Raw genomic sequence first — 72,089 nt, forward strand, 5'->3', positions numbered from 1 at the left:
TTTCAAGCTGCTGAGGTGGGTGGACTTGCCATTATGCTCGGACAGACAGTTTTGGAAGAGTTTTATGAAGGCGTAGAGGTCATGGGTCATCTGGAGGTGCCCAGGGAGGGAGTATCAGGTCTGTTTGGTGAGGTGGGAGAACTATCATGCAGTTATACTGTGGATGTGATGAATGGTGCCCAGGGTAAGGTTGGCTTGACGGAGTTGGGGCAATGGGGTGTTGGATGGGAGACGTCCATGTTCGTCTTTGGGGCTGGGGTTGTGGAGTGCCTCCTGAGTGTGGCTGAGGAGTTTGAAGGGGATCCTGCAATTGACAGTGAGCCTATTGTAGGTATCTTAGGTGGATGGTCATGTGGCTGTGTCATGGGATGTTGAGGATGAGGTGTGCGGATGCACCCTGGATGTGCACAAGTCCTCCTGGAGTCGGCTGGTGTTGTGGACCTGGGTGAATGTCTGTCTTGCCTAGGATTGTATCTATCTGAAGATCATTTGCAGCATGCGGAGGGAGTTGCAGCATGAGGTAGAGATTGTGTTGAGTTGCATGGTTATTGTGAGCAAGGAGTGTACGATGAACACCTGCTTGCGTGCGTGGGCACTGTGTGCTGGTGTGCTACCCAGGCCGGTGTGACACATGGAGTTGTCCCAGCTGTAAGGGGACAATCCTCAGATGATGACCTCAGTCTTGTCCAAGTCCAGCCTCAGGTGGCTGATGTTCATCCATTCGTCAAGGCACCTCATGCCCTCTTGAAGGTTGGATCTGGGAGTGGCTAGGTCTCTGGTGAGGGTGAGGAGCAGCTGGGTGTAAATGGCGTAGGACATGATGATGAGGTCATTGTAGTGAAGGAAGATTCGTAGGAAAGTAGTGGTTGAAGAAATCTTCTTTATTGTAGATGAAGTTTGACACCCACAGGTAGATGCTGCCGCTCAACTCCAGGACTCCAGGCAACACACTTTCGTTGTCAAGAGTACTGGAACGGAACGGAGCTATTAAAACATGGAACACTATTTAACAAGTACAAGAGAAATGTGCCCTCGTGCTGGATACAGCACGAGGACACAACAGTACTATACCACAACTTCTCCCTCTTCACAATATTTCAAAAATTAAGACATTCAAAAATTAAAATTGGAAACAAGATATAAAATTAACAAATACATTTCAACCCAAAACATAATCATTAAACCTGACGGGTAGCTTTCTGCATCGAACAGATGATTCAGAAGTTTGATGAAGAGTTTCTCCACCATCTTCACAAGAAATGGTGGGAGAAGAAGAAGACCCTGTCTGGAGATCTGTCTGATCGGAAAAAGAACACAAATTGGAGGAATTGTCAGAAATAGGCACATCTAACCAAAAAGACCACTCACATTGATCAAATTGTTCTTTTGGCAAATTTAGCAAAGAGCGCGCTTGAGAATTGGTTAAGTGAACTAAAGCTCTCTTATTCCACCATCCTCTACTACCAAGTAAAGCAGATGATTTACTGACAGATGTTACCTGAACTGGAGTAGAGAACTTGGAAAGCCCTTTAGAACCTCTTTTTGGGTTTTTAATAAGAACTCAGTCACCAATTTTTAAATCAACCGAACTGAAACATTTTCCAAAATCATGTTTGATTCTCATGAGATTTTGCTTCTGTAACATTCTATTTGACAAATCACAATCATGAAACGTATTACTTTCTGACATTTTGTTGTTAATATTAGTCTTGATATTCCTTTGAGATAACCACTTGGGGCACAACTTAGTATGAACATTCCTATTCCTTAGCAAAGAAAAAGGTGACACACCAGTGGTACTATGAGGAGAGATATTATATGACCAAAACTTATCCTCAAGAAATTTTTTAACATCACAGTGAGAAGAGATAGCTGTTTGAACAGCGTCTTTGAGAAGTCTATTAGCACACTCTGCCAAACCATTGGAAGTGGGTGAGTAAAGAGCCACTTTAAAATGAACATCATGTTCAATCAAAAATGAAGTAAATTGCTCAGAGATAAAATGAGAACCATTATCGGTAACTACAACAGATGGAGAGCCTTCAATCATGAACACATTTTTTAAAAATGTTATGGCATTGGCAGAAGTTGGTGAATCACAAAACATGTGATATACCCACTTTGAGTGGTAGTCAATTAATAAAATGACATATTTCGTTTCATGAGGAAGTACTTCAAATGGGCCAGAAAAATCTAAACCGACCTTTTCCCACGGTTTATCTGGAAAGGGAACAGGATGGAGAGGGGTATTCATGAGTTTCCACTTCTTATCTGAAAGTAAACATTCATTGCAAGAATCTATAAAAACCTTTACTTGAGTCTCAATGGAAGGACACCAGTAATGAGATTTGATAAGTTGAGACGTTTTTGTAATACCTAGGTGACATTGATGTGCGAATTTAATGATATCAATCCTGATATCTGAAGGAGGAACAAAAACATCATGTCTCATAATTAAATTGTTTCCCAAGGACAGTTCAGAAGAGATCATGGCAAACGCTTTAAACTCATTAGACAGTTTCCTATTCTCTGGCCAACCTTTAGAAATGTACTGTGCTACTAATTTTAAATTATGATCTTTATCATATGCTTTAGACCAGGATTCTTCTGTAATACGCGGACACATCTTTGTAGCATCAAGAGTGGCAACTACACACTCGATATCACCAACTTTCTCAAAATCAGATGAATCATTAAGAGCCATGCGAGATAAACAGTCAGCTCGAAAATTTTTACCTCCAGATATATGTTTAATGTTAAAGTGAAACTCATGTAACTTTGATAAAAGCCTGACAAGTCTTGAAGAGGTTCTCCCAAGACCATCTCCATTAAGAAGCTGAATGAGAGGCTTATGGTCAGTGAATAAATCAAACTCACGTCCCCATATATAGTTTTTGAATTTTTCGATGGCCCATACACAAGCTAATGACTCTCGCTCAATAGTGCTATAGTGTGTTTCAGAATCTTTAAGTTTCCTGGAAGAAAAAGCAATCGTGTGTTCTCTCCCTGAAACCCACTGTCCTAACACAGCACCTAAACCAGTCAAACTGGCATCAACCATTAAAAAACATCTGGCAGAATCCTGAAAAGGATGCAAAGCAGGTGCTTCAACAATCATGTTCTTGATCCGAACAAAAGATGCATTAACCTCTTCTGACCACTCAAATTTTGAACCTTTGCGTAGTAAGGAACGAAGTGGTTCAACAATTAAAGCGTAGCCTTTTATAAAACGGGCATAATACTCCACCAAACCAAGAAAAGAGCGAAGGGCATCTTTGTCCTTTGGAGGGGAGGCATGAGTAATAGCCTCAATAGGAGAGGACTTGGGTTTTATACCTTCAGAAGTCAAAGTATGACCTAAGTATTCTAAGGATTGAGAACCGAATTTACATTTATCAGCTCTGACAGTCATGCCCGAGTCGTTGAGTTTACTCAAAACAGCAGTCAGATGTGATAAATGAGATTCCCAATCAGGAGAAAAAATCCAAAATGTCATCCTGATAGGCCTGTACGCCAGACATAGACTGAAAAAGATGATCCATTATCTTTTGAAAAACACTGGCCGCAGAAGTCAGGCCAAAAGGAAGTTTTACATATTTGTAAACTCCAAATGGAGTGACAAATGTGGTAAGATCTTGGGAGGCCTTGGTGAGGGGAACTTGATGGTATGCTGAACGCAAATCAATTAAAGAAAAATATTTTGCACCATCCAAATTGGCAAGAAGATCTTGAATTTTGGGTAGGGGATGACAGTCAACCAAAATATTTTTGTTTAATGTGCGTAAGTCGGCACATAACCTGACTTCACCATTTTTTTTTCGTACGATAACGATGGGCGAAACCCATTCGGATGAGTCTGAGGATGTAATAATGCCAAAAAATTTTAGTGCAGTGAGAACAGATTTAAGTTCATCCCTAGCGCTAATAGGGACTGGACGAACTTTATGAACTATAGGCTGAGTACATGCTTTCAATTTGATCTCATGCTGAAAACCTTTCACAGTACCTGGTTGTTTGGAAAATACTTTTGGAAATGTATCCAAAATTTTTTAATATCAGAGTCTTGATCATTGACAACAAGACATTCAGAAACAAAAGATGGGGCAGGAGAATAATCCTCAGGAGGGCCACCTACTCTTATTGGTTTATCAGAACCAGGCATTAAATAAAGACCCATTTTTGGCGAGATCTTGCCACCCAACTATATTGCGACCTTTGAAGGCGACGTAAATTGTTGTAATAATTGATCTTCCCAAGCACTCTAATCTGTAGTGGAAATAACCAAGCATGTCAATGTCAAATTCACCGAATGCCTTAGGACTGACATCAGATTGAATTAAAGAAATGGAGTTGTTCCATTTCTCATGAAATACTACATCAGACAAAATAGTTATCGGAGATCCAGAATCTGCCATTACTAAAATTTCTGTGTCACCAAAAAGTGCAGTGCAGAATGGACCTTTAACTAATTTTGGAGTATGAATATAATTGCAATGGATAGAAACAACCATGTCTTGAAATTCATCTATGCAATCATCTAACTCATTAGATTCGATGTTGTTAACAGAAGGTCTAAAAGGTCTTTTAACAGATCTACATAGACCCTGAAAATGACCAATTTTTTTGCATAAAACACATCTTTTGCCAAGTGCAGGACAAGTAGGGCTGTGACCAAGATGAGACTTTGAACCGCACCTATAACAAAAGGGGTTAGGTTTTCTGGGGTTTTGCTTAAAAGATCTGTTAACATTAACAACATTAATAGAATTAGAATTATCATGCGAGGTAGATTGAAAAGGAATGCGAGGTTGGTCCTGTTGAAGAGCATTGGATGTTGTAATAGACCTCTCAATGCTCTTTGCAATGTCAATGGTTTCTTGAAGTGTTGGTTTTTTACAACTCAATAAGCGTTGCTGAATTTTCTTTGAAAAACAAGAAAAAACAAATTGATCCCGGATATAGATGTCGGGATTTGATTCAAACTCACATGTTGATGCCAAAATTCTTAATTGCGCAATATATTCTTCAATAGATTCGTCCTCACGTTGTTTCCTTTTAAAGAAAAAATGTCTTTCAAGCATCTCATTTGGTTCTTCACCATAATGCCTTGCTAGGCGAGACAAAGCTTCTTTATATTCATCCCAATGATCACCTGCATCACCAGTGGGGACGGGAGATCTTGGAAGATTCTCAAATACATTCTGTGCAGCAACTCCCAAACAGCCATATAGTATGGCAACTTTTCTTTCAGGGGCAAATTTCACAGCATCAATTGCAACAATATGATTGGCAAATGCTCTAACCCATTGACGCCATGGTATAGCCGGTTTGCCAGGAAGTTGAAGAAAAGGTGGGGGTTGTGCAAACTGTTGCGAAGAAGCCATTTGAAATCGAGTCGATTTTTAAGTTTGTGAAAATTTGAGAAATGAGAGTTAAAATGAACAATTACAGCAATAACAAAATATGTTTGTCTAAATGTAAATTTTAAGAAATCACATGTACAAGTCGAGAAAAACTGTCAATAAAGTAAAGTAAGTGCAGGCAATGGTGTGCCTGTCACCGATAAAATCATACCTTAGTCAGTATTTGTTTGAAGAAATGGTTAAAAAATTTCGAAAACCGCAAGTAATGGCGTTTCTTGTGTCGATATAATTATTAAAAGAAGTGTGAAGTATAAACGCCTGAAGAAAATTGTTTCCGTGTCTCCGTGTAGAATCGGGTAACTAGGCAACCTGGAAAACGGCCGCCCGATGTAAGCGTGATGACATCTCAACGTGGTATCAGCGTGAGCGTCAGCGTGAGCTTTGACGAACTAACGCATGCGTAGTGAACATAAACGCTGGTGATGACGTGTATGCAGATTTCAAGTCTGTGAAGCTTGTGCGGCGTACTCACGGCTTGGATGACGATGTGTGAAACCTTGAGAAGACCTTGATCCGCTGACGAATACGAGCCGAATATACTCGTTGAAAACAGGACAGCTAAGTATTTTTCAATGTACTTTGAGTTTTTCTGTGCTGACTAGTAAGAAGGCTGTCCGTCATGTGTTGAGCTGGAAAGTTTTAAGGGTTTGCCGAGGATTTTCCTGGTGGGTGTCTTGAGGAGGTTCTGGACCCGCTCTTCGCCAAATGTAGTGAAGGAAGATTCGTAGGAAAGTAGTGGTTGAAGAAATCTTCTTTATTGTAGATGAAGTTTGACACCCACAGGTAGATGCTGCCGCTCAACTCCAGGACTCCAGGCAACTGACTTTCGTTGTCAAGAGTACTGGAACGGAATGGAGCTATTAGAACATGGAACACTATTTAACAAGTACAAGAGAAATGTGCCCTCGTGCTGGATACAGCACGAGGACACAACAGTACTATACCACAGTCATGTGCACATGTGATGGTGGAGAGGGGGTTATGGAGAGACTGAAGATTGTGACACTGAAAGACGGAACCTGGGGCATGGGCCCGATGACCATAGTGTACTACGTGCTGAAGGGGGGGAGGCGGAATCCCTGGGCCTTGCTGGTGAGGTACTTTGCAATTTCATTCTGGGCCCTCCTCTGGATCCCAGTGTTGGAGATGTGTGATCTGACAGTGTGGTAGCACATGATGTAGAAAGCCGTTGAGAAGTCGAGTGGGTGAGGGTGGTGGTCTCACCATTGTTGAGCAGGGTCCAAGATGTCATTGGTGGTGGCAATGAGGGCTGTTGCAGTGGGGTGATGACTGTGGACGATGGACTAGGGCGGGTTGCCTGGAGGTCTTTGCTTCGAGGGAGATGGTCAGTTGCTCGTTGACTGTTTTATTCATGACATTTGCCGGGTAGGGAAGCAGTGTGATCTTCCTGGCTATCCTGCGGTACTGCCGTCCATTGTTAAAGAAGGGCCTGGTTGTCTGCATGCCTCCAGCTCCCATGGAATGTGGCATACTCAAAGGAGACATTTATGATGTGCCAGAGGTGGACTCCAAGGATGGGGTATGCTGTGATTAAGATGTTGTGTGGGAAGGGTCCTGAAGGAGAGCCGGAGTGGATTGTGCACATGAGCCGGGTGGTGTCTTTGCTGCTGATGGGAGTCCAGGAACTGAGGGGAGTATGTCCTGTAGATAATAGTGCTGTCTGCCTCTGTGTGACGAGGCTGTTGTGTACGTCCATGAGCTTGCATTGGTAGAATGTTGCGAGGAATCCCCTTGGCCTTGCAAGGGTGGGATGTCTTTTGGATGGAGAGCTGGGGTTAGATAGTTCACACACGATGCTTATGAGCTCCTTGATGTTGTGTGTGTTGGTGCCTATGCCCTACCTGAAGGATGTCCTCTTGTCCGTGCTGATGATATGGTGATGTCTGTGTGTGGCGGGTTTCAGGGCTGAAAGGTAACTTATAGTTGTTTGTTTCGCAAGGTTTGCGCAAGAGTCTGGCTCGACTTTTATGAGTCCAGTAGGTCTGCCTTTTAAGTGGTGGCTTAACTGTTGCTGTACTTCACAGGAAAGTCCGCCAATGTGGTAAGAGTGTTGGATCAGTCTCTAATCCAGTCTGTGAGGTTGCAGGGTGTGGCGGTGGCATTGGTTGGAGTGTCCTGGGCGAGGGACCCACACAGCTCGTCTGTGGTGACTTAGGTCAAACATCTCTGGGGCATCTGTAGCGGAGTGTGGGGCAGTGTGTTGCTTGTCGAAGAACTGGATGCAAATGTTGATGTACCAATGAAGGATGGTGGTGTGGTTGTCCTCCTGCCAGAAGTTGCTGTCCCCCTGCCACATGTAGTCTGTATAGGTAAGGGCCTGCGTACTGATGTAGTTGTTGATGGCTTAGCGGAATTGTGGGTGTAGGCCTGGAGATCTGTAGATGAGTGTTAGACTGAGGGTGGTCAGGGTGTTGGTGAGAAACATGAAGTGCAGGTGCTTCACAATGCTGAGTGTGTCCCTGTTGTTGTATGTGACTCTGAGGGTGTACTTCAGAATGAATTGCAATTCATCCTCCTGTATTGTTGGTGCGGTCCCTGTGGGTGATCTTGTATCAGTCTGTGATGGCAATGTTGAAGTTGTGTGCTGAGGATGCGTTCAACCAGGTGACTGTAATGTAGGCATTGTGTGGGGCTGTTGTGTTGAGGAGGTAACAGAGTCCAATGGCGTGCCGGTAGATGAAGCGGGTGTGCAGTAGGAGGCACATGACCTGGTTGTATGGACATGGTCTGTGAGGCGGTGCAGCGTGGTGCAGGCAGTAGGAGTTGCACACACAACATGTGGAGCTGTTGTGTGTGCACTTAGGGGTTGCTTGACAGCAGGTGGTTGATTGTCTGTTGTTCGTTGTTTGGAGGGTGGCTGGAGCATGAGTCTGTTGTGTTACGTGGGTCATGCAAGGACCAGAGGGTCTTGCACTGTGCACGTTGAGGGGCGCTGACGTGCGCTGATGATCCTGACTTTGGCATGAAGGTGGCGCTACAGTGGCACAGACAAGCTGCTGCCTGCATTAAGAATGGGTGGAGGGAGGGAGGAGCTTCTGGGAGGCATGTGGGTTGCAGAATCAGGGCACTCGGTGGTGCAGTGCCGCGTTGCCAGAGGGGAGGCAGCAGCAGGAATGAGTGAACATCTGACGGTTGAAGGGGTGAGACACCAGGCAAAAAGTAGCACACAAAGACAAGGAGGATACAAAGGCACAGTGTAACAGGAGTATGGAAAGGAAGGAGTGTCTGAATACTCATGGGTCAGTCAAAGAAAATGGATGAACAATCACCAAAACTGATGGGCACAGGATCAGGCACCAAAAGGCCAAGCTGCGCCCAGGACACACAGCGTCAGCAGTTGTTGCCTGCCCGTTGTGGGTAGCAACCTGTACAAATACATACACAACCAAGTACTGCATGCACGATAGGGATCATTAGCCATGAATAACTGCATGCATGCTGGCAAAGTACACATACTCCCATATGCACAATCTTCGTCAATTATGCCATAGATGACGCATGCAAAGTGGCAGGAGATCTGCAGTGACAGTGATGAGGCACATTGTAGTGATGTGAACACATTTACTACACAAACGGATCAAGTATGTGTTGAGGCCATGCTGCATGAGCCAATTTCCATTGCCAGTGCCATTGCTCAGAAGAAATGAACAGTCATGTAAAGAGTATACCTGTACTGCTGTTGAACCAATGTGCACAGGACTGACTGTGACTGTCAGGGCCTTGAATCCTCTGAAACGTGTGATGCTCAAAGTGGTCCATTTCCCGATAGCCCCTTGGTATGAGTAGAAATGACAGACTCAAAAGGGTGATCAGGCGAGGGAAGTAAAGGAAGGGAACAGCAGGGAGGGAGATCTGAAACAAAGGTAAACAAGCATAAGGATTCAACAATTCTTGTCAATGAATCACTGAATACCACAGGACCAATACTGTAACAGTTACACCTGTAAACAAAAACAACAGCCACTGTATCCTAGTTGTGATCACAGTAATGAAAGTACTACTAGATCTAACAAACAAGGACATTACTACACATTTACAAGGAAGGATGTTCCATACGTTTACATGTATTTATCCAGCAGTTTTCAAAATACCCCAAAAAGTCTTAACAGTCACGTAACTGGGAAATTTAAGCTAACTTCAGGACGAGCACTACAAGCCCCTGCTGTGAAAACAGAGATGAACAACCCCCATGAATAAATAGCACATGGAAAGGTGATGAAACACCATAACACACCAAAGATTATGTTGTACGAGTAGCAAAATAAATGGCCCATATGATGATCCTGTTTCAAGGATTGTGCAACTAGCACAGGGATAACAGAAGACACATAAAAGGTAGCAGAGTATTGCAGCAATATGAAGGGGGGATAACGCTCTGCAGGCTGCCTCAAGGCAATTAAAGCCATGCGTTAATCCTGAAAATCACAGTGTATGAATAAGGTCCAATAAACCGAATCCAAATGCACTGCAACACCACTCACACAAAGCCAACAATCCGTAGTTACCTCAGGGAATCAGTGAGGCTCAAGAAGGGAAATTACACATCCCCGCAAGAGCCTTCAGAAGCTCGTCCAACGAAGGAGGGAATTTGGGAAACACAAGGAAGCTCTGCAAGAGCCAGTCATCGGCTCGTCCAATTGGGCTTTGAAATGCCAAACAGAACAAGCTGCTGGGCCTGAACTCAACAAAGAGTAATGATGAGCGATGGCACAAAAGCGAGTCCTGGAATCAACGGGACCCGAGTGGTGCCACGGAAGCTTTTACATTTGCTACAGCGCAAAGTTGTGACGTCATCAGCGCAACGTTCTTGGTTTCATGGGAAAATAAATGTGTTTGCCAATTACCGAGAAAGCTTGCAAAGATGTGTTCTCCACCGGCTCAGAGTCAGCGACGTGACAGTTACATGATATACTGGCACAAAGGGCAATGCATCCATACGAACAGACTCACAGGACAGTTGACAGAACATGTGGGACATACGCTGGCCAACACCTTCACAACATGGTTGTTGGAAATCAAAATGTACTGGCACACAAGATTAAGTGGATGAGCCAAACACATTCTGCTGCACACAGCGAGGCTGCAATTCCCCATAGAACCTGTTGTTGTGATGTCCCACACAATGTCAAGCCGTGGTATACGCAATGTGTTAGGGGCAAGGTTTATACACATTGATGCCTTCACCAGAGTCCACACTCCACTACAGAGGACTGTCAAGAAGGGTGACTGGCATGTCATGGGAGTGGTGCAACATGTAAGTTGATCCATGGTGGTGAGACATGTATGCATGGCATTACAACATGCTCAGAAACAGTTCCCACACATTCACAAACCGTACCAACAACAAACTGCCCGTTTGGATCTCTTACCCAAATTGACATTTACACATGTCTGTGCATGGAATGCTGATTTAGCCCATGTGGCAATCATTATGAGGAATAGCCGGAGGACTAAGATGACACGAACAGGCACAGCAACCTGGGAATGACAGACACACAAGAGTACACTGGTACAAATCTTTGCAAAAGACATGGTCAGTTATGAAACAGGAACAATGTAGGAAACATGCAATTTTCAAGGAAAGTAATTGCGCATTACTGTGTGGCATGACATCAGCACTTGCGTGACACATCAGAACACACATCAAAGTCACTTTCCATACAGTCAGCTGGACACACACATTGCAACACATGCCACTCAATGCTCCAAGCTTGCCCACTCATTCCCAGTTACTCACAATTATGAGAAGAAGTTGCGTATTTGCTGACTCCGGATATCATCCTCCTCCTCCTCATCACTTGCATTGTGACCAAGCGCTTGATCCGCAACAGGTGGATGTTCCTGCTCCTCAGGATCCAGGATGAGTGGCACTGCCTTCTCAACTGCCATGTTGTGCAGCATGCAGCACACGATGAAGATCTTACAGACCTTGTCCGGTGCATATGGGAGGGATCCGCTGGTCTTATTGAGGCACGGGAATCGGCTCTTCAGGAGGCCAAGCATCCGCTCAATCACTCGCCTTTTCTGCCGGTGTGCATTATTGTACCGCTGATCTGCAGCTGTTCTTGGGTTGTGGAGAGGTGTCATTAGCCATGGCATGTTGTGATATTCCGAGTCACCTACATAGATACATCATGTAAATAAGTGGGTCAGGAGATGCCGTCAGAGCAAAAGATACTGAAACACACAGGACAAACAGAGTCAACCCACCAACAAGACATGCCCGCTTGTTGCACAGCTGCAGCATCATTTGTGGCACCCTGCTACGCCTCATGATGAATGCATTGTGTGCTGATCCTGGAAAACGTGCACAAACGTGGGAAAGCAGCATGTTAGCAAGACACACCACAAGGGCATTTATTGAATGATAATGTTTACGGTTCCAGTATGCCTGCTCCTGTGCCTGTGGTGGCACCAAAGCCACATGTGTCCCATCAATGGACCCAATGACATGTGGCATCCCTCCCAGGGCATAGAAATCACCCTTGACATCTCTCAAGTCTTCAGGAGTCAGAAAATGTATGAATTCATCAATGTGTTCCAACATGGCTGCCAAACCATCATGCAGGACACGGCTGAACATTGTGACATTCCACCTACATCAGCTAAGGTTAATTGAAACGTACCGGTAGCAAAGAAATGGAGGGTTGCCATCACCTTTATCTTGGGGGTCAGCGCAGTAGGATACCTGTGTTGTGGTTTGAGATGTAGTGCCAGCTTGTTTGTCCTGAATAAACTGTTGAGTCAATCTGTAATGTTGGATGCAGGCACGTTCCCTCATGGTAGCCAAGTCTGGGAACGGTCTTGGTAGAGACGGTGCCCTGCAGGACATATTTGGGAAAAATGTAGATTAACAGTCAGCCAACATCAATGGCAATGTACATAGCACATGCAAAACTGCTACTAGACATCAGGTCACTATGGAATCTGGCGTGTGCAATACATCCAGGACACATATACCACCTTGCTGGCACTCCTACAAAAGAGGCAGATACACCTGTTGATTGACAAATAAACAAGACATGCCCTGAAATGAGCTGCTGGGCCGGTCTGAGTGAACAGTTTGAGATATCACTGGAGTGACACACGTCACCATACCTGCAGTAGAAGGTTGTCATCCCATACAGACAAATGACTGCAAGGCACATGCACAGGTCACATGGAATGTCAAATGTACATATCAAACACATTGTGATTAAGGTGTACACGTGACAACATAACAACACAGCCATTGTCATGGCGCAGACATGTATGCCTGGAGAAATATGATGTCTGATGCCATCAGACCCAACAGCCATGGGAATGCACATGTGGCATGGTGTGCGTAGATGTGAAACCATTGCCATCTCAAAACAGACCCATGTTAGATGCACCAACCGCAGATACAGTTTATGGCACAAAAACAGCAAGCTCAATATAACACATGACACACACCTGACATAGTCACATAGGTTCATGCTGAGCGTGACATGTCAGTTGACAAAGTACCCCAGTCCCTGGCATCAGGAGACAGGTGCCAGTAGTGATGACTGTGACAACCCAGTGTTGCTATGCATGACAAATTCTGCCTAATGATACACATGGGACAAGTGTCAAGGTGATGTGTGCCACATAGTGCCCCATCACACATGACATGTGTCCACAGGTCATCACACATCGATTGTGCAACAAGATAAGATGCCCTGTGCTATATCACTGGCTGCCACACCTAGGGCCTGCACATGAAAGTATGCAATGAAAAGTACTTGATAGACATCCTTGTGCGAACCGTACCCCTAAATCCCTGCCATGTGTGCACCTTGTATCACTATTGTAATGGTGCCATATGCGAGTGTGTGAACCGCACCGTACCCCTGCATTCGCATCACCATGTGAAACGTACCGTACCCCTGCGTGTGAAACGCACCATGTGAAACGCACCGTACCCCTGCATTGGCATCAGCGTGTTAAACGCACCCTACCCCTTCCATCGCTTCACCATGTGAAACGTACCATACCCCTGCATTGGCATCACCATGTGAAATGCACCATACCCCCGTGTATGAAACGCACCACGTGAAAAGCACCGTACCCCTGCCTTGGCATCAGCATGTTAAACGCACCGTACACCTGCATTCGCATCACCATGTGAAACGCACCGTACCCCTGCATGTGAAACGCACTATGTGAAATGCACCTTACCCCTGCATTGGCATCAGCGTGTTAAATGCACCCGACCCCTGAATTCGCATCACCATGTGAAATGCACCGTACCCTTGCATGTGAAACGCACCATGTGAAACGCACCGTACCCCTGCATTGATATCAGCATGTTAAACGCACCGGACCCCTGCATTCGCATCACCATGTGAAACGCACCATAACCCTGCGTGTGAAACACACCATGTGAAATGCACCTTACCCCTGCGTGTGAAAAGCACCGTGTGGAAGGCACCGTACCCCTGCATTCATGGCGTGTATGCGGCTCGTATCACTATTGCAATGGTGCAGTATGCGAGTCCGTGAAACACACCGTACCCCAACATTCATGGCGTGTGTGTGGCTCGTATCACTATTGCAATGGTGCACTAAGCGAGCGCGTGAAACGCACCGTACCCCAACATTCATGGCATGTGTGCGGATCCTATCACTATTGCAATGGTGCCCTACGCGAGAGCGTGAAACGCACCATAGCTATGTGTCCAAAAGGGGTCCTGCAATAGTCAATTGGCCAAAAAAATACAATGTTGCAAATTGATTGTGGAGCTGAAGCTCAAATTTTAAAGGATGTGAATGCGTGTCAGAGCCGTATGTTGAAAGGGATTGGAAGTAACGTACGATGCGAATGAATCTGACCTATCACTCTGTACTCCCCGAACTGAAAGCCCCACAGCAGCACTGATTTAAGGCAGCATGAACCTCTGAGAGGCCACTTGCCTGCACAACATTGGAGTGGACCACACTGCTGCTGTCTCTGCATCCTCAGTCTCCTGCAATGGCTCGTACTATGGAGTGGGCCCCTGCTTTCACTGAGGAGGAAAACCAGGCCCTCCTGGACAGCCTCCTACAACAGTACAGCAAGCAGTATGGGAGACCAGAGTAGCAGGTGAGTGCTCACTACACTACCTTTGACTGTGCACCTGTTGTGTGAGTGTCACAACATGCATTGTGTATTGGTGGGACAGACATGCAATGTGGTATGGAGTGAGTCCCAGGGGGTGTACATGGTGGTGTCTGTCATGCTGAGCATGATGTAGTTCATGTGTGTTCACTCCCCACTTGCATTGTGCTTACTGTGACATTCACTGCATAGTGAATGACACATTCAGCCGTGCCAGACCTTGTTGGCTTTATTTCAAAATGTCCTGTGGTAGAAAAGTGGTCCCCCCAGAGTGACAGGTGACTGTACTCACAGATGTTCATGACTTGAGGGGACCTGTGTTGAGATTGTCCAAATGATGTGTACAACCTCATGGACATTGATGTGTGTGAATGTGCCTTGTCATGTGGGTGAGTGTGTACGTCCTGTTTTCAACAGAAACGGTCGCTCACCTCAGCTCCTCACCTCCGGTATCGTGCTCATTGCGCCTGCCTGCCTGCCTCATTACTGCTTATTTAGATTGTCTGCCGCATTTGTGTATCTGAGCTATCTGCTTTAAACTTTGTGTAGCGCTTGGAAGCGCTCGCCATTGCTGGGCATTACTCTGCATTGGGAATATTTAAATTGTATGTTTAACTGTGCCTGCCTGCTGCCGAGCGCTTAGCGCCTCTCCACTGCTGCATTGTGATTCATTTTCCACATAGCGCTCCTTGGCCAACATTATTTCTTCACCCTCGCAGTATTTGTTGTTGTTACTGCCATTTTGTTTAGCTTGTTGACCCGTCCCAGACCCTCCCTCCACCTCGCTCCCGCCTCTCAGCTGACCCTCCCACCCACAGAGACTAGGAGCTGCCCTCGCCCTCGTGGAAGCTGTGACCGTCCTGTTTTCAACAGAAACGGTCGCTCACCTCAGCTCCTCACCTCCGGTATCGTGCTCATTGCACCTGCCTGCCTGCCTCATTACTGCTTATTTAGATTGTCTGCCGCATTTGTGTATCTGAGCTATCTGCTTTAAACTTTGTGTAGCGCTTGGAAGCGCTCGCCATTGCTGGGCATTACTCTGCATTGGGAATATTTAAATTGTATGTTTAACTGTGCCTGCCTGCTGCCGAGCGCTTAGCGCCTCTCCACTGCTGCATTGTGATTCATTTTCCACATAGCGCTCCTCGGCCAACATTATTTCTTCACCCTCGCAGTATTTGTTGTTGTTACTGCCATTTTGTTTAGCTTGTTGACCCGTCCCAGACCCTCCCTCCACCTCGCTCCCGCCTCCCAGCTGACCCTCCCACGCTCCGCCCCCCTCTACCCTCCATTTATGACAGATGGAACTACGCGCAGCGGTCACGCCCCATGCGCGCCGAAGGTGCGCCAAAGGTAAGCCCGTCTACGCCCGTCCGTGCCTGGACCGCGCCCAGCGCCAGACCCCCTGGTCCTCGCAAAACCCACCCCGTCCGCATAACGTTTGACGCCGCCACCCTCACTGCCCTCAACCCCGGCCGGCCACCAAACTGCCACCAAGCCACACCGGGACACACCCATGGACCCTTCACATGCTACTCCTGCAAGTTTGACTGCACCAAGAGCCACACCAAACCGACAAACACCAAACGGACATCCGACACTAACCACCTAAAATGCATCCTGCTCAACACCCGCTCGGTCCACAGACACGCCATCGACCTTTGGAATCTACTAGACACCATTTCTCCGGATGTCGCCTTCCTAACAGAAACATGGATGAACGCCTCATCTGCTCCAGACATCACCATAGCCATCCCGGACGGCTACAAGATCATCCGAAAAGACCGCCCCATCCAAACAGGAGGAGGCATCGCCATCGTCCATAAGAACTCCATCCGCATCTCAACCAACTCCGACGCCAACTTCACTATCGCCGAACACCTTCACTTCCAGATCCACACCGACCCCAACACAATGCTCAGAGGCACCCTCCTCTACAGGCCTCCAGGACCCCGTAAACAATTCAGTGAAGACATCACTGACTTCATCACCCCACACGCCCTCCCCTCTGAGGACTACATTCTACTGGGAGACTTCAATTTTCACCTGGAAAAGAGCAACGACAGCAACACCACCACCCTTCTGGACAATCTAGCCAACCTCGGACTCAAACAACTAGTAAACGCCCCCACCCACTACGCAGGACACACACTCGACCCTATCTTCACCTCCAGCAAGCACATCTCCTTCAATCACACCACAGCCCTCCACTGGACGGACCACAGCTGCGTTCACTTTAACTACAAAAAGACCACAATCCACATCCACCCTCAACCTACTCTGCGAAGAAATTGGAACAAAATCTCCATCTACCAGATCTCCACATCGCTTCTCCAAAACACCCCTGCCTATTCGTCGAACCCTAACCAAGCAGCCAGTAACCTCACTCAATGGCTAACCCACAGTGCCGACAACCTAGCTCCCCTGAAAAAATGTCAAATCAAGATAGGCAGTAAAAACGCCCCCTGGTTCAACGATGACCTCAAGAGCTCCAAGAAACTCTGTCGCTCCTTGGAAAAAGCCTGGAAAAAAGACTCTAACTCCATCACCAGAGACGGCTTCAAAAAAGCCACCCGCAGACACCACCAATTGATCCGGACAGCCAAGAAATCCGCACTCAAAGACCGACTAGACAACAACGCCCACAACAGCAAGGAACTATTCAACATCGTCAAAGAGTTTACCAACCCCACCGCCAACTCCAACGACATCACTCCCTCTCAAATCCTTTGCGACTCCCTAGCTTCATTCTTCCACGACAAAATCGCCGACATCCATAACAGCTTCAACAACCATCCCGAAGACCAACCCTCCCAACCTACCCCCAAAGGCAAACCCCCCTCGAACACCCTTTCTGACTGGAACCCAATCTCCACTGAGGACACCATTCGCCTGATGAACTCCATCCACTCAGGATCCCCCACAGATCCATGTCCCCACCACATCTTCAACAAAGCAGACTCCATCATCGCACCTCACCTCCGAGACGTCATCAACTGCTCTCTCAACTCCGCCACCTTCCCGGAAAGCTGGAAACACGCCAAACTCAGCGCACTTCTGAAAAACCCCACAGCCGACCCCACCGAACTCAAAAACTGCTGCCCCATCTCGCTCCTACCATTCCCGGCCAAAGTCATCGAGAAAGCCGTCAACAACCAGCTTGCCGCCTTCCTCGAAACAAACAAATCCCTCGACTCCTCACAGTCCGGCTTCCGAGCCAAACACAGCACCGAAACCGCTCTCATCGCAGCAACAGATGACATTCGAACACTACTGGACAACGGAGACACAGTCGCCCTCATCCTCCTTGACCTCTCTGCAGCCTTCGACACAGTCTGTCACAGCACCCTTATACAACGCCTCAACAACGTCGGAATACAAGGAAAAGCACTGGACTGGATCACCTCGTTCCTTGCCGGAAGAACTCAGAGAGTCCGCCTCCCACCGTTTAAGTCAAAAGCCACCAAAGTCATCTGCGGCGTACCACAAGGATCTTCACTCAGCCCCACGCTCTTCAACGTATACATGAGTCCCCTCGCGAGCATCGCACGCCAACACAACCTCAACATCATCTCCTACGCTGATGACACTCAACTAATCCTCTCACTCACCAAAGACCCGAACACCGCCAAAACCAACCTACACGAAGGAATGAAAGAAGTAGCCGAGTGGATGAAGCACAGCCGTCTTAAACTGAACTCAGACAAAACAGAAGTCCTCATCTTAGGTACTTCCCCTTCCGCATGGGACGACTCCTGGTGGCCAAGAGCCCTAGGAAAAGCACCCATTCCAACAGACCACGCACGGAACCTGGGCGTCATCCTGGACTCCTCACTCTCGATGACCAGACAAGTCAACGCCGTTTCATCTTCTTGCTTCAACATTCTCCGCATGCTCAAAAAACATTTCGCTGGATCCCCTCCGAAACCAGAAAAACGGTCACCCACGCACTGGTCACCAGCCGCCTGGACTACGGAAACACCCTTTACGCCGGTACCACCGCAAAACTTCAGAAAAAACTCCAACGCATCCAAAACGCCTCAGCCAGATTCATACTAGACATCCCGCGTAGAGACCACATTTCCAGTCACCTGAAAGACCTCCACTGGCTCCCCGTCAATCAGAGGATAACGTTCCGCCTCCTCACCCACGCACACAAAGCACTCTACGAACTTGGACCCGAGTGCCTCAACACGCGACTATCCTTCTACACCCCCTCCCGCCAATTACGCTCTTCCAACCAGGCACTCGCTGCTGTTCCACGCATCAACAAAACCACCATGGAAGGAAGATCCTTCTCCTATTTAGCGGCCAAAACCTGGAACTCCCTTCCCATTCACCTCCGCCTTACTCAAAACCACCTAGCCTTCAGAAAGCAACTTAAAACCTGGTTATTCGACAAGTAATTCCCCACCCTTCCTCAAGCGCCTTGAGACCCTCTGGGTATGTAGTGCGCTATATAAATTTATTGACTTGACTTGACTGACTTGACTATATAATGTCTTGCACCACTGCTGCATGGCGTATGCAGCAGCTCTAAACATCTGATGTGAAAAGTGAGCAGTGCTGTGTGTCTGACTTGCAAGGCTGAAGACGGCTGAAATGCCAGAAACCGGTCCTCGGAAGCTTGTTTCCAGTCCAGGGAAGGCATGGCTTGGCAGTTCGGGCTGGACTGTTCCCATGAGGCACAGGGTCAGACTGATTTGCATATGGCCATGTCTGAACTGGGGTGGCAGAGTGGGCTAAGAACGGTGATGGATTAAACCCAGATCTGTTGACTGGGTGTGAGTGTTTGATTGGTTCAGATGCTCCGTCCATCACCACCCCCTTTTGTACCACTTTGTTCACCTTAAGTTGGCAGGGTATGCTCAGACGTGGGTCCCTTGCTCACTTTGCCACTGGATTCAAGCAAGCCGGGCTGAAGACGGCTGAAATGCCAGAACCCAGTCCTCGGAAGCTTGTTTCCGGTCCAGGGAAGGCACGGCTTGGCAGTTCGAGCTGGACTGTTCCCATGAGGCACAGGGTCAGACTGATTTGCATATGGCCATGTCTGAACTGGGGTGGCAGAGTGGGCTAAAGAACGGTGATGGATTAAACCCAGATCTGTTGACTGGATGTGAGTGTTTGATTGGTTCAGATGCTCCGTCCATCACCGCCCCCTTTTGTACCCCTTTGTTCGCCATAAGTTGGCAGGGTATGCTCAGACGTGAGTCCCTTGCTCAATTTGCCACTGGATTCAAGCAAGCCGGGCTGAAGACCACTGAAATGCCAGAAACCGGTCCTCGGAAGCTTGTGTCCGGTCCAGGGAAGGCATGGCTTGGCAGTTCGGACTGGCCTGTTCCCATGAGGCACAGGGTCAGACTGATTTGCATATGGCCATGTCTGAACTGGGGTGGCAGAGTGGGCTAAAGAACGGTGATGGATTAAACCCAGATCTGCTGACTGGGTGTGAGTGTTTGATTGGTTCAGATGCTCCGTCCATCACCACCCCCTTTTGTACCACTTTGTTTGCCATAAGTTGGCAGGGTATGCTAAGACGTGAGTCCCTTGCTCACTTTGCCACTGGATTCAAGCAGGCCGGGCTGAAGACGGCTGAAATGCCAGAAACCGGTCCTCGGAAGCTTGTTTCGGGTCCAGGGAAGGCATGGCTTGGCAGTTTAGGCTGGACTGTTCCCATGAGGCACAGGGTCAGACTGATTTGCATATGGCCATGTCTGAACTGGGGTGGCAGAGTGGGCTAAAGAATGGGGATGGATTAAACCCAGATCTGTTGACTGGGTGTGAGTGTTTGATTGGTTCAGATGCTCCATCCATCACCACCCCCATTTGTACCACTTTGTTCGCCATAAGTTGGCAGGGTATGCTCAGACATGAGTCCCTTGCTCACTTTGCCACTGGATTCAAGCAAGCCGGGCTGAAGACGGCTGAAATGCCAGAAACCGGTCCTCGGAAGCTTGTTTCCGGTCCAGGTAAGGCATGGCTTGGCAGTTCGGGCTGGACTGTTCCCATGAGGCACACGGTCAGACTGATTTGCATATGGCCATGTCTGAACTGGGGTGGCAGAGTGGGCTAAAGAACGGTGATGGATTAAACCCAGATCTGTTGACTGGGTGTGAGTGTTTGATTGGTTCAGATGCTCCATCCATCACCACCCCCTTTTGTACCACTTTGACTTGCAAGGCTAGCACGACACATCTGACAAACCAGTGGCAAGTGGCACATGTGCAAAGTGAGGGTTGTATCCACTGTTGTCAGTGACAGGCGAGTGATCTGTGCCAGGGTGTGTCTGTCTGGTCTGCTGAGGGTTCTTCAGTGGAGTGGGATATGTGACTGCTTGGCACGTGCTGTCCCACACACTGCAGTTGCATGTGTTGCCCAGTGTGTGCCATGATCAGTGAGTGTGTTGCACCCGTTATGCCATCTGTTGGCTTTCAAGCCATGTAGTGCATTGGGGCTTGCACACTGGCCAAATTCACATGGACAATGATGCAAGTTCTGTCAGCATCCTATGCCCTGTTCACATTATCAAAGGTGTGCAAGTGTGTGTCTCTGGGACATGGACCAGGTGTAGTGATGTTGTTTCACTGTGTCTTCCTGACAGGTAACTGCCTACCAGAAGGGAAAAATCTGGCGGGACATCGTCAGGACGTGAGATCTGCAGGGGGCCTTTGCCGGCTGCTGTGCAACGTACAGAAGAGGTGGCATGACATCCGGTGCTGGACCCGGCATATCGCCCGGGTCCAGCTAATGTTGTCACCTCCACGCAGGCATGGAGGACGCTGTCACCTGACCCCCCACATGCTCCGTGTCCTGGCGGTGGTGTTCCCAGACCTCGATGGGCAGTTGCAGGAGAGACAGCAGCAAGGAGGGGGTAGGTACATGGCTGTTTGTTGTGTTGTGTGTCACCTGCTTTTTGAAGTGCTGTGAAGCCTGGCTACACTCCCACAGTTGGGGTGTCTGGTCAGACAGGTTATATGTGCAGTGTCTTTTCGGTTCCCCATAGTCACCTAGTGCTCTTTTTCATCCCTTCCCCTCCTTAACATGTGTCCCCATGTCTGCGTGTAATCAAATTTGTACATGTTCATCTAGGGTGCAAGAAAATTAGACTGCACATTGATTTCCGCATCATGTGGGAGGGTGGTGTGTGACATGTGTTGGGACCTTGCCTGTGCCATGACCTGTGCACTGTGTTTGGCCTTCATATTTGTTTGCACTGATGCTGAGTCTCAACATAGGAGTGTGAGGTTTCAACTGTACACCCTTGCAGCATTCATGACCTATGTTGTGTTCTCAGACATGATGTACATCAGTGGTAGATATGCATAGTGCCATGACGGTTACAAATGGTACAGTCAGCTCATTCCAGACCCACGGATCAGTGTGCCCACTACAGTCCCCTGAGACACCCTGGCCTCCTAATCATGTGTGTCATCCAACACTGTGCCCATTCTATGTGGGTTCAGCATGGGTCTGCCTCTGTGGCATTAGTCCCTGGCATAGTTTGTATTTTTCCTGTGTCTGCTACATGTGTCCACTGGACAGGGATACAACATTTGGCTTGTGCATACTCAGACTGGGCAGTGCCTGTGTGCCTATTCACAACAATCTGTTGATGGTTGTTTGTCACAAAAATGTATTGCCAGCCCCACGGGGTGAGCTTGGGTTACGTTTGGAATTGTTGCTGCAGAGTTTTTGTTACCCCGATTCAGAGGTCTCACTTCTTGAGCTGTATCAATCACATTGAATGAAGGATGGGGGTGTTGTGCAGGAGAGGTCTCCATGGGCCTGTTCACCATGCACTGCCCCTGTGATGGTGGCCAGTGATTGCAGTTGCGGCTTGGCAGCCTATGTCATTTTGTTACTGACATGATTCAGGCTCATACATTTTTGCCACATGTATGTAGTTTAGAGGCAACGCTGTTTTGTCTTAGGTTGCACACTTCGGTGTTGACATTTTGCCTAGGGATAACGGTGTGTCCACAATGAAGCAATGATTTTGTTCCTCACAATTCCTGGCCCAATAGCTTAAGCATTGTCCAGAGTTGGGACATGTGTACCACTCCACATGACAGCCAGTAGGTTTTATGTGCAAGGAACTGTGTCATCAGGGAATGGATGCCCATGTGAGGAGTGACATATTTGAAGTTGTGTCACATAAATGATTGTACCTTGGCACTCACACCACTTGTTAAAAGTTGTTCATGTTTAGAATGTGTTAATATGTCAAATTGTGTAAATGACACATTATGTGCCTGCATGATAGATGTCTCACAAGGTAGTGCACACAAAGCAACATTTCCACTTTCTTGAAAGAAGCTGGCACCTATTCAAAGAGGCCAGTGTTAGCGATTATTGGTGTGCCTTGATCTCCATATACACGTCCCCACAGTGGACTTGAGGTCTTGAAACTCCTTTGTTGTCAATTATACAAACTAATGAGTGTCAAGACATGAAGACCTCAGTTGGACCATGTATATGGAGAATTTGCAACACCATTTGTTTCTAACGGTGTTTTCTCTTAAATGGTGCCAGCTTTTTTTAAGAATGTGTAAATGTTTTTTACTGTGCATTTCATTGTGAGACATCTTTCATGCAGACACATACGTTTTCTCTTCACAAGATGGCGAATTACCACATTCAATACATGTTGATTGTGTAAAACATGATGAGTCCCAAGATACCAACATTTTTTTAACATTTAATTTTTGCCCAATGTACTTACAGGGCTCTGAGTGTGGTGTCACCTAGGGGAGTGAGGTGGGTTAGTTTGCCCTGAAGGGAACCACTACTGTTACTTTCTTTGTGAACTTCAGGTGGCATCACTTCATTGTATTGATCTGCTCTCATGTAAACAAACACTAGCTTCTCTGTGTATTTCGCATTCAAGTTGTGGCCTGGTGTGTTCTTTGGATCATTGTGTCCAAGTACCATTGTGTCTATACCAACTGGGCAGTACAAGGCTCAAATATGTGCAGAGTTATCTGGCTGTTACTCATGATGCATGACATGATTTGCAGTGTGACCTACTCATTTTGTGCTCATATGTCAGATGTGTACAGGTGACTGATGCATTTTTGTTTCTTCTCCTTGCCCACAGCATCATCACCAGAAACTGGAGGAGACAGCTGCACGGACCAAGAGGAGGGACCCAGCCACGGTGCCACCAGCGTGGAGGAATCGGAGGGAGCCAGTGGCACGGAGGGTGAGGGGAGTCAGTCTGCGGACCAGTTGGAAGGCGAAACATCATACCAGGCCGACGGATCCGATTCTGGCTCCCTGGAGGAGGGGGAATATGCAGCAAAACCGGGAAACTTTACAGAGTCTGTGCCCACCCCACCAGCACCATCTCCACCCTCCCAGTTGCTCCCGTCCCTTCTGTCCCTGTAGCCCCCATGTCTCCTTCAGCCCCGGCACCGCAGCCCCTGCCCCTGTAACCCCCGCTGCCCTCAGTGCGGAGTCTGTGGACTGACTCCGCCAGTTGCATGTTGGTCAGACATCGATGCTGAGTGTCCTCCATGAACACACACAAAGTTGTTGTCTTTCATGGAGGGCATGTCAGCAACGATGTCTGCCCATTGTCGGATCATGCAGTCCATGGACTCCTCACTGACGGCAGCAGTTTCCTTCCTGCAGTGGTCCGTCCCCCCTCCTTCAGACCCATCCACACTCCCCTCTCCCATACCTGTCCAACGCACACGCAGGAAGACACCATCACGCACCCCAACAGACCCAGGTAGCACACCCCCACATGTGGCGAAGCGTACACCTCCTGGCACGCACACTCAGGGGGTTGCAGGCACACCCACAAGGGACTGGGCTCAGACCACATACACGCAGCCAGAGTCATGGTGCGCAACCCTCACAACCCTCTCCCTCCACTCCAATTGTGTCCTCAGGTGTAGGGGTTGGGCTGGACGAAGTGGCTGCAGTGTGCAGCGCTGAGTACGAGCCCACCTTCGGCTCTGCACACTGCACTGAGGAGGATATGTCCACCCCTGCACCCACAACAACTACCCTTACCACTCCTGTCCCTGCAGTGCCTAGTCCTGCCCCGATGATGTCCCCCTAGGGTCCAGATCACACTGAGTACTCCATGTGCAGGCAAGTTGGGGTAGACGACCTACCCAGCGTCCCCCTACAGGGACTAATTTTTGGACTGGCTATTGGCCTTATTTGAGCAGAGACTCATTTGTCAACATCTTTTTGGTTTGTGCTGAATAAAGCCTTTTATTTTACGTTCACCACTATTGCATTTCAGGTACTTTATGTTGGTGATGAGGGACCTGGAGTTGGTGTCATGGTAATGTTTTGGGATTCTGAAAGATGTTTTTTGTTGATGGTCATGAGGTGGACCATGGTATCTGTGTGACATCACAATGTCTCTGCAATAAATCATTGGTTGTGTGTGTTCAGTTTGGCTAGAGACATTGTCCCAATGAGAGTTCCTTCCTCTGTGGCACCTGACATCTTCACTGCAGACAGTTGCACAATTGTTGTGCTGAAATGTGTGCACATTTCCTTTATTGGTGACGGTTCCCTTGAACAATGGCCATGCCTGCTAACAGATGTCTACTGCTCATTCGTCTGTGCCATACTTGCAACTCACTGTACTTGTGTTTTGAGTATGTACAAATGCCTTCATGGACACATTCAACCTATTCACCACTATGCATGTGTATAATCACAGCATACCCCTATGTTGGGGGATGTTATGCAGGGTATTTGGGCACATGACTCACAATTGTGTGCGTTGTATCTAAGAGGTTTCAACCCTATTCCTTCCATGATAGCCTACATCTTGGGTGTCTGACCACCACCTGGACATTCATATCAGTCCTGGGATGTGTGTGACAGTGTGTGTTCCCTTTCGCTCTCTTTGTTTGGTAGGATGTTACATCACTATACACTATTGTGTCAAGATGGTAGGGTGTGTATTTCCCCAGCAACCTCCATGGGTGGGTATGCATGTGGAATTTGACACCACACCCACATGTGGCTTGTCATGTAGTGTGTGAAAGTAATCCATCCTCCAGGGAGTGGGACACTGCTGTAAGTGATGTGTTGCTATGTCACTATCATTATAGTCATAAGTTAGGGATGTGCACATAGCCCCATGTAGTTTTGGTATGCGGATGGTGATGTACCCCTTCATATGTCTGGCCTCTGCTGGGAGTCCTCTGCACCCACCCCTCATGTGTCTGGGCACTGCTGGGAGTCATACCCACCCATCCCTCATATGACTGGGCACTGCTGGGAGTCCTCTGCACCCACCCCTCATATGTCTGGCCTCTCCTGGGAGTCCTCTGCACCTAACCCTCATATGTCTGGGCACTGCTGGGAGTCCTCTGCACCCACCCCTCATATTTGGGCACTGCTGGGAGTCATACCCACCTACCCCTCATATGTCTGGGCACTGTTGGGAGTCCTCTGCACCCACCCCTCATGTGTCTGGGCACTGCTGGGAGTCCTCTAGACCCACCCCCATATTGTTGGCCTCTGCTGGGAGTCATACCCACCCACCCCTCAAGTGTCTGGGCACTGCTGGGAGTCCTCTGCACCCACCCCTCATGTATCGGGGCACTGCTGGGAGTCATATCCACCCACCCCTCATATGTGTGGGCACTGCTGGGAGTCATACCCACCCACCCCTCATGTGTCTGGGCACTGCTGGGAGTCCTCTGCACCCACCCCTCATGTGTCTGGGCACTGCTGGAAGTCATACCCACCCACCCTTCAGGTGTCTGGGCACTGTTGGGAGTCCTCTGCACCTACCCCTCATGTGTCTGGGCACTGCTGGAAGTCATATCCACCCACCCCTCATATGTCTGGGCACTGCTGGGAGTCCTCTGCACCCACCCCTCATATGTCTGTGCACTGCTGGGAGTCCTCTGCATCCACCCCTCATGTGTCTGGGCACTGCTGGGAGTCCTCTGCACTCACTCCGATACTGTTGTCCTCTTCTGGGAGTCATACCCACCCACCCCTCATGTGTCTGGGCACTGCTGGGAGTCCTGTGCACCCACACCCATACTGTTGGCCTCTGCTGGGAGTCATTTCCACCCACCCCTCATGTGTCTGGGCACTGTTGGGAGTCCTCTGCACCCACCCCTCATGTGTCTGGGCACTGCTGGGAGTTCTCTGCACCCACTCCGATACTGTTGTTCTCTGCTGGGAGTCATACCCACCCACCCGTCATGTGTCTGGGCACTGCTGGGAGTCCTCTGCACCCACCCCCATACTGTTGGCCTCTGCTGGGAGTCATTTCCACCCACCCCTCATGTGTCTGGGCACTGGTGCGAGTCCTCTGCACCCACCCCTCATGCGTCTGGGCACTGCTGGGAGTCATATCCACCCACCCCTCATATGTCTTGGCACTGCTGGGAGTCCTCTGCACCCACCCCTCAAATGTCTGGGCACTGCTGGGAGTCCTCTGCACCCACCCCTCATGTGTCTGGGCACTGCTGGGTGTCATACCCACCCACCCTCATATGTCTGGGCACTGTTGGGAGTCCTCTGCACCCACCCCTCATGTGTCTGGGCACTGCTGGGAGTCCTCTGCACCTACCCCCATATTGTTGGCCTCTGCTGGGAGTCATACCCACCCACCCCTCATGTGTCTGGGCACTGCTGGGAGTCCTCTGCTCCCACCCCTAATGTGCCTGGGCACTGCTGGGAGTCATATCCACCCACCACTCATATGTCTGGCCTCTGCTGGGAGTCCTATGCACCCACCCCTCATAATGTTGGCCACATGGGGTTTATGGTGTGTGTGTGCCTTGTATAAGTATTGTGAGGGTGCCGTACGCAAGCGCGTGAAACACACCATACCCCAACATTCATGACATGTGTGCGCATCGTATCAGTATTGCAATGGTGCCATAAGCGAGCGCGTGAAACGCATCGTACCCCAACATTCATGGTGTGTGTGTGTGTGTGCGGCTCGTATTACTATTGCAATGGTGCCCTACGCGAGCGTGTGAAACGCGCTGTACCCCAACATTCATGGCGTGTGGGTGCGGCTCGTATTAATATTGCAATGGTGCCATACGCGAGTGTATAAGACGCACCATACAAATACACTTCCATTGTTGCGGTACGTTGTTCTCACCGTATGCGCCGTCGTCAGTTTCTGTGCACCAGGTCGTAGGCGTACAGGACTGGGATGACACAGACGATGGGGTTCATAGCGTGTATGTCACGTACCGGGGTTGCGGTTCGGGTCGGAATCAGCTTTTACGGATGTTTTAAACTCTTGTAGAAAAAGGGTCGTACGGAGTGTAGCAGAGACGAATCGTACTTGCTGGGCCGGAAACTGCTGCTTGTTTACGTACGGACGTCGCGTAAAGCGTGTTCCGGATACAATTTGCACATATTTGTGGGCCGTATGGTGTTTGGTACACTTCGTACGGAGATCTGCTTCGGGTTCGGATTGTACTTCATTGTACGTACAGGCACTTTTGTACTAAGTTCAATCAGTCAATCAGGGAATTTTAAGCATGCTACTCACCCGTGAGGGTCTCAAAGCGATGGGGGGATTAATTAATTTACTATTCCGACTCCAGTTAGTATTAAGTCAGGGTAGGTGCTGGACACTAAACTTAATTAATTTACTATTCCCACTCCAGTTCGTTTTTAGTCAGGGTAGGTGGGGAACACTAAACTTAATTAATTTACTACTCCCACTCCAATTGCTATAAAGTCAGAGGAGGTGCCAGACACTAAATATATCTAATCTACTTTTCCCAATACAATAAATATAATATCACTAAACATACTCTGCATACAAAATAATGTATTTAATATTTCCTATAATAATTATTTAAACTATATATTGGTATTAATTAAAATATTTGTCAACATATAACATGAAAATATTTATATTTAAAATATTCTTTAAAATAATAATAGGTATTTCTAAATATTAAAACTCACATTTAAATATTATTTTATCGACATACTATACATACTACAAAAGTATATATATATATATTCACTGAAAAAACCATAGGTTATAGACCATATATAGTTAGGAATTAGCATTTAAAAAACCTTATTTTACTCACACAAAACCATTGAAATTCCATATATAGTTAGTTGTACTAACTATATATCGCGCACCCGCAATCCACTGCTGATGATGTCACATATTACATCATTCATGACATGGTCAGTGACATCACTGATGACATCACTGATGACATCTCAAATGACATCACTGATGACATCACTGATGACGTCATCCAGTGACTGTATGTTTCTGTAAAGTTAAAATATGTCTTACATATTTAAGAATTAGTGGATTTATAAATGTCTGGATGAAGGATTTATTAGGTGCATGACTGACTGTATGAGTGAGTGGTTAAATGTGTCTCACTGAGTGCATGGGTTAGTGACTAAACTGTCTCAATTTGTGCATCATTATCTTTGTTGTTCTATAAACTGCTGCATGTGTTGATCATTAGCTATATGATTAACTATATGCGTTATTGATTGGTTTCCTACGTATTTGTATGGGAGACTGAGAGTGTGTATGGGTGGCTGGTAGGTGTATGACTCTGTGCATAGATGTGTGAGCAGTTGATTCACTAGATGTATGGGTTCAAAAGTGCATGTGGAAACAGCTGTATGGGCGGTTGACTGTGTGCATGAGTGTATGGGTGAGTGAATGGATATCTCAGTGCTGCATGTAAAAGTAAGTACATATGTAAAAAACAGTACATGTGAGAGTTGACATATATAAATAACTGTGCATAAGAGCCAGTGAATGTGTGAGTGGCTGTATGGATCATTGTGAACTTGTATCAGGGATTGTATAAGAGAGTAAATATGTGTTAGTATATCTTTGAATAAGTAAGGTGTGTATAACTGTATAGTTGAGAAAATGGATGTGTGATTGATTCTTTCCATGACTGACTAGGTGTGTGTGTAACTCTATGGATGAGTGACAGTCTGTGAGTGTCTGTTTACACTTACTGTATCTAAGGTTATATTAGAGTCTGAAGAGCTTCATCGTATTATCACATGAATGATGTCATCAGTGATGTCATCAGTAATGTCAAATGAGATGTCATCAGTGATGTCATCAGCGATGTCATTTGAGATGTCATCAGTGATGTCATTTGAGATGTCATCAGTGATGTCATCAGTGATGTCATTTGAGATGTCATCAGTGATGTCATCAGTGATGTCATTTGAGATGTCATCAGTGATGTCATCAGTGATGTCACTGACCATGTCATGAATGATGTAATATGTGACATCATCAGCAGTGGATTGCGGGTGCGCGATATATAGTTAGTACAACTAACTATATATGGAATTTCAATGGTTTTGTGTGAGTAAAATAAGGTTTTTTAAATGCTAATTCCTAACTATATATGGTCTATAACCTATGGTTTTTTCAGTGAATTTTCAAGGTTTTGTAAATGCTAATTCCTAACTATATATGGTCTATAACCTATGGTTTTTTCAGTGAATTTCATTGGTTTTTTAAAAGCTAATATCTACAGAAGTAAAATGTATTCTTCTTTAAATCCAAAAATATATTTTATATGTTTATTAATAATTTTTTTAAAATATTTTTTTGGTTTCGCTCCCGGTCCGCTAACCGGGAAGCTTCCAGTTAGCTCAATTCGATTCCGCGATCCCGTCCGCGAACCGGTAACAAATCAACATAGTGACGGTATTGCGTTGCCGCGTAATGCGTCTTATGACGTACTGCGTTAGCGCACCCGGAAGTGCCCCGGGGCGCGGACCGAGGCGCGAAACGCAACTCACAGGAAGCGATCCGCGGCGCGAAAGCGCGACGTATCGCGTTGCCGCGAAATGCGTCTTGTGACGTACTGCGTTAGCGCACCCGGAAGTGTCCCTGGGCGCGGACCGAGGCGCGAAGCGCAGCGAACCGGAAGCTAACCGGGGAGCGTTCCGCAGCGCGTAACATGAAAGTTAGAGTCATGTGACTTGTTAATAAAGCTTTTCATTGGTTCATTTCACTTTTAGTTTCATAATTATGGAAGGCTAGGTCAGGTGACCTAAAAATAACACTTTTCATTGGTTGAGAAGTATTGTTTTTTCCAAATGATGAAAACCCCTCCTTCTTTCCTCACTCTGACTTTCATCATTGTGAGAGGAAGACCTTTATTAATACTTGAGAAATGACTTCAGTACTTGCTTCAGCTGGTGCACCCCCACCACCACCTCCACCTCCTCATGGGAAGAGAGGACCACCTCCCCAGGTGATCACCAACACAGAGGAGGAAGAGGAAGAACTAGAGGAAGAGGAGAGAGAAGAACCACAGTTCTTGGAAGAGGTGCCCCGGGTTTCCCATAGGAAAGCCAGTTTCATCTGGCAGTTTTATTCAATCCCTCCAGGGCAAAAGAAAGTGAATGCGAGGTATGTCACCTGCCTCATCTGCAAAGAGAAATTATCAAGAGGGACTGATAAAAAGTATAGCTATGGGAACTATACCATGCATAGGCACATGACCAGGAAGCATCCACTTAATTACAGCCGGGCGGAAATACGGGATATGGAACAAAACCCAACAGCAACTCCTGTGGCCAGGTCAACATCGTCAATATCATTGACACCAGCAGAGGCACGGGAAACTGTGCCAAACATCCAAGAGAATTTTGGGCACATGAAACATACTTGTATGCACTGTGGTGCGTTGATATCATGTGGTAACATGAGTATTAATGCCATCAACCTGGCTTATGACAATCATAATTGCCCTAACCGCCCCCAGTAATTTTTTTTTGCTCCTGTTGAGCCCTTTTCAACGCCTGTTTTTTGTTGTTCCCCCCCCCCAAAAAAACCAAAAAAAATATAAAATCGTTCAAAAAATACAAAAAAAACAAAAAATGTTCAAAAAACACAAAAAAAATATAAAACAACAAAAATATAAAAAAAAAAGTTCTTTTCAGAACTACCTTCCCTTTCCAAAAAAATTGCTAGAATGTTTAGCACTCTGGCAAGCTCTATTTCTTTTGGTTCGCTTCCGGTTTAGCTTCCCGGTACGCGTACCGGGAGCTAACCAAAAAAAAAACTTTTTTAAAAAAAAGAGTAAGTATAAGGAAAGTAAACAGAGAGTGATGTTTCAAGAAAGACAGCTATAGGGAGTAAAGAAGAGATACTATTTAATAGATCTATTTACCAAAGAACAGACAGAAGATGGTATTATTGTGAAAAACAAAATAGATAACGAAGTGAAAGAAAAACAAGCATTGGCATAGCCAATAGGTATCGACTTTTGGACCTTCTAAGTCTTTAGTTATGCAGCATAATATCCTTGGTGCAGCAACATCAACTGTTGCATGGCTAAACACGTATAAGGTCCCAAAGGCGAGACCTATTGTCTATGCCAATGCTTGTTTCTTAAGTAGAATTGCAATACGTATGGCTCTTCCATGTAAAAAAATCTTATCTTGTGCTCTAAAGATTGCTAAAGTCTCGACAGAGAACAGGCTAGATTGTAAGTAGGGTAAATTGCGCTTGGTGATCTGTTTGAGGGAGCGTCTGCTTTGCCTGGTGTCTTTGGAGAGCAATTTTGATTGTTATACTGGACAATATAGCCCTAATGTAAATAACATAGGGGCATATTATCAACATAGGCAATAAAAGTTTTGCAGCTTTTATCGGCAGAAATGTGTCGCTAAAGCTGCTTTTGCGGCAGAAAACTGCCGCTAAAGCCGCTTTTGCACCAGTTTTCTGCCAATAAAAAGAGCAATAATTTTATTGGCTGCATTCATAATATGCCCCTTAGTGTGCTTCAACTACACAGAGAAAGCATTATGAACAAATAGTGATACAGTGATCAGTCAAAGACACTAAGAGTAATAGAGACGGAGTGAGTGAACAAGAGTGAGGAACTATGAGAAGAGAGGGACTGAGAAAAAAGTGGAAGGAGTTGAGTAAGTAGGTAATAGAGAAAGGAATGAGGGAAGTAGCAAAGGCAGGAAACTGAGGATTAAAGAAATGAAGCAGTGGAACTAATAGTAGTTCAATGTGATAGAAATGTAACGAAAAGAGTACAAAATACTTACCTTATAATTGTCGTTAAATTCCTCACTTTTTATTTTTATACTTTCAATCTGTGAAAGAGAGAACAAACATTTGAAAAATATAAAAACATGTATTAAAAAATTACAAAAGACAAGGGCAAAGATTGAAGGACAAACAGTTTTTCAATAACTTTGACACTTACAGAAGCTACACAGTCCTAAAGATATACATTTTAAACTAACACTATCTTGATGCAGATGAAGTGAGGCCTATCTTAAAACATGGTGCATCTTTTGCATTGCTGTTGTCTCAGAAAAGTGTCGCAAGACACTAAAATTTAAAATAATTGCTTCAGGATGCCAATAAGATGTCTACTATCCAGAGTTTTGTTTCAGGTGAGGCCTACTCAGGGTTGCAGATGAAATTTCGAGTTGTTGAAGAGAATAGAGGACATAATACATGTGAAGGTCTACCAATGAAGTGAGTCATGTCCACTGCAATCTTCAACAAAGTCCAAACCTCCTATGTTTCCCTGGACAGACCTAAACTTGATCTGCACAATGTGATTCGTAATGATAGGAAACACACATGATGTAATTGAAATACATGCAATTTATTTTGCTCATTTCACAATCACGTCACTTGTGTTTCCTTTGCTTATTTATCTCATTGTGCAGATGTAGTCTAGCATATCAAAGAATACGCAGAAGTGCAGCACTGCATGCAACAACTTTGACACTTACAGAAGCCTCACCTTCTCCATGCCTCCTACACAGTTCTACATATACATCATAAATGCAAACAGTACAGAATTAATTATACATCTTAAATGGTTTATTTTTGCTGTTCTCAGAATGTATCAAAATTCACTAAAAACAGTGACTTGAAGGTATTCATCATGTAACAGCGGGGAAAAAAAAACACAATCAAAATGATTGTGTTTAAAAAACCCATACAACATCAGAAATTAAAATTCAGAACTCCTTAAAGTTAACTTACTTTCCATGACGTCCAAGGATGTCCTATGAACAGCTTACACTCTTTTGTGCTGTTATTACTTTCAGCCCGCCACTTTCTGAAAGAAAACCTCCATCGTTTTTAAAAACACGTTACATGCAATAAATGACTTCTTGCTCTGTACCACTATTTTCCACAAGGCCAAATCTAGTCAGAGATATTTATAACTCTTGGATTTCTTGTAAGCCAATCCCATCATTTGGCATTTCCGCAACTTTCACAATTAAAATGTTGAAGATCATTTTCACAATCCTGGAATAGTAATATCTTCCCCTTCTTGCTCAGTCATGTTCTACATTTCCTATGACACTGATACTGCTTAATATGAAGCAGACTTACACTACCTCTATGAGTAGTACAATTATTTAATTCTCTACATCACTTTTAATCACAAAGCAATGTAAAACAGTAGACAGCATTGCAGACTTACATTCCCTCTACTCCATGTTTTGATTGGCTGCTTCAATTAGCTTATGAAAAGAAACAGTTTTTCTGAACTCATTCAAAGTGCACTTATTTCTCCATGATGTCCAATCCTATGATTAGAAGTTATGTCTCTGAACTACACTTATCCTCAAGGCCAAATTGTGTAGGAGCCATTAGAACTTCTTGAAATTCCACAGAGCACATCCCGAGATTATTTCCCTAAAATTTTGGTTTTAAAAACACCAGGTAAGAGTTTTTAAGGTCATACGGCAATTTTTTTTTGAAAATTAAAACAGAATCATTGCAGAATGACCAGCCATTTCTAGACTTTAAATAAGCTGTGTAATGTCCTGATGATATTGAAGGGCCGTCATGATATATAATTGCTGTAGTTACAAAAGTCCTTCCTGATATTGACAACTGCGAAGCTACAAATTTTTTTATTAAAGTTGTCAATTTTGTTCCATCAGGCCTACATCGTTGGAACATTAAAATGACGTACTGGCCATATGTTCGTATAAATAATGTGGACATCATTTCAGATTTACATTGGCTACACTCCATGTTGTGATTAGCAGCTTTTACTAGCTTATTAAAGGAGACTGATTTACTGTCTGGCAAAGTTAAATATATAAATCTTTCTGAGTCTACACTAGTAGTACTTGATACCATACAGTTCTCGCAGTCATGCTGCCATTGATAAGAAAGCCCAAACAGCTGATCTACATCTACACCTTCAGCATGTAATACATCAAGCATATACATTAAAAACTCCTGACAATCTTGCTGAATATTTTGAGAGAATTGTGTTTGGCCTGAACATCTATCTAACAGATTTCTAATTTCAGACACACTTTCTATGTTTCTTCTATCAATGGTACATTTCTCTAACACAGAATTTAACAAACTGCAAAATCTTTGATCAGAATTGACCACAATCTCTTCTTTTACATTTTTTAGAGAAAACAAAACATTAATTACTACATTAGCATAGCAGTTGACACCAGAACTGTTTTCAAACTGAAAACCAACAACATCTTCAACAGAATCCTCTTTGTTTCTGCTTGTAATTTTAGGTTCATCGACTTTTCGTCTTTTTGCTACAACCTCCCCAGTATTGGTCACATTTCTTCGTTTCCGGCCTACCACACGTTTCTCAAACAAAGGATACTGAGGCAAATGTGGCGCATACTCTCTTCTTAACCTATTGTATTCCTTAACACAATCTAGATCCGCACAAATGTTTGTGACATCACACTCAATCAAGTACAATCCCGATAAAGTTCTAACTCGTGACAATGCCACGTATGCCATACCCTCCTTGAACACAGAACTGCCAATATTCACCAATGCACAGTCTACACTTAAACCTTGCGATTTATGGATTGTCACCGCATATGCCAAGCAAACAGGAAACTGCTTACGGCGAACATATAAGTCTTTCACAAGCAAAAATCTAGCAGAGCAACGACCAATTAGCTGTACTTCCTCAATGCCATCAAATTTAATTTTAAAAAATTCAATTCCATCTCTATTTCTGTATTTTACAAAATCAACAACATTACCCATTGACCCATTTACCAGACCTCTTTCAACATGTAAATTCCTTCTTAAAATTATACGGCAGTTCAAGCACACATTCAGAGTCTTTTCAAAACCTGCAGTTTTAGATATAGTCTTCTCTAATGAATCCAATTTTGTTTTCAGATTCTCAGACAAAATAATTGTTGATCCCATATGCTCTACTCTGTCAATAGCTTCCAGTTTCACAATCTCTTGCTTTTCTAAATTCAACATTTTGTTGTTGAATTTGGCACATTCTGCAAGAGTTGGCATCAAACATATTCCAGATTTCTTATCAGTAATTTTCTGAAAAATATTCTCAGGCACAACATCTTGTTCTGGATACAAATTTGACAGTAATCGTGCATGTAAAGCTTCTTTCCCATGCTCGGTCACTTTTCCAATTCTAACATCTTGTAGAATAGTCTTGTAAACTTCATCCTTCGCCTGACGCATATTTTCATGCAGTTCAGCATAATTGAAGTTTAACCATATATTGACGTTGCCAATGCTGCCTAGGCACTTCCTGGTATCTTCATGCGTGAGCATTTTGAACACAGGTTGCCCTTTCACTGGTGTCAGCTGCAGAAGATCTCCGAAAACAATGATGTGTTTGCCACCAAATAACACATCATACTCTGTTTTGAGAACTTCTTGCATCCTCAAATGCACAAAGGCAAGCATGACATTGGAAACCATGCTTACTTCGTCAATGATAAGAAGTTTCATTTTCCTCAAGATTCTTGAAACTTCAAAACAAGCATCTCCAGATAGCTTGTGATATTCTAATTTGTTGTCATGCTCCACTGGCAGCATCAGTAAACGATGTAAAGTAATCCCTTTAATATTATGTGCTGCCAGTCCAGTTGGAGCAGTGACAACACAAGACAGCGATGACTCTGTCCTTTCCTGCAAATAGCATGAAATTGCTTTAATGAGGAAACTTTTTCCAGTTCCCGCTTCTCCACTCACGTACAGTCGGACAGGCTTCAACGACGTACATGAGCACTCTTTCTTATCATGACTTAATCCATGATCAATTTGCATGGTAACTTCGTCATATATTTTCCTCTGCTCAACGTTGAGTTGCCTTTCCAACTCTTCTAAGTTAACCGCATCCTCTTGAGCATGTGCCATGGCTCTTTCCACTTCATTCATAGCAGTGGCAGCTTCATTTTCAATAAGAGGTCCTCCTAGTGGATCCTGACTCAATGAAGCAGAACTCTGACTGTCCTGAGAACTGTCTCTGGCAATCTCGGCTGCAATCGTTGCTTCCTGCTCAATTTCCGCATTCAACATTTCTACATATTTGGGAAAAGCAGGACATTCTATGGTCTCCTTGGCGGCATTGAAAGAGTCTTCGTAACAGAGGAAATCTCCAAGCAGTTCCTCTTCTGCACGCCAAGGCTTGAAAAGTTGCAAAAGTGCTAAATAGAAAAACTCCTTTTTTTCAGGAGATTTGCCACTCAATTTTCGATGGTTTATCAAGTGGCATTTTCTTTGCTTGACCAGACATCCCTCACTTCCTATTACAGCATACACTCCTTTCTCAGTATCTTCTTTGATATTCCTCTTGAACATGTAATTTTGCAGAACCTCATACAGACAAACATTCTCTAGGTGACTGCTTCGATTTGGATAATATGTATCCAACATGTTTGTCTTCAAAATGTCGGTACTGTTTGGCTCCTTTTCCGCCAAATACTCAATTTCCCGCACAGGTTTGAGAACTCGATTACGCGTTGCAGCAAGACCAAGACTCGCCCAAACGATACTCCTGGACTTGGCATAGAGACTTGCTGAAGACAACCGGTCAGAACATTCGTACGCTCCGATTTCTCGATGCGACAACATCTTCAGACTGAAACTGTACAACTTCTTGCTGAGGCTTTTTTCATGGGAAATGTCCTCCCACATATCCTTCAATTCTGTCTTCTCTTTTTTGGTGATGTAAGACGTCACATACCGAGCAACAGCCATACAGTTATCAGCCACAAACTGTATATCCATGTTAGCATTCCACATGGACAAAATCACCGGGTTGTAGTCGTTGATGTACTTGGACTCTTCGTTCCTCTTCAAATTGTATGTGTTTTTAGGTGATTTCTTCATCACATTGTGTCGCAGCGAAGACATCAAACTGTTTACTCTTCCTTTAGAAATCACCGGTCGTGGAAAGCCGAAACGACATTTGGTGTAGAACTTGTCTTTGTTTCGGAATTTACGACGGCAGTACTTTCCACATCGATGGCTTTGGAAACGCAGAACTTTTTCTCTTAGGCTTTTCTTCTCCTTTGCGTTTGGAACAGCACACGTAGAATACTGTTGGATGAAACTCATCACTGAGTCTTCTGGATCCATTCCAAATTTAGGTGCATCCTTGATCCACAGCAACATATGTATATGAGGAGCACCTCTTGCTTGGTACTCCTTTCTCCAGAAGAAATCCAACACCTCTCCAAGAGGTGGATTCTTCTTATTCATGATGAAAGACATCATAGCTTCAAATCTATGATTGAAGTACCTACATACATTGACTGGATCCAAAGAGCACAGTTCTCCGGGTGTCTTGAATTCGATGTTTTCTACGTTAGCATTTGCCTCTCGTAGAAATTGAAGTAAGTCTTCCCAGCCATACTCGGCACAACTCAGAGTGAGGAACCATGTGGGAGTACCTAAGTTCCTCAGCATACATTTTAAATCACCATGACGACGGTACCAGTACTCATTAGTACCACGCTGACACGCCATGAGATTAATCAGGTGAGAATCCAAAATACTATCTTGGACATTCACTTTATCCATAAAATCACTTGCCGAGATGTTTTGCATGTGTATACCACTTTTCAAGATGTGGTTCACTGCATATGACAGTCCAGACAGATCGCTTTCAAACAGGAGATGAAACAAATAAGGAATGCATTGTCGAAACCTAGCATCTCCTGCATACAATCGCAAAGTCCGGTATTCAGAAGCAGGAATTTGATGAGGTCGCTTATCATATCTTCCTCCCTGACCTGTTGGAAAAAGCTGTGGGAAACACCGAGCTTCCAAACTTTCCTCCCAAACACTAATGGGACTCCCTTTGGCTTGTTTCATTTGAAACAACTCAATAGCATTCCCCATGACTTCCTTCGAATGCAAAGGATGAACACTATAATGTTCATATATTTCCTCACTAGTAGAGGGTTCTACTTTCTCAATTTGACCAGCACACAAATCGCTATCCTCTTCCTCACTTACTTCCTCTTCTGCAACATATACATTCTTATAGTATTTATTATTTTTTTTCAAATACAATGTTGCCTTTTTAACTTTCCTAACATCTACTAAATCTTGCCATATTTTCTTATTCTTTGTCGGAACCCCATTAACTAAGATAACCAGAGGTTCCTCTTCCACTTTTTCTACTCCAATTGTGTTAATGTTTTTCTTGAAATCTAGAGGCAAATAAACAACTCTTCCCTTTAATCCTCTCTGTAAATCTGATGGAGGCAATTTCCCTGTCTTTGGCTCCATTCTTACAATAGCCTGAAAGGGATGGATACTTTGAATCAAAATAGATTCATAAGTATTTAAGTCCTTCAATTCAGAAGGAATCTCAACCAATTCCAGATTATTATGAACTGCTCTAGCAGGCATCTGGTTTTGTTTTAATTTGTTACAACAATAAGTACACACACGTTGATCCAATCCCAAATCAAAACAATTTTCTACCATCAAGTATGTTGCAAAATCCTTCCATTCACTATTATTTTCCCTTTCACTTTTTGCATATAAATCCACTAACTTAGTCTGATTCTTATAATAAGTGCGTCTACAACACACACAAGTGAAATTAGGCCTCTCACTTGATTTCATGTCAAACGTCGCAATTTCCCTCTGGAAATTATCTGTACTGGAAACATGTACACTATCTTCCAAATGACCCTCTACTTCTTGCTCAATTTCAACATTCTCCTCTTTACTTCCAAAGTAACAAAACTCAATTTCTTCACATATATTCTTCACATCTATTTCAGAACCATGCAAAAGAGCAGCGCATAATTGTTTCAGCATAATTGCTGGACTCTTAGCATAATACAACAGTCTAACTAACTTCCTCACTTTGTTATGATGCACTGCTAGCATCCTGAAATGATGAAAAACACTCTGGCATACTCTCCTGGATAGACAAGCCAGTGAATGACCATGCAAACCTGTCACTTCTCTTACTCTGCAAGGATCTAATTCTTGCAACAACCTCATTTTCTGCTTCAAACTTTTTTTGTTAAATGACCGTACAAAATCACAAAGCAAATTGATGGAATCCTGTCGCACACTGCAAATACTACTACACTTCCAGGTGTACACAGGACCCTTAGCACGTCTTCCTAAAACCTCATTACCTAACAACTCTTCTGCCTCTGTTGTCACAAGTTTTTCTTTTTCAACTGGACAACCATCTTTCACTTCATAAGCACGACCTCTGATGTCAACTGCATGCACCAAATCATTATCCTGGAAATAACTCTCTTCATTAAAAAATGCCTCACAGCTTGAACTATGTATCCATTCTCCAGAAAAAACTTCACAAAAATTACTACGATTAACTATTCTCTTCCATCTACTATTTCTTTTGAAATCAAAAATTGCCTTGTTTAGCTTCCTAATTCTATTGATTATCAAAATAAATAACTTACGTTTAATTTCAAATGCCTGATCAATAACTTTCTCAACTTTTTTTTTTCTCTTATAAAAAACTAGTTTCTGTTGACCTTTCTTAATATTTTTTAACAAATTGCCAATTATCCTGTTACGGAACATTCGTTTACGAATCTCCCTAAACTGTTGTTTCCTTCTACTATCATGCACAGATTTATCTCTTGCTCTAGCAGTAACATTTTCATTTGTCCTTTTCTTTCCATTTGATTTACTTCTCGTGTTATGGATTGAAACATTTTCTGTAGTAATATTTTTTTTATTACAAATATTTCTTATGAAATATTTAGAGCTCTTACCCGGTGCTTTCTTCGTGGCTTGAGAAATCTTTTTGTTAGAGGACTGCTGCGTTTTTTTTTTCTCCTGCTGTCTTTGACGTTTTGCAGCCTTTATCTGTCTTAGTACTGTAGGCATATTGAAATCTTGAAATGATCTGCAGTTGAATCTGAGGAAAAATATAATAAAAAATGTTAATAAACATTATTATCAAACAGTAAATCAGTAATAGTGATCAAAAACATAACACACTACTTGACATTTTAATTTGAAGATTTTTTAGTCATTGCCATTTTTACAATACAGAAATACCAGAAAAGAAATGACATTTATATTTATGTTACCTATGCTATTTTATATGTGAATCTGATCTAATTTTATGAGCATATTTTAATATTTTATTGAAGACACTACACATAACCTGTTTTTGAAGGTGTCTTTATTTTTAAATTAAACGGTTTACCTTTTTACTTTTTATTGATTATAAATTTTAAAAATAAATGTTTATAATTCCAAAGGCTCAAGCAGGTCAGCTTCCCATCCTATATCATATAATTCGGACAAATCTGCATCCTCATCACGCTCTTCTTCATCCTCAGGATTTAAATCATCCAATGGATCAACATCCACTGATGTTTCAATTACAAGTTCAATGATGAGGTCAAAATCAACTGATTGCAGATTGTCGCTCATGTTGAGGTTGTCTTTATCTTTAAAGAAAGATAACAACAATGAGATGTTGCAGAGTAAGAGACAAATCTCACAGATTATAATAGTAAAATTATTTAACAAGAGTAACATTTTGCAGCTATTATTTAGCCATGTCCAGCGATGCTGAGCAGGTGAAACCTATGTCTAATTTTTCACTGAACAGGACTCATCTGTTCTTAACCTTGGATAAGCCTCAACGACTCTGTGTCCCCTGCACATACTCAAATGTTAAAGTGCAGATTTATATTAAATGGCACATCCCCAGGCATGCACCAGTTAATGTGCACCACTGCTTTACCACCCATGGTGTGCCGCATTTACAATCAGATAGGAGAAAGCTGCTTCAAAACCCTGCGCCTGCTTGAAGCTGGCATAGGTCTTGACGCAGCATTGTAGAGATGGGGCACCCCTGAGCCTTGCTGGAGCTGCATCGCACTTACGATACAACTCCAGCAATGCGCCACCTTTACGGCACAGATGCGTCACGCATCTGTTCCGTTTTTGCCCCATGCTGCGCCGCATTGTAAATGCAGCACAACATGGGTGGCGGAACAGTGGCGCAGGATGACTGTCACATCCCTGGTGATGCGCCACTCATCATAAATCTATCCCTAAGCTTCTTATCTTGTTACAGATGAACTGCCATATGTATCATCAAAATATTTTACATTTTCTAAATAGCGAATTTTAAGGAATAAATAGCGATTCTTTACCATTCCTAATTTGCGATGAGCAAATTGCTAATTGCAAGTTACCCATTCATTTCCATGGCCTAGGAGGCTAATATGAATGAAGGTTTAATTTGCGATTAGCAATTTGCTCATCACAAAGTAGGAATTTTTCCAAGGGTGCAGGGGTGTCTCAAGAACACCTGCTGCACCCCTGAAAAACAAATTTAGGGGCATATGGCACACATACATGCCTTAAGGGCATGTGTTGGCGTCATATGGCACCTTTTGTTTTTTTGAAAAAAAGCTTTTTGAAAAGAATTCACAAATTACCACTAATTTACCACAATAGTTTCCAAATCCTTAATGTCATTTTTTACATAGTTTTTGTTTGATACATTGCATTTAAGTAGTCACAAAATTTACAAATGCTTCAGTGCAATCGCAAAATAAGGAATAGCAAATTTTGCTACTCCTTATTTTGCATCAAAGTTGTTTGATACATACCATTTGTCTAATTAACATTCGCAAAGGCCGAAATTCATAGAATTTTGATCTTTGCAAATGCTAATTAGCTTGATACATATGGCCCCAAGTGAGGCCTGTCTTGCGACATGGTGCATCTTTTGCATTACTGCTGATTGGGTTTTATGTGGTACGTTTTTTTTTTACACTATGACATATCTGCCTAAATGCATCAATTTTTAATGTTGTCACCTCATAGCAAATATTATGCACCACCGCTGCATCATAAAAGTGACGCACAGTGGCAGAAAAAAGGCATACACCTATCATAAATCTATCCCTAGCATTTTAAATGATTAATCCAGGATGACAATAAAGTGTGTCCTATCCAGAGGTTTGTTTAAGGTGAGGCCTACTCAGGATTGCAGATTAAAGTTACGCTTGATGAAGAATACAGAGGAGATAATACATATAAAGGACTACCAATGAAGTAAGTAATGTGCACTTTATTGCGCCAGTCATCATAAATGTATCCCTAAGCTTCTTATCTTGTTACAGATGAACCACCATATGTATCATCAAACTATTTTGCATTTCCTAAATAGCAAATTTTAAGGAATAAATAGCAATTCTTTACTATTCCTAATTTGCAATGAGCAAATTGCTAATTGCAAATTACCCATTCATTTCCATAGGCTAGGAGGCTCATAGGAATTAATGTTGCAATTTGTGATTAGCAATTAGCTCATCACAAAATAGGATTTTTTTCAAGCGTGCAGGGGTATCTCAAGAACACCCTGCTGCACCCCTGAAAAAGAAATTTGGGAGCACATGGCACACCTACATGCCCTAATGGCATGTATGGGCGTCATATGGGACCTTTTTTTTGTTGTTGAAAAAAATGCTTTTTGAAAAGAATTCGCAAATTACCACAAACTAGAAGTTGGTGGTAGTTTCCAAATCCTTAATATCATTTTTTACATATTTTTTTTTTGATACATTGCATTTAAGGAATCACAAATTTTGAATTATTGACATTTTAAGTAATTTCCACATGTGCAGTGTTTTCAAAATATAATTTGAAAATCGTTTTTGGGGAAAAGTAATGGTTTGCAAATTTATGACAAGGACATAATGGTGTATGCTTCTCTATAAGGCATTTCAGTATCTCTAATGTCATTTTTCCCATATTACATTATAAGACCTTTCCCCATGAAGCACATTCCTTGTAAATATGCTCCCACCTGTGCATTGCAAATTTAGATTTTGACTGTTTCAGACACATAGCCATGTTGAAAGTGACCCAAAAAAATTGCAAACGTTTTAAAATAACACATTCATGTGTCTTAAGGACATTTTAAGTCATTTCCCCATGGACAATGTTTTCTAAGTGGCACAAAAGAGGTATACACCTATCATAAATCTGTCCCTAGCATTTTAAATGATTAATTCAGGATGACAATAAGATGTGGCCTATCCAGAGGTTTGTTTAAGGTGAGGCCTACTCAGGATTGCAGATTAAAGTTACGCTTGATGAAGAATACAGAGGAGATAATTTATTGTAAAGGCCTACCAATGAAGTAAGTGATTTCTACTTCATTGCACCAGTCATCATAAATGTATCCGTAAGCTTCTTATCTTGTTAGACATCAACCGCCATATGTATCATATAACTATTTTGCATTTCCAAAAAAGCGAATTTTAAGGAATAAATACCGATTCTTTACCATTCCAAATTTGCTTTGAGAAAATAGCTAATTGCAAATTACCCATTCATTTCCATGGGCTAGGAGGCTCATATAAATGAAGGTGCAATTTGCGATTAACAATTTGCTCATCACAAATTAGGAATTTATTCCAAAGGTGCAGGGGTGTCTCAAGAACACCCTGCTGCAACCCTGAAAAAGAAATTTGGGGGCATATGGCGCACATAAATTTTAACAACATTCCTTTACCTCAACAACGATTTTCAAATCATAACTTCAAAACACTACACATGGGAAAATTACTTAAATTGTCCTTAAGACACATAAAAGCGTTTTTTGATTGGCTTTCCTGCATGGTAGGGTCACTTTTAACATGGCTATGTAACACAAACATTCAAAATCAAAATTTTCCATGCACAGGTGGGAGCATATTTACAAGCAATTTGCGCCACAAAGAAAGGTCTTACATTAAAATGGGAAAAATAACATCAGGGACAGTCAATTGCCTTATAAAGAACCATACACCATTATGTCCTTCTCATGAATTTAAAAACAATTCCTTTTTCCCAAAAACGATTTTCAAATCATAATTTCAAAACACTGCACATGAGAAAATGACTTAAAATGTCATTGAAACACATGAAAGCGTTTTTTGATTGGCTTTCCTGCATGGTTGGGTCACTTTTATCATGGCTATGTAACACAAACATTCAAAATTAAAATTTTCATGCACATGTAAGAGCATATTTACAAGCAATTTGCGCCACAGAGAAAGGTCTTACACTAAAATGAGAAAAATAACATCAGGAATAGTCAATTGCCTTATCAAGAACCATACACCATTATGTCCTTGTCATGATTTTATAAACAATTCCTTTTCCCCAAAAACGATTTTAAAATCATAATTTCTAAACACTGCACATGGGAAAATGACTTAAAATGTCATTAAAACACATGAAAGCGTTTTTTGATTGCCTTCCCAGCATGGTTTAGTCACTTTTAACATGGCTATTTAACACAAACATTCAAAATCTAAATTTTCCATGCACATGTGAGAGCATATTTACAAGCAATTTGCGCCACAGAGAAAGGTCTTACACTAAAATGAGAAAAATAACATCAGGGACAGTCAATTGCCTTATAAAGAACCATACACCATTATATCCTTGTCATGAATTTAAAAACAATTCCTTTTCCTCAAAAACGATTTTCAAATCATAATTTCTAAACACTGCACATCAGAAAATGACTTAAAATGTCATTAAAACACATGAAATCATTTTTTGATTGGCTTTCCAGCATGGTTGCGTCACTTTTAACATGGCTATGTAACACAAACATTCAAAATCAAAATTTTCCATGCACATGTGAGAGCATATTTACAAGCAATTTGCGCCACATAAATCATAATTTTCTCCTTAAAGCACACTATTCTCTATCTAAAGTAAAGAAATATTTTCTCACCTTAGCAAATACTTTCAGTTTGAAAACAGTCTAAGAAACACACCAATTTGTCTTCAGCAGAGCAAAAGGTATGCACTCCAGAGTCTGCAGCTATCAAAAGCACAGAAATGCTGTAATTCTTCACACATATTTCTCATGTCACCCAATCAAAACTCTTCCCTCACTTTTTTTCAAATGAAAACCCTTCCCCCTCTGCCCTTTCTGCCTATTTTCCATAGCAACCACCTCTTGGAGAAACTCTGGTGTTTGCAAGTTCACACAACAATGTTGCAATTGAACTCTGAACTCTCAGTGCACCTGCATATCCAGTGCTTTCTTTCATTTAATGATTTTTTATTGACCACTCAAAATTCATCTTTCAAACAACACATCTGTACACCCTAACTTTCTGTTTTCATCAATCAAAATCCACCAATCGCTGTTACTACTTCATGAACACAGAAACTCCACAGTTTTTTTCATTTCAAACTCTCATTTTTTCAACTGCCATTTCATTGCCACACTTCATCTGACTGCAGGAGAACCTTCTCTCACCATGTTTTCTGTCTGGATTGTTGGTCATAGTTATATTCACTGGGCTCAAAGGTACGTTGAAAGCAGGAATTTACCTAACCTCAATTTACAAGATGTGGAAATTAAGTGGTTTGGCCACAGAGGATTAAAATGTCACCAATTGATACCATTGGTGAAAACCTTTATGCATTTGCCAAAACCTGACCTGTTAATTGTGCACTGTGGAGGTAATGACTTGGGCACTTTGACTGGTGTAGGTCTGGAAATGCTTTTAAAGGACACCTTTGAGCAATTAATGGCACTTTTTCCTCAGACTGCCTTGGTATATTCAAATATATGCCAAAGACAGAAATGGAGGTGGTCAAACCAATTTTGTCCACAAATTGAGAAGTCGAGGAAGCATGTAAACAAATCTGTTTCAGCTTACATGAGAGACCATGGAATGGGCTCCCTGTACAACAATAACTTGCGTTACTACATGCAAGATATCTACAGAGGAGATGGAGTTCACTTCTCAGATGAGGGCAACAGAGTTTTCACTCTGAATTTAAGAATGTGCATTGGTACCTACTTATAAGTACCTAAATGTACCATAAACCCAAAAGCTCTTCTCAGAGCTACCCTACATCTAATCACTCACAATTATTATTTTACTCTAACTTTTTTCACTAATTTTCAACAAAATACGCTCCCGGGGGCGCTACCCGGTACGCGTACCGGGAGCTAACCTCGCGAAATTTTTTAAAAAAATGTTTTTTTTTCGCACATATAAGCCTCCTCAGCCACCCTCAGAAAACCTAGGGGGTCAAGATAACTCTACCGTGCCCCCTTCTACCCATTCTGAACATTATTTGCCCTCCATCTTGTATCTTAATTCGACCGAAACACAAAATGGTGGACTCCCGGAACGCTTAAGGTACGCGAACCGGGGCGCTCAACGGTTCGCGTACCGGGTCGCTCCCTGGGAAGCGCACCATCAAAAAAGGTGGGAAAGTAGTTCACAGAAAAGCCACTTGAGACAATTTCACCAAATATAGATTAGCTCATACTACATACCAATCCCTACCATTTTCACAAATTTGATTGGAATTCCATTTAGCCATTTAGCCTGTAGACCTCTCTAAATACCGTGAGGTAAATTACTTCACAAAACACATCTGAAATGTTGGAATTGACAACCAATTAAAATGTTACTTTCATTTTCTACTTTTTTTACCTGACATTTGATTGGTTATGTACCCGAATATATATAAAGGAAGAGAAGGAAACACAGCCATTTTGACTACTACTTCCTGGTGTACATTTCAATAGGATTTTCATTAATAACTTCAACTTCTTTTTAAAGGTAAGTTGTTATTTTTAAAACTGAAGTATATTGTGCACTTTAAGTTAATATGGCAAACTTTTTCTGTTAGTTATATACTATCCCTCTGTAGTACTTATAAATTTAGATACACTTTTTTATATTCCTACTTCCACTCTGATACTATACACTGCCCAAAGATAAATTCTCTGTTAAAAACTGCCTATCTAAAATTAATCCCAACAGTGCCCTACCTCTACTAATATATATTTTTTTTATGCAAATTTCAGGGAAAATGGAAAGTGAACAAAACATTTCATTTGAAATTGTCCTTCCAGAGTCCAACACAGAAATCATTGATCCAAATGAGATTGAGTTTATGGATGAAACTTGGGACCAAGAACTACTGCAATGTGTACAAGCAGTAGATAACCTCCTTGCAAATGAGGACATTTTACAACCTCAGAGACTACAATCTATATTCCATGATTATTATGAAATTTCTGACAATGAAATGTTAGAAAGTTTAATAAATTATGAAACACAATAAAAAAAGCTTAAAAAATTAAAAAAAATTAAAAATAATCAACAAAACCAACAATCAATTAACATACAGCATTTGAAAAGTCTATCATTTATTTTTCATTGTGGTACGCTCCCCAGAACGCTTCCCGGTTCGCGTACCGGGCGCTAACCACAAAAAAAAAAAAAAAAATTTTTTTTTTTTTTTGCTTCGCGGGGCCCCTTTAAAACCTCCACATTAAACCTAGGGGGTCAGCGAGGATCTACTATGCCCCCTTATAGTTATTTCCCCCTTTGTTTTGGCCTCCTCTTGTCTCTCGATCCTACCGAGAGACAAGATGGCGGCCGCTCCGGACTGTTTAGAATGTTGACAGACACCGGAAAGCCAATCAGCTTCGCTACGCGAAGTTCCGATACGCTTAAGGTCCGCGAACCGGGGCGCTGCCTGGTCCGCGCTTACAGATATATATCTTTTTTTTAACGTTAATTTCTCAAAATCCACTGGAGCACATATATTGAGACCTACAAAAGGCACATCGGGCTACCAGTCCCTACAATTTTGCCAAGTTTCGTGCAAATCCATTCAGCCGTTCGGGCTAAAAGTGAGGCTAACCGCCCTATGGAAAACTCAATGTTAAAAACACGTTTTGGGACCCCCCTTTTTTTGAGCGTCTGAGTTCTAAGGTGTCCCAGGGCCATTTTAGTGGACCAGGCCCAAATCCAAAGAACAGGCCGCCATTTTGAGAGTCCTGTTGCAGCCGCCTGTCGCTGTAGCATCAAGAGCGGCCGAAACTCAGCTGAATGGCAACTGAAACGGTAAAGGGGCGCCCCACTACAGCAGACGAGCCTCCACCTGGGAAGGCCCGTTCACGCCGCCTCCCCCCCCCCCTTCGGGCACCCCAAGCCGTTATTCGGACCAGGATTGTAGGATGGCCACACCAGTGCGGCAACTTGCTAGACACCACCTCGGTGCCAACCGAATCTCAGCGCCTTGTGGTGTCTTCTATTCAGAAAATATTGTTGTGCTGCCTTCGGCCTATTCGCCGCAAGTGCGCACGCAACTCAGCTGCATAGCGAGTGAAACACCAAGGGGCGCCCCACTGCAGCCGAGGAACCTTCATCTTGGGGGCGACGCACAGCATCACATTGCTTTCCAATGCAGTCAGATCCTCAAACAACCCCCACTGACTGACGCGAACTCACAGGCCAACGGAGCGCCCCACGCCGACTTTCGGCGCAGCATTGTAGGATGGCCACACCAGTGCGGCAACTTGCTAGACACCACCTAGGTGCCATCCGGATCTTGGCGCGTTGCGCTGCCTTTGGCCCTATTCGCACATCGGTCCGCTACTGACGCCACCTCACAGGCCAACGGGGCGCCCCACGCCGACTTACAGCATTATAGGATGGCCACACCACTGCGGCAACTTGCTAGACACCACCTCGGTGCCATCCGGATCTTGGCGCGTTGTGCTGCCTTCGGCCTATTCGCACATTGGTCCGCTACTGACACGAACTCACAGGCCAACGGGGCGCCCTACGCCGACTTTCACCATTGTAGGATGGCCACACCAGTGCGGCAACTTGCTAGACACCACCTCGGTGCCATCCGGATCTTGGCGCGTTGTGCTGCCTTCGGCCTATTCGCACATCGGTCCACTACTGACGCGAACTCACAGGCCAACGGGGCGCCCCACGCCGACTTTCAGCATTGTAGGATGGCCACACCAGTGCGGCAACTTGCTAGACACCACCTCGGTGCCATCCGGATCTTGACGCGTTGTGCTGCCTTCGGCCTATTCGCACATCGGTCCGCTACTGACGCGAACTCACAGGCCAACGGGGCGCCCCACGCCGACTTTCAGCATTGTAGGATGGCCACACCAGTGCGGCAACTTGCTAGACACCACCTCGGTGCCATCCGGATCTTGGCGCGTTGTGCTGCCTTCGGCCTATTCGCACATCGGTCCGCTACTGACGCCGCCTCACGTGCCAACGGATTTTCTACGCTTTTTATACCCTATGCCGCATAACAGGTCATGTGACTTGTTCATAAAGCTTTTCATTGGGTCATTTTACTTTTGGTTTCCTAATGATGGAAGGCTTGATCATATGACCTAAAAATAACACTTTTCATTGGATGAAAACTTTTTTTTTTCCCAAACGATGAAAGCCCCACCTTGTTTCTGGATGTTTCAGACTGAAGCTGGCGTCAGCATGAGAGCACCACCATCTCGTGGCTCCGTCGTGGTCATTCCGCGAGCAATCATGGCAGCCGCTCCCCACCGGAAGCCTGCAGGAGTCGGGGGCCCCCAAGACTTTTGTAGAATCCTCAAGGCTATGGGGACGCTTTCGAGAATGGGGTCCAAGACCTAGCAGACAAGCGTCCGATTTCCAAGGTGTCCCAGGGCCATTTCAGTGGACCAGGCCCAAAAAGGAAAGAGCCTGCCGCCATTTTGAGAGTCCTGTGGCAGCCGCCTATCGCTGCACCGCAAGAGTGGGCGCAACTCAGCTGAATGGCGGATTTTGGCACAGTGTATCAAAAGCGGGCGGAATGGCAACTGAAACGGTAAAGGGGCGCCCCACTGCAGCAGACGAGCCTCCACCTGGGGAGGCCCGTTCACGCCGCCTCACACCCCCCCCCCCGGGGCGCCCCACGCCGTTATTCGGAGCAGCATTGTAGGATACCAAAACCAGTGCGGCAACTTACTTGACATCACCTGGGTGCCATCCACATCTCAGCGCGTTCTGCTGCCTTGGGACTATTCGCACAACAGACCGCTACTGACCATTGTTGCTTCTTTTTTTCCTAAAAATGTTTAAATGTTTTTACTGTTTTTGTTGCGTTGTATATATTTATAAGTTATTAAAGTTTTATAATCCTACTACTTTGTTGGAGTGCTATATATTTTTAATGTGACACATAATTGTAAAAACTTTGATGTACAAAGAGGCATCCCTGGAATCTTCCGCTTCAGGCTCGGTCCCCTTCCCAATCACAATACAGGATGGTTTTCAGATAGTAGGAACGCGTGTGGTGTGACGGATCTCATCGGGTGGGGGCCTTGATCTACTGTAACTCCTTTGAAGAGGGGTGATTCTTTACAGCTGGGGCCATAAACTACATCTGCAGGGCTACATGATAGCCTGGGACCGGCCTGGACAATCGGACACAGAGGAAGAGGAGTGTCAGAGGGTGCGGTAGTGAATAGGGCGAAAGGGAGGTGTCGGGCGGGCACAGGGTGTGATTCTCAGGGAAGAGCAGCGCAGATGGGGGGAGGTTTATTGCCCATGCATAAGACAGAGAGCGGGGTGACCAGTGCCTGGGGGAGATGCTTGCGAGGGTGGGGAGCCATGCTAAGGATCGACAGCGTGCAGAGAGTGGGTCTGGTCAAGGCATCTAAAATGGCTGCCGTGCACGACAAAAGTGTGGCATTTGAAAAAAGGCAAGATGGCGCAGACAATGTTTATCAACACTTCCTGATTTCCTTCGAATCGAACGTTAACAGACGTTATCTCTCCCACACTACCGGTCACCCTGGGCTTAAACGCCGAGATGGTAGGGACTGCATCCCGTGGAGATAGGCAGAGACGTCACTAAGCAGAAAAAAAAGGAAAAAAAAAGTCTATAAACATACAATAAGTTAAAAGTCAATCATTCTTGTTTCCTTGTAGTACGCTCCCCAGTCCGCTTCCCGTTACGCTAACCGGGCGCACCCCACCAAAAAACCTAGGGGGTCAGGGAGGATCTACTATGCCCCCTTATGGTAATTTGCCCCTTCGCCTTGGCCTCCTCTTGTCTCTCGATCCTACCGAGAGACAAGATGGCGGCCGCTCCGTACTGTTTGGAATGTTTACAGACACCGGAGAGCCAATCAGCTTCGCTTCGCAAAGCTCCGTAACGCGAAAAGTACGCGAAACGGAGCGCTACCCGGGACGCTGTCACAGATATATATCTTTTTTTGAACGTTAATTTCTCAAAATCCACTGCAGCACATATATTGAGACCCAGCAAAGGCACATCGGGCTACCGGTCCCTACAATTTTGCCAAGTTTCATGCAAATCCATTCACCCGTTCGATTTTTTTTTTTTCTTTTTTTGCCCCGCGGGGCCCTTTTAAAACCTCCACATCAAACCTAGGGGGTCAGGGAGGATCTACTATGCCCCCTTATGGTCATTTGCCCCAGAAACGGAGCGCTGCCCGGGACGCTGTCACAGATATATATCTTTTTTTGAACGTTAATTTCTCAAAATCCACTGGAGCACATATATTGAGACCTAGCAAAGTCCCTACAATTTTGCCAAGTTTCGTGCAAATCCATTCAGCCGTTCGGGCTAAAAGTGAGGCCAACCGCCCTATGGAAATTAACATGGGAAAAACGCGTTTTGGGACCCCCCTTTTTTCTCGGCCCCCCCTTGACAAACTTCCCCCCCCAAATTTTCAGGGGCTGCTCAGAAACAAAATGTTCCATTTTCCTGAAAATTTCAGCCAATTCCGTCCACAAGCGCCAAAGTTATTAGACATAGAATTTTCAAAAATCCCATAGAGAAAAAATCCTAACTATATATACCTACTGGCGACCGCCAGTAGGTAATATATATATATATATATATATATATATTGGTAAAAGGAAATGAAAAATATTACATATTTATATATGTCAATAACATATTGTGATTAAAATATAATAACTATTATTTTTTTATATTAAATTACATAATTTTGCATTTTAATATTTTAGTATTAATAATGAACCATTAATTGTAATAATACTTGAATTAAAATGATATACTATAAACACATATGTTTTAATATATATACATTTATTTTAAATTATGTAATATTTTAAATATTAAAAGAATTATTGTAAAAAACTCCCCAACCTTATCCCCTATAAGCCCAACAATATTCCAATCATAAAACAATAATTTCTATATTCAAAACTTACATTTCTAAATTAAAATTTTAAATTTAGAATGTATTTCAATTTTAATTCAATTATTTTAAAGCACTCCCCACCCTTATCCCCCCCAACATCCTGCTCATAAATAAAATATTTCTAATTTCAATGTTAATTTATCATAATTAAAATAATGCAATAATTTAAAAACACTCCCTTCCCTTATCCCGTGTAAACCTAACATCCCGCTTAATTTCTAGTTTAAATGTAAACATTTCAAAAAGTATTACATTTTTAAATCACATTTTTTAAAACACTCCCCACAATTATCCCCTATAAACCCAACATACGGTTCCTAAAACAATAATTTCTAAATTCAAATTAAAAGTTTCAAATTTATAAAATTTTAATATCAATTATTTTAAAATACTCCCCATCCTTATAACTCTATTAACTTCATATTTTGATCAACACTTCAACTCGATATTTTTAACATCAAAATACATTACATTGATATTTAACACTATTGATATACTAAACTCGATATTAATGTAGGTAGATATTACAATTTCGATATTATGTCTACTTACTGTGTAAATTGTTATTGTGATTGGTTATCCATGATTGGCAGATTTGTTTTACAAGTAGGTCCCTAGTAGAGAGCACTGAGTGTGCCAGGGCTGGTAAATCACATGCTACTAGTTGACTAGTGGGCTGGGTATGCTCAGACGTGAGTCCCAGGTTCTCCACACCACTGGAGTCAAGCTATCCAGGCTGATGAAGGCTGATAGCCAGAAACCGGTCCTTGAATGCTTGATTCCGGTCTGGGAAAGACATGGCTTGGTAGTTCGGACTGGACTGTTCCCATGAGGCACAGAGTCAGAGCTGATTTGCATATAGCCAGTGTCTAACCCAGGGTGGTGTGGAGTGCAAAAAAATGATGGATTTAGGCCCAGATCCTTGTACTGGGGTGAATGTATGACATTGTTCTACATTCTGTCCATCAACTGTGTTTTTTGCAATTTTCACCCCGAGTGGGCTGGGTATGCTCAGACGTGAGTCCCAGGCTCTCCACACCACTGGAGTCAAGCTATCCAGGCTGATGAAGGCCGATAGCCAGAAACCGGTCCTTGGATGCTTGATTCCAGTCTGGGAAAGACATGGCTTGGTAGTTCGGACTGGACTGTTCCCATGAGGCACAGAGTCAGAGCTGATTTGCATATAGCCAGTGTCTAACCCAGGGTGGTGTGGAGTGCAAAAAAAGATGGATTTAGGCCCAGATCCTTGTACTGGGGTGAAAGTATGACATTGTTCTACATTCTGTCCATCAACTGTGTTTTTTGCAATTTTCACCCCGAGTGGGCTGGGTATGCTCAGACGTGAGTCCCAGACTCTCCACCCCACTGGAGTCAAGCTATCCAGGCTGATGAAGGCTGATAGCCTGAAACCGGTCCTTGGATGCTTGATTCCGGTCTGGGAAAGACATGGCTTGGTAGTTCGGACTGGACTGTTCCCATGAGGCACAGGGTCAGAGCTGATTTGCATATAGCCAGTGTCTAACCCAGGGTGGTGTGGAGTGCAAAAAAACGATGGATTTAGGCCCAGATCCTTGTACTGGGGTGAATGTATGACATTGTTCTACATTCTGTCCATCAACTGTGTTTTTTGCAATTTTCACCCCGAGTGGGCTGGGTATGCTCAGACGTGAGTCCCAGGCTCTCCACACCACTGGAGTCAAGCTATCCAGGCTGATGAAGGCTGATAGCCAGAAACCGGTCCTTGGATACTTCATTCCGGTCTGGGAAAGACATGGCTTGGTAGTTCGGACTGGACTGTTCCCATGAGGCACAGGGTCAGAGCTGATTTGCATATAGCCAGTGTCTAACCCAGGGTGGTGTGGAGTGCAAAAAAACGATGGATTTAGGCCCAGATCCTTGTACTGGGGTGAATATATGACATTGTTCTACATTCTGTCCATCAACTGTGTTTTTTGCAATTTTCACCCCGAATGGGCTGGGTATGCTTAGACGTGAGTCCCAGGCTCTCCACACCACTGGAGTCCAGCTATCCAGGCTGATGAAGGCTGATAGCCAGAAACCGGTCCTTGGATGCTTGATTCTGGTCTGGGAAAGACATTGCTTGGTAGTTCGGACTGGACTGTTCCCGTGAGGCACAGGGTCAGAGCTGATTTGCATATAGCCAGTGTCTAACCCAGGGTGGTGTGGAGTGCAAAAAAACGATGGATTTAGGCCCAGATCCTTGTACTGGGGTGAATGTATGACATTGTTCTACATTCTGTCCATCAACTGTGTTTTTTGCAATTTTCACCCGAGTGGGCTGGGTATGCTCAGACGTGAGTCCCAGGCTCTCCACACCACTGGAGTCAAGCTATCCAGGCTGATGAAGGCTGATAGCCAGAAACCGTTCCTTGGATGCTTGATTCCGGTCTGGGAAAGACATGGCTTGGTAGTTCGGACTGGACTGTTCTCATGAGGCACAGGGTTAGAGCTGATTTGCATATAGCCAGTGTCTGACCCAGGGTGGTGTGGAGTGCAAAAAAACGATGGATTTAGGCCCAGATCCTTGTACTGGGGTGAATGTATGACATTGTTCTACATTCTGTCCATCAACTGTGTTTTTTGCAATTTTCACCCCGAGTGGGCTGGGTATGCTCAGACGTGAGTCCCAGGCTCTCCACACCACTGGAGTCAAGCTATCCAGGCTGATGAAGGCTGATAGCCAGAAACCGGTCCTTGGATGCTTGATTCCGGTCTGGGAAAGACATGGCTTGGTAGTTCGGACTGGACTGTTCCCGTGAGGCACAGGGTCAGAGCTGATTTGCATATAGCCAGTGTCTAACCCAGGGTGGTGTGGAGTGCAAAAAAACGATGGATTTAGGCCCAGATCCTTGTACTGAGGTGAATGTATGACATTGTCTACATTCTGTCCATCAACTGTGTTTTTTGCAATTTTCACCCCGAGTGGGCTGGGTATGCTCAGACGTGAGTCCCAGGCTCTCCACACCACTGGAGTCCAGCTATCCAGGCTGATGAAGGCTGATAGCCAGAAACCGGTCCTTGGATGCTTGATTCTGGGCTGGGAAAGACATTGCTTGGTAGTTCGGACTGGACTGTTCCCGTGAGGCACAGGGTCAGAGCTGCTTTGCATATAGCCAGTGTCTGACCCAGGGTGGTGTGGAGTGCAAAAAAACGATGGATTTAGGCCCAGATCCTTGTATTGGGGTGAATGTATGACATTGTTCTACATTCTGTCCATCAACTGTGTTTTTTGCAATTTTCACCCCGAGTGGGCTGGGTATGCTCAGACGTGAGTCCCAGGCTCTCCACACCACTGGAGTCAAGCTATCCAGGCTGATGAAGGCTGATAGCCAGAAACCGGTCCTTGGATGCTTGATTCCGGTCTGGGAAAGACATGGCTTGGTAGTTCGGACTGGACTGTTCCCGTGAGGCACAGGGTCAGAGCTGATTTGCATATAGCCAGTGTCTAACCCAGGGTGGTTTGGAGTGCAAAAAAACGATGGATTTAGGCCCAGATCCTTGTACTGAGGTGAATGTATGACATTGTTCTACATTCTGTCCATCAACTGTGTTTTTTGCAATTTTCACCCCGAGTGGGCTGGGTATGCTCAGACGTGAGTCCCAGGCTCTCCACACCACTGGATTCAAGCTATCCAGGCTGATGAAGGCTGATAGCCAGAAACCGGTCCTTGGATGCTTGATTCCAGTCTGGGAAAGACATGGCTTGGTAGTTCGGACTGGACTGTTCCCATGAGGCACAGGGTCAGAGCTGATTTGCATATAGCCAGTGTCTAACCCAGGGTGGTGTGGAGTGCAAAAAAACGATTGATTTAGGCCCAGATCCTTGTACTGGGGTGAATGTATGACATTGTTCTACATTCTGTCCATCAACTGCGTTTTTTGCAATTTTCACCCCGAATGGGCTGGGTATGTTCAGACGTGAGTCCCTGGCTCTCCACACCACTGGAGTCAAGCTATCCAGGCTGATGAAGGCTGATAGCCAGAAACCGGTCCTTGGATGCTTGATTAGGGTCTGGAAAAGACATGGCTTGGCAGTTCGGACTGGACTGTTCCCATGAGGCACAGGGTCAGAGCTGATTTGCATATAGCCAGTGTCTAACCCAGGGTGGTGTGGAGTGCAAAAAAACGATGGATTTAGGCCCAGATCCTTGTACTGGGGGGAATGTATGACATTGTTCTACATTCTGTCCATCTACTGTGTTTTTGCAATTTTCACCCCGAGTGGGCTGGGTATGCTCAGACGTGAGTCCCAGGCTCTCCACACCACTGGAGTCAAGCTATCCAGGCTGATGAAGGCTGATAGCCAGAAACCGGTCCTTGGATGCTTGATTCCGGTCTGGGAAAGACATGGCTTGGTAGTTCGGACTGGACTGTTCCCATGAGGCACAGGGTCAGAGCTGATTTGCATATAGCCAGTGTCTAACCCAGGGTGGTGTGGAGTGCAAAAAAACGATGGATTTAGGCCCAGATCCTTGTACTGGGGTGAATGTATGACATTGTTCTACATTCTGTCCATCAACTGTGTTTTTTGCAATTTTCACCCCGAATGGGCTGGGTATGTTCAGACGTGAGTCCCTGGCTCTCCACACCACTGGAGTCAAGCTATCCAGGCTGATGAAGGATGATAGCCAGAAACCAGTCCTTGGATGCTTGATTCGGGTCTGGGAAAGACATGGCTTGGCAGTTCGGACTGGACTGTTCCCATGAGGCACAGGGTCAGAGCTGATTTGCATATAGCCAGTGTCTAACCCAGGGTGGTGTGGAGTGCAAAAAAACGATGGATTTAGGCCCAGATCCTTGTACTGGGGGGAATGTATGACATTGTTCTACATTCTGTCCATCAACTGTGTTTTTGCAATTTTCACCCCGAGTGGGCTGGGTATGCTCAGACGTGAGTCCCAGGCTCTCCACACCACTGGAGTCAAGCTATCCAGGCTGATGAAGGCTGATAAGCCAGAAACCGGTCCTTGGATGCTTGATTCCGGTCTGGGAAAGACATGGCTTGGTAGTTCGGACTGGACTGTTCCCATGAGGCACAGGGTCAGAGCTGATTTGCATATAGCCGGTGTCTAACCCAGGGTGGTGTAGAGTGCAAAAAAACGATGGATTTAGGCCCAGATCCTTGTACTGGGGTGAATGTATGACATTGTTCTACATTCTGTCCATCAACTGTGTTTTTTGCAATTTTCATCCCGAGTGGGCTGGGTATGCTCAGACGTGAGTCCCAGGCTCTCCACACCACTGTAGTCAAGCTATCCAGGCTGATGAAGGCTGATAGCCAGAAACCGGTCCTTGGATGCTTGATTCCGGTCTGGGAAAGACATGGCTTGGTAGTTCGGACTGGACTGTTCCCATGAGGCACAGGGTCAGAGCTGATTTGCATATAGCCAGTGTCTAACCCAGGGTGGTGTGGAGTGCAAAAAAACAATGGATTTAGGCCCAGATCCTTGTACTGGGGTGAATGTATGACATTGTTCTACATTCTGTCCATCAACTGTGTTTTTTTGCACTAGTTGACTTGCAGCACTGATTGTGCCACCCACATGAGCAGCCCTGGATAGATGTCTCAGGCCTGCCACCGCGGTGACTGTGCGCAGTTGTGAACTGCCATGTCAACTTGGCAAGTGCACCTACTTGCCAGGCCCTAACCTTCCCTTTTCTTACATATAGGGCACCCCTGTGGTAGGCCCAAAGTACCCCCCTGGGCAGAGTCCGGTGTACGTGAAAGGTAGAACACGTACTAGTGTGTGTAACATGTCCTGATTGTGAAATACTGCCAATTTCGTTTTTCACTATTGAAAGGCTAACTTGCCCCATAGGACATAATGGTGAATGCTTTGTAACATTTTACAAGCATATCTTCCCATAGGGATAGGATGGAAAAATTGAGTTTGGTATCCCTGAAATCAGGATTTAATAACACATCTTTTAGTAAAGATGATTTTTAAATTGTGTGTTTGAAAATACCTATTTTCTAGCTCAACCATCCTGTGTGTCTCTGCCTGTTTGTGGATTGACTGTCTGGCTTTGGAGTGACAGGGGCTGGGGAGGTGCAGTAGCTCCAGGAGTCTGGATGAGTCAGCACTAGGCTGAATAGGCCTGATCTGCATTTGGAGTGGTGGGAGGAGTACCACCTGTACCTGAATAGGGCAGTGCATGCCTTCCACAATGCTGGCTCCACCCCTGTGTGGTGTCTCTAGGGCCAAGGCTCACACTGACAATGGATGTTGTTGTTCACTTCCAGAGTGCCCCCAGAACTGGTTTGAACTGGGCTCAGAGCCCCTTGCACAAAGAGAACAAAGACATTTTGGGGTATAAGTATCAGACCCAAAACCCCAGACTTAAGATCATTCCTGGAACTTAAGAGGAACCTTTGCAAGGAGAAGAGATGGAGAGACTGAGGAGAAACACTGCCATTGTTCTGTGTCTGGGGTTGGACTGCAGTTGCTGTTTCTGTCAATGAAAGGAGAAGTAATTTTCTGATTGCTGTGTCCCCTGGTTGAAGGAGATCTCCAAGGGCCTGCAGTGGGCTATCCAGTTCAGAAGTCCCAGGGCACAAAGACTACAACCACCCAGCTCTCTTGAACTCTGCTGCTGAAAGTTCTAACCAGCAAAGAGGTGCTTGTGCCAGTTTTGGGCCTCTGGAGGTTGTTGCTGCTGTTTGGGAGTTGGAAGATAGAAGAAACGTGAAGAACTGCTAAAATTGATGCATCGCTCTTCTAGCGGCTGTTTTCTCGACACATCTCACATGGCTCGAGAAGAATTTCCACGCATCACAGTGCCCCTGTGAAAACCGTCACAGCGCCTGTCGCTGCTGCAAGAATTGATGCATCAAGGGATCGCGCCTGAAGAGGACTGATGCAGCGCCGCTCAATGGCGCTGCATCGATCATTGACTCATTCTGGATTTTCACGCATCGTACCTGTGAGGCACACTTTCCCGATGCATCACCTACGAACCGGAACCATCACGAAGAATCGACAGAACACTCCCCATACAGACCGCCTTCGACACAACTTGTCCTCTGCGTGCCGCAGAAGATTTGCATTGCCTCCCCAAGGTCTCAGGAGGGTTGCATCTCTTTGTTTTCTGACTCTGCGGCTGTTTGTCTTTTAGAACCTTGACGCATCTACAGGTACTTTGCAGCACTGACAAACATATTAAGAGTTTCCTCACAGCCACAGTTTTCATGGCAGAAAACTGTGGCTGTAAGAAAACTAAGGGGGCACTTCAGGGTCCCCTGTTGCCTCTGGGCCAGTGGATACATGCAGGGGGGCACATTGTGTGCCTCCTCTCTGTATGCACCCCAGTTTCTGCATGGCATGGACTTCACAGCATAGGACCGTCAAAGCAATTAACTCTTAGTAACTCTTAATCTGGCGTGTGGTGTGAGGATGAGTTTTGCAGTGTGGGAACAGGGCCTTGGCATTGTGGTCCACTCCCATACCATATACTTGTAATCAGGCCCTTAGTACAGTCTCAAAGCAACATGGAATAAGGTCTGGGTCTGAGTAAAATGTCATGGAAAAATGGCCTGGAAAGAAGAGGGTTACTCTACTCTGGGAACACGCAATATTATAGACATAACATTCTGAAGCTTTGCAACATGATGCTTCCTCCCTCTCCACTCAACTAATCATTATTCAATGGTATCATGGGAACATTATCACTCATCTTCTTCTCACCAGAACACAATAGTCCACTGACATCATTTTTAGCTTTGCAATTAAGTTGTGTCAGTTCTAAGCACATGTGAGTCATTTTCTCATTCAGGTCTGCTTTCCCACACATTAGACTACACTCTAACCTTCTAATATAACAGGTTTCCGAACAATGGTCTATGTAGTTCACAACTTCTGTATTGGTGAAAAGAAAATATTTGCACAACCACCATTGATTGGAAATAGGTAAGTTAAAAAGGACAAGTTCACTTGCACATGCTATGTATGAACTTCTTTTATTACCTCGCTAAGGGCTTCATTTCGATAGCAGTCGGTTGGACTGCCAATCTCTATCATTGCAGTCAGGAGACCACTCAACAAGCAGAGCATGAGACCACCGTCTTGGTGGTTGAAAAGTCCACTTTTACATGGCGGCTGGTACTGCGGTTCAGTAAAGGGCTTCAGCACAAGGTGCAATGTAAAGGAGCACTTTGTGCACATCCCTGCACCCTGTGCCATGCACCATGTGGTAAATGGACACGGAGGTGCGTGGGGGTACTACATTTGCCTGGAGGGCCACTTTGAAGTAGCCCTCAAAGAACAGAGGGCCCCTGTTTGGGGCCTCCAAAGTCCCTTTCCGACAGCCTTTTCATGGCAGACCACCATGAAAAGGCTTTTGGAAAGCTACATCGTAATCCTGACAGCGATGCCTGCCTCGGCAAAGCCTCCATTCAAGATAACAATTCCGACTGCCACCCCATGACATGCAGTCAGTGGTGGACCTACTGCCATCATAATAAGGCCGTGAATGACAAAAATTAGCCATGAATTAACAGTGATATTTGAATAATTAGAAACATTCTGCTGATATATATTGAACATTTATAAAACTATTAATCATTAGAAAAAAATCATTTCCATTGATAGGTCAAGAAATAAACATTTTATGCATGTTTAACATTTCTAGTCAAGTTAGCTTTACAGACAATGATACTTTAGCCATTTGAGGCCTAGTATGTGAAAATATGGTTCCCTGCTACAATTTATGCATTTTTTTAATGTTTTTTCATTTTCCATTAAAGCTTGCACATTAATTCTGCACACTTTTTATAAACTAAATAATTGTTCTATATTATTAAAAACACTCCTTCAAAGGTCTCCTTTGCATCAATGCTGTCTAAGCGACAACATTATTGTAGAATCATTTCAAAGAATTGAATGCGCAATTTGCCTTTAATCACAGAATAGCCACATAATTAGCCTGTTTTTGCTGCACAATTGACTCAACTATGCCCTATAATTCCAGTGGGTCAGTAATGACCTACATCATTGGACACACTGGACAGCTCACATTATTGCATAATGCTGCAACAAGAAGTCAGCAACTTCCAATGAAGTTTACTATTCTGGGAAGAGAATACTTCTATTTATCACTCTTTTTGCTGTAATTTAGAGCCACTGCATTGAACAAAACATTCAATATAATTGACTGAAAAGACCTTGAAAACATGTACTTCATAAGCAAGAAGATGAAACGGCGAAGAAATAACTCCAGCTTGCTTTGATGTGAAACAACCTCTAAAGGTAAAAAAACACAATACCATTGGTAACCGCGTTTCCTGGGACTGAACAAAGAGTTAATCAGTATTGAACTCATAGAGTAAATGTGAAAATATTCTGACGGTCAACATATGAATTGCATGGACAACGGTGTAGATAAATTAAACCTGGCCTATTTTGAGATATGTCCTTTTGTCTTTTTTTTATTTTTTATTTTTTATTTTGATTTCAGGTTGCAAACAAACACAAATTAAATCAGTTACATTTTACATGTATAGGAAATATTATATAATGAAACAAAACATGACAGTAAAGAAATCCAATAAAGGTTAAACAAAAATTCTTTTTTTTTAAATATATATATATATATATTTAAATCGTTTCCTCATGGATCCATTGTTGTACCGGAGCCCACATTTTCATCCCTAATTGTTTCTTCTTCCTTCCTTTAGTTACATATATGGCTGATTCAAAGTTAAATTTTGCTAATAAGCGGGCCCTCCACATAGTAAATGATGGTGGAAGCGGGTTGATCCATTCCTGAGTAATGCATGCCCGATATTCAGATAACATAATAAAGATCAAGTATTGTTGTTCGTTTACTGAAGTGTCTATTGATAATCCAAATAAGATCAATTCTGGTGTAAGAGTATATTTTCTCCCTGTAAGTCTCTCAATAAAAAATTGTATTTGTGAAATAATACCATGTAATTTGGAGCATGAGAAAAACATATGTATTGAATCTGCTCCCATCTGTGTACACCGATTACACATTATACCGACATTACCCCCCCATTTCATAATTTTTGCTGGGCTATGATAGAGATCAACCATGGCCATATAGTGCTGGGTTCGTGATCGTCCTGTAATTAAAATCGTGTTATCCATTTTAATTGATTCCTTTAACATCAAGTCATTTACACACAATTTCTCCTCCCATCTATGTTGAATCGCAGAGAGATCATCTGGGAGAAAAGTTATAAGAAGGTTATAAAAATAACCTATTTTTCTTTTAACAAACAGACTCTCTATCATCAAGATCGACTTTAACCCTTGGTAAGCATTAGGCATTGATGAGTTTAAAAAACTAAATATCTGTAGGTATTTAAAGTAGTCTTGAGGAGGAATTCTAAATTTCTGTTGTAATTCAGAGAAGGATGATATAGTGTTAGTATTGGCCGATTATAAATCACTCAGATAGTATATACCACTATAATTCCACCTTTTCATAACCGCATCTCTGAATATGGGGGGAAAACAATGTGGAGAATTTAACGGAGTATATCTAGTAATCTTTGGAATACCCACCAATTTTTTAATAATTCTCCATGCTTTATAAGCTGCCGATATAATCTTAAATTTTGTTTTTTTGTAGTAGCTAGGTTCTATTATTCTTAGAAATTGATTATTAGTATCCAAGCCTAGAACTAATTCATAAATTGAAGGGGAATGTGCATATGAGATGGGAGTTTTTTTCCCCACAATTAAGGGCGATATACATGGGAATATTGTAGCCAGATAGTAAAATAAAAAATGTGGGACAGCCCATCCACCTCTATCCCCTGGTAGTATCATTTTTTTATAAGCTCTTCTAATACCTTTGTACCCCCATAGGAATCTTCCTGTCATTCTTTCGAGTTGTTTAAAATATTCAAGCGGGAATTCCAAAGGGATTGTTCTAAATAAATATATAAATTTTGGCAAAATCAACATTTTTAACACATTTTTTCTGCCATGTAGAGATAAATGCAAATGGTCTATTCTCTCCAAAGTTGAATTAGCCTTCCCCAGAATCGGGACAAAATTAAGATCAGGAATCTTTGATATAGGAGTAGTTAATTTAATCCCCAGGTATGTAGCTTCAGAGACTATATTGTTAAGGAGCGGTGGATTTTGACCCACATAAATTATTTGCGTTTTAGATAAGTTCAATTTGTATCCTGAAAAGGAGCCAAAATTTGTTGCCAATTCTTCGTTTCTAGGGAATGCTCTCTCAATATCGCTGGTGAGTACCACTAGATCATCCGCATAGGCGAGGGCTCTATAATTGATACCACCTACTTCCACCGGAGCAATATATTCGTCTTGATTGAATTGATTAAGAAAAATATCAATGTAGATTGCAAAGAGGAGAGGAGAGGATGGGCATCCTTGGCGTGTTCCGCGTTGAATAGGAAATGAAGCTGATTTCGAAGCCCCAATTTTAACGGATGACATTGGATTTTTATACAAAGCTTTAAAAGCTGTTACAATCCCTAGACCAAAACCCTTTATAATTAATAGCTCCCACAGATAGGGCCACGTCACCCTATCGAATGCTTTTTCAGCATCCAATAGGGTGATCCCCATTGATGTTTTAGTGCCCTCAGCCCAATCCATGATAGCGACAACCCTCCGTATGTGATCTGCTGTATCCCTATTTGGGATAAACCCATGTTGCCAGCAGGAAACAATTGTTGCTATTATTTTTGACAATCGTGTTGCTAATATTTTTGAATATATCTTGCTGTCTGAATTTATTAAAGATATCGGTCTGTATGACGCGGGATTTAATGGATCCTTATCTTTTTTGAGAAATGTCATTATCACTGACTGGGCCCAGGAGTCCGGTGGAAACCCTCTCTGTGCCTCAAGGAAGGTAATGAGTATGTCTTGTTTTAAAACATTTCTAAAGACTCTGTAGAATTCTAATGGGATACCATCAGGTCCCGTGGCTTTTCCTAATGCTAACGATGTTATTGCATTTTCAATTTCTTCCCAAGAGATTACTGTTTCTAGAGCTAACTTTTGGTCATAAGACAAAAGTGGTAGGGCATTGACTCTGGCAAAGTTCATACATTGTTGTGACGAATAAAAATCATCATTATACTGATATAATATTTGATAAAATTGTCGAAAAATTTCAAGGATCGCATCAGTATTATTGTGTATCTGTCCCAATTTATCTTTAATTAAATCTATTGTATTATATATTTCTTTTTGTCTAGTTCTTTTAGCCAAAATTTTCCCTGCATTCTCTGCCATCTCGTACAATTGAGATCTATGGGTTGCTATTAATCCCGCCAATTTTGAGGTGAAAGATTCATATAAAGCAGCTTTATGAATTGCTAGGTTCGTTTCTATGTTTGTAGTTGATTGTTTTTGAATAATAGCAATTGATAATTTTTTTTCCCATAATAAGACATTTTTATAGCCTTGATCTACTCTTTCTCGTATTATTTTTTGTTTTTTGATGACATACGATAGTGACTGCCCTCTGATCCCCGCTTTAAAAGCGTCCCATATATTCTGAACCGAGGCCGTTCCTCTATTTATATCAAAAAATTATTTTATCCACTTTGCCATCATATCTAGATACTCAGAGTCCACTAAGAGTTTTCTATCGAACGTCCAGGTCCTAACCTGAGGAGTCGATACGTTAGTTCTTATTTCGATTACTATTGGATTGTGATCCGATATTATTCGCGGGTAGAGAACAAATTCAGTGTCACATAGGAATGTCTTTTTAATAAAAAAGTAGTAAAGACGTACAGATTTTTTATGGGGAAAGGAAAAAAAGGTGAGAGATTTTTTCATGAGCTACATCAAATAAGCCGTGATCCATTATCAAAGTATGTAGAGATTTAAAGGATTTTTTTTTGCCCCTTGATAATCTGAGATGTTGCGTATATTCCTTTTTAGGTCTATATGAAGGTTGAGATCCCCACAGAATATTAATGATGGAGCCCAATTAGCTAATTCTAGATTTAACAAGTACAACATATTTGGGTCGTCTAAATTTGGGGCATATACAGAACAAATCGTCCAGATTTTACTATCAATTTTTAGCTCTACTATTGCCCATCTCCCATGTTGATCAGCCTTACTACGAATAGGGACCCCCAGATTTTTTCTGACTAGAATTGCCACTCCTTTTGTCGTTGTACCTTGTGAGGTGCAAACTAACAATTTCATCCCCAGATCATCACACATTTTTCTATCATTCCATATAATGTGTGACTCTTGTATACATAAAATATCCAATTTCATGGTCTGTATAATCTGTGCAGCAACTCCCCTCTTTTTTCTATTATTTAACCCACATATGTTCCAAGAACAAATTCGTAATTTTTCCATTTAATAGAATTTTTTTTTCCCCATTCCACATGTCAAACATAACCTATATATAATACTTATGAGAACATAAATTGCATAATTCATCTCATAACTCCCTATGTGTTTCAGAGCTTTATAAAATTTTAAAAGAAGAGAAAACACAAAAAGAAAAGAGAATTTCAATATATTCATCCTTGAATAGTTTCTGATTTTGTTTTGCAACCCTTTTTTTTCCCCTTCCCAACCACCCTCCCCACCCAGAGCTCAACCTGAGCCCGCCCACCCATTCTCCCTCCCCCAATCTATCAGGGCAAAGGGACTGATTAGTCCCTCTCATTGATGATGTGATAGGCGCTAAAAGTCTCTCGTCTATGGCTCCACATCATATTTTTACTTTACAAAAATCATAACGAAAATCATACCAGCCCATCGTCTAAACATTTATGCTATCACCATAAAATATACCACTTTTATGATACCATCCTAAACAGTTCACCAACAAAGACCCCCAACCTAATTTGATGCTAGTAAAAAAAGAAAAGAGCAAAAAAAATTAAAAATAGGGGGCCAGGGGGCAGGTATAGATACATTATAGCCCTTTTTTTCCCATTTTGTATTTCATATATCAAAGAAAAAATGTTTTCCCTCTTTTTCTCACATCGAAGTTAACACTTCTTTAGCAGCCCCCTCTGAGGTTAGAAAGTAGGTACGTTAGTTATGAATTATTTTAAGTTTTGCAGGGTTCAACAAGAAAGCCTGTGCTCCTTTAGCCTGAAATTGAGGTATGAGCTTGCGCAGTTGCCAGCGAAGTTGAACAGTAGCATGGCAAAAGTCAGGACGCACAAAAAATTCAACATCCTTGCCCTTGCGTTTTCTGTTAGGCCTGGCCAAGTCATAGAGGGCTTCCCTAGCTAGAAAATTGTTCAATGAGATCAGAATAGCACGGGTTTGGCAGCTGTAGCTGTATCTTGTCGATTTTTTTGGAAAGGAAATCTATGAGCCCTCTGAATTTCAGTCTCCCACCTCCATTGTTTTAAATCAGGGAAGGCCTCCGTGAAGAGCTCTATCATAAATTGTCGGGGATTAGACCCTTTGTTTCCTTCCGGAACTCCAAGGACTCGGAGGTTGTTCCGACGCGATCTATTTTCCAAATCAACTATCTTCCAGTTGATATCTTCTTTTACCCCCTCCATTGCCTTTATTTGTGACTTTTGCTGACCCATTGAATCTTCAAGTTGGGAAATCCTAGTTTCTGTTTCTATAACTCTTGCCACTGTATCATTGGATATCTTCATTACTTTCCTCAGATTATTTTGGAATTTCCTTACTGGCCCTTGAGTGCGGAGGTTCTCTGCTTTTGTCTCTTCCCTATGATGTAGCATAACCTGATAAAGGGTTTCCAATGTTATTTCTGGTGTTTATTTATTTACACTAGACGAATTAGAAGTAGAGGGAAAAATGACTTCGTTAATCCCATTATCATTCTGCCTTAGTTTATTAGGAGTCTCTTCAGGATCTGAGTCTTCCGGATCACTTAAGTCATTCAGGTCCGGATCAGAAAAAGATTTCTCAAAGTCTTGGAAAGATTGAGCCCTACTTACTCCCCCCTGGGCTTCCATACCATCCGAGTCTAGGGCTTGGGACAGATCGGTCATGGAGTAGAATTTTCCAGCAGAATCTATAGATTCCATATCCTCCCCTAGGTTTAGAGGTAATGAGTCCGTTTGTTCTAATGCCTCCACCAATTGCACTGCTTCTGCATTTACCAAAATATTTATGTTATCAACCGGGTCAGTAACGTGTGCACTGTCTCTGATTATATTTGTATTATCAGGGCTTTTTGAGGAGTTGACTGTAGTACCTGTTTTTTTTATAAACATCCCTGGTATTTTTGGAATCGCACCTTGCCTACAACTCCCAGAATTCACCAGGTTCAGATCTTGTGCATTGGTAATTATTGGTGCTCCTAAAGGAACCTCGCCAGAAGGGATAGGTAATTCATTCGTATTTTAAGAAACATTCAGAGACATATTCAAACCCGGGTTTCCAACAGATACTGTGCTTGTTGTAGTCACTATGCCAGATGCAGACGATACTGTTGGTGTTGTTCCTCTCGTAGCCTGAGTAGCTTCCTGTGTGGCCGCAGTAACTGCCCTTGTCTTTGGCTTCTGTTGTCTCTGTACGCCAGTGGTGGGGTTTTTTGGAGCCATTACTTGATCCTTCTGCTCCGCTCTTGTCAGCTGGGAGCACTGGCGTTTCCTGCTCTCCGACGATTCCCGGCTTGATTCCCGGCGTATGCTCTGACCAGGTGCACTCGAAGGGGAGGGGTGAGTCTGGCGTAGCCACGCCGAGCGAAGGAAACGCGAGTAGCTTTTCCACGGATCAAGTCGCATACCAGAGCCAGCAACTGCCCGCGAACCGCAAGTATCTGATTTCCTTCTTTTAGATATACTTTAGAGATACTTAAAACAAGGTCGCTTCCGAATTGTGCATTTTCTGGTACAAAAAGCAATGCCTCACGGAGCCGGTCGGGAGCCTCCTATAACGCTGCTCACTCGGACACCACTGTGGCCGCCATCTTGCCCTTCATGTCCTTTTGTCTATTCACTTTATTTTTGAAAATCAGTAAGTTTTTCCATACAGCCAAACACTTCTTTATTTACAAATGAAATGCTTGCTAATATCTTCATTACAATTCATCACTAAATTAGTCTACAAGTGTCTTCAGGTATTTCTTTATTTAATCAGTGGCGGCTCCTTCACAAGAGCGGAAGGGCATTGTTCTGCCCACTGCGAGCACAACAGGCAAACATACATAAATAAAATGACACATTAATGCCATTTTATTTTGCCACCAGTTTGCGCTGGGTACAGCACGAGCATCAAGCAGGGAGTGGGGCTGAATACTGCTATTGCAGGATTACTGCTGCCAATATCAGTATGCATTTCAGATTGGCCAGCTGGCAACCTAGCTGGTCCGGCATGCGCACTGTAGACCCAACAAGCGGATTGCAAGCACAGGTCCTCAGCCTCAAAATGAGTGCTAGAATAGCCTTTTCCCACCAGTCCTGGAGCTGCTTTCATGCTGCTCTCGTGCTGATAAGAGCAGCTCCAGGATTGGCTGCATTTGTGTTCCACTGAGCAGGAAGGAAGTCCTTCCATTCCTGCTCATGGACGCGGAGGAGAAGTGCCATGCCAGGGAGAAGTGCAGCATTTATGGTGAGTTTGGTGACATTGCGTCTCACCATATTTTATAACCTGTAGCCACCACTGTATTTAATCAATTCTTTTCATGATTCTAAGAATTTGTGAGGCCAGTGGAGTCTCAGGAACAGTTGGTGGTTGTTACAAAGCACGCTTGGGTCATCATACGGCATCTCTCATCCCAATAGCTCACAAGGGAAATCTCATAGATCCTGTTTTTGTTTTAAACCAATGACAATTTTATAGCATGTATGTTGCCGAAATTATCTACCTTTGCTTTCAACAGTTTTCTAGCCTGCAGACAGTCACCCACATAAACCTCTTTTAACCTGTCTCCTCCAGCAGGCTAACAATTTAAAAAAAATCCTTGCCCTCTCCCACCCACCACTCTTTAGGCCTGCTCTTCACTCCCCCCTGTTGGTCAACTCTGCATGTTTCTCTCTGTCAGCACCAGTCTACGAAGATCTACACTGACAGGGACAATGTGGTCAAGCTGATATGAAGAAGGAAGGAGGTGCCTCTGGACAGGACTGGTTTCACAGTATTTTTTTCCTTGGATCCCCTATGGGTGTCCAAATTAATCACATCCTTACTTCCACTTTTCATTGGTGTACTACTGTTGTGTGGTTTCCTACAAATGGGGGTTTCTTGCGGTAAAAACGCAGTCCTCAAATTAGGTAGTATTCAAATAGCTATGGATGATAACAGACACACACTGTCTCGAATAATGTAAATGTCATGACATATGAGGAGGGCCAAGTTGTTGAAAATTCAACTAGAGGGGGGAATTTTAATATCTGTCAATGCAATTCCATTAGACATCATGATATATACAAGCCTGACCACGGCAATACCGATAAATGCAATGTCGATGCACACCCATAAATATGCTCACATAACAATGTCAATTCCAGTAGAAACAATGTCACTGTATTTTATTTTACACACACAGAGAAGTAGCGGTAGTAAAATGTCGCTTTTTAGAAGAGGTTAAGTGACAAAACTTACAAGATAGAAAAACTGCCCTGACCCACAAAAATTTGTGCCATGCTTCATCATAGGGCTGCTAAACATACCTCCACGCAGGTCAACGACAGAGGTTGAGTAATAGGGTGTGGGGGACAATACAAACATAAAAATAACAGGATCCAAGAAAAAGTGCAGAAGAATACTGTTAAAACTAACTCAGGGATCGCCAAAAGCCCCTTTATTTATGGACTACCATGTTAGAGTTAAAAAGGTTGAAATCAACCAGTGGATGGTGGTATCTTGGTCTATTATGGATCCTCTACCCCTTCACTATGCAAGACTGTCGACATGTTTCAGCCTGTTGTTAAGTCTTCACCGCCGTTCATCAGGACTAAATAGATCCCTAAATAACTACCCCTATCTCCTACCTTAAGGAGTAGATCTGAGTCACAGCCTGTGTCAGTACACAGGTTATGTAGATCTTGTAACTACACTAAATGAAATTACCTGTAATCAAGAGAACATATTTACACGTAAACACACAACACCCAGTGAACATATTAGTGCAAGATAGTCAAAAGATGAAACAACTACTTGTGAACAAGTGGTCTTGTCCCTCCAAACTTGTTAAGTGCGACATGGTCGTTACAAACTGAAAATCACCAACAGACGCATGACAACCCGGAAAGTACAGATCAGAATTATGGAGCACAGATCTACCATCAGGTGCCAGAAAACGAGGACAGGATTCACCACGCACTATGCAGAGAAGAAACATTCAGCAAATGACCCTTTTTGGACGGTGCAAGATAAACTGTGCATCCTAACCACTGACAGGACAGGACCTTATTTCAATGGGAACAAAAGTGGATATACAGGGTACTTAGCCATGGAATTGGCTTGAACAAAGACATCCCCTGGAATACAGATGTTTATTAACCTCCCACGGTCAATGCCATTCTGACAACTTTGTGGGTATGGTTGCACCAGTACGTTGACATCAACCTCTTGTTTACTTATATTCACTGATACAGCCTTAAATTGAACCATGTTGTGAGATTGCAGCAGCTATCTCATACCAACAGTGTATATACACTGGACTATCTAGAACATAACCTGTGTATAGATCATAGACCAGGGACCATACACAATTGCCCCAGAGACATGTATACACATAATGAGGACTGCAGGGATGACAAATGAGAATGTGTATTTTAGGGTCACTCCTGTCACAATTAACTTTCATTAGATGCTACATTAGTAGAGAGAGAATGTATTAAAGAGGATGTTGTAGTGACATCTACTGGGGAAAACAAAACCACTTTTTGAACACACTCCTAGAATATTATTGTTCTATTATGCAAAGTAAGAATGACCAATAATCCGGGTATAAATAATAAATAAAAAGAAATGTGTCCACTCAAATTACAAGTGGCATTTGCGAGTGGCTTGATATTTATATCTCTAATATACCGTGTAAGTATTGGTATTGTCCATCTAGCCACGTTCGCACATGCACCACTTCAAGATGGTGGCACGGATGTGCATTTCAATTTTCCCCTGGGTGTATTCTTGTCACATGGATCACGTACGTAATCACGTAATAGTATACGCCGGCTGTATGAAGCCGGTAGCGAGGGGGTCACCCAGTACCTGGGAGGGACACAGTTTCCGAGACAGACTCACCTTGATGAAGTAGGCAGGGGGGATGGGAGGTTTGGATCCATGAACAATTGGGGTAACCGTGTGCCCATTC

This window comes from Lissotriton helveticus, chromosome 5_1, assembly GCF_964261635.1.
Source record: "Lissotriton helveticus chromosome 5_1, aLisHel1.1, whole genome shotgun sequence".
NCBI classification, from domain to species: domain Eukaryota; kingdom Metazoa; phylum Chordata; class Amphibia; order Caudata; family Salamandridae; genus Lissotriton; species Lissotriton helveticus.